Below are 64,357 nucleotides of genomic sequence, written 5' to 3'. Positions count from 1 at the left end.
CTTCTTCTTCTTCTTCTTCTTCTTCTTCTTCTTCTTCTTCATTTCTTTGAGACAGGTAAGCTCTCTTCCACTATATTGAGCTGTCTCTCTGGCTCTTTTCATCTTCATTTTTGGAGTCAGGCTCTTGCTGAGTTGCCTAATCTGTCCTTGAACTCACCCCGCATTTCAGGTAAGGCACTGGACTTGTTTATAACATTGTCACCTTAGAGCTATGGTTTGTTTTGTTCTTTTTTCCTTTCCTAACTAGAATGATTTTTTTAAACTTTCGTATTATCCTGGTATTTAATTTGAAGCATCATCTTTCTTTCAGAATACATTCAGATAATTTACTAAGAAAGGGTAAATGAAAGGCCAACTTCCTAAGGCTTTGTATGTTTAAAGAAAGATTTCCTTTATCCTCACACTTGATAGATAGTTTGGCTGGGTATTGAAACTATGAGGTAAAAATTAGTTTTCACCAAGCTTTTGAGCATTCTGCTCTTGCATATTAGTATATTTTGCTCATGTTATCACAAATAGTGAAAACTCCTAAATTTTGTCTTTATTTTTGAAAATCTAAGTTTTCTGAAAATAGGACATATGTATGAATGAATGTGTATGTATTCATCTTGCTTCTAAATAATTCAAATACAAATATGACATAAAGTTTATTAAGCACTTATTTTTCAGGTAATATTCAAAGTACTTTAGACATATTATAATACATGACGTTCTTGTGATATCATTATTTCTCTTACTTTACAGATGGAAAAACTGAAGTAGAAAGAATTTTTATTTAGTATTCTTTCATTTTGAATGATAGATAAAATAGCTATTATTATAGCTAAAATAGATAAAATCCTATCTATGAACAAGTTTTTAATTACTTCTTTATAATTTTCTGTCTTCTGCATACTTCATCTTTCTAGAATTATTGGTTTTGTTTTCCTGACATCAATATCACATGATTTATCTTTTATATTTTCTATATCTTTAGAAATGACATAAAACTCCACATTTAGTTTTTAAGAGTGGTGCTTATTCCAAAACATTATGTTAGTCACTGACTTTTCTTTTTCCTATTTTCCTTTATCTTTTAACAGAAATATCTTTATTAATATTACAAATCTCTTAAGGATTCTACTTAAAGCTATTAAATAGCATCTATTTTCTGTATTATCTTTCTCAATTCTCCTTCCTTTCTTCCTTCCTTCCTTCCTTCATTTCTTTCTTTCTTTCTTTCTTTCTTTCTTTCTTTCTTTCTTTCTTTCTTTCTTTTTTTCTTCCTTTTAGTTTTTTTAACATAGGGTTTCTCTGTATATCCCTAGTTGTCCTGGAACTCACTCTGTAGTCCAAGCTACAGTCAGAGATCCACCCGCCTCTGCCTCCCACCTCTGGGACTAAAGCTGTCCACCACCACACCCAACCTTCTTTCTTAACTCTAATGTCAGAGTTATTGATAGTGACATCATCAAGATGGCAGGCTATGACTTTTCAGAGCACTCATTTCATCACAAAATATCAATCTGAATATTTGCCGATATGTTAAAATATCTTCATAAGACCTAAAGAGTCCAGGTGAGTGACTACATCACCATGAAGATCACAGAAGGAAAGGCACAATGAAGATGGTGGGAAGCACCCTGCAGCAGGAGCCACTACAATGCACAAGTATGTGGTGGACAGATGGGAGAGAAAGAGAAGCCGAACAGTTTGAGCATTGTGAAGAGAGATTGAGCTGGAGATGTGAGAGGTGGGGAGGAATAGCCTGTTTTAAGTAGCCTAGGCTGCCACCTGAGACCATAGTGAAGTCCTAACCCATGCTGCCGCTGAGGATCATGTCTAGATCGGTGGCCGCGCAGCCGCAGGAATCAGTGCTTATGTCCATGGCTCATATTAGCACTGAAGCCCATGGAGACATCTCTGGCTTGGGCAGCCTCCAGGGACCCTGTTGACGTCCAATGGCTGTACAGAGTTGACCTCACTTCTCATCCACTGCAGCATTCCGGAGAGTGGGCTCTGTACCTCACATAGGCGTCACAGTAGAGCTAACCATGGCGTCAAGGGCACGGGTGTGCCAGCCGGAGGTATGGGAGTGGGGGAGCTGGCCCCGACAGTTGCAGCACTCCAGAGAGTGGGCCCTGCGCCTCTCCTGGGCAGCACGGTAGGTCTGGTTCTGGTGTGTGGGTGTGGGTGAGCAGCCCTGAGGGCGTGAGAGTGGACATGATAGTGGGCATGATAGTGAGAGAGCTGACCTTGCCCCTTGCAAAGCTAGCCTGGGCAGTGCTGGAGAGCTGCCCCTGGTGGTGTAGGTACAGAAGAGCTGGTGGGCTCACCTACTCAGACACCACACAGGCCTAGATCTAGGGCTTTGAGCTGGCCCATCCTAAAATTTACCACATCTATGAACCGTTGGAGCTTGTGAAGGCCAGGTCCTGCAGATCCTAAGCTGCAGGACGTCCATGACACAGGGCAACAGCAGGATAACTGAGAGGAGACCTGGTAGGGATCCAGTATTGACAGTGTAGCAGAAGCCAAGAAGTGTGGGCAACAGAGTATACTGTGAGACACATTGTGTACAGCTGTTTTCACAATGAAATGTTTATGTTTTGTTTTGTTTACTTTTTACTTTTTTGTTTTTTATTTTCTTTTGGGCACAGGTTGTGAGGGCAGAGGGCAGATATGAAGGGACAGGGAGATGACTGGGATTGGGGTGTATGTGTGAAACTCACAAAGAATCAATAAAAAATGTAGAAAACCATTTGGGTCTTTAGCAGTTTTAACGGCTATGCAGGAATGTCTCATCCCCGGCTTGGTTTTCATCTTCTTTGGTGATGTGACTGTTTTAAGTTTTCCTCCTGGCTTTTCTTTGTGTTTGTGTTGTCCTGCTCTGGAGTTTTGAGAACTCTTTATATTCTGGGTCCTAAGAACTCCGTATATGTTAGGTTCTTTCTAAATTATGATCCAGAAACATTTCATGTCTTCCACAATCCTCCTGAAGAAGGTACTGTTACCCTCCCTTTGAATAGAAGACATCAACGTAAGCTTGGTGAGTGACTTCCTTTTGGTCTCAGGGCTGGCAGGGAGTGGTGGCCCTGGAATTTGAGAGTAGACCCTGCTTCTGAGGTTCATTCCTCTACATTATGGTTTGCTGCACTTTCTCTGAGGAGCCAGGGAGTAACGATTTTTAAGTTTTGAGAGTCATAAAGTCTTTGCTGCCACTGCTGAACTCCACCACTGTAGTTCAAGAACAATCACAAATTAAAACACAGACCAGGTGGGTGTGGCTATGCTCCATCAAATTTTTGTTTTGCTGAAATGTGAATATTTCATAATTCAAATTATGAGTATTATTAACCCTTAATCTGAAGCATGGTGTACAATGTTTTCTATGTGAACTATTGACAATTTTCCCTTCAGGTTTCTAAACAAACAAGCTTGAAGTACTTTCTATAAACTATGTATTGTCATGCCTTAAAATGGGAAACTCCTCAGATTTATGATACAGGCACACTGGCACAGGTCACTATGTATCAGCTGAACTCAACTGAATTCAGTCGGTGGGTGGGTGAGACAATACGTTTCATTCTTGATATTCTTTACAAAGATTTTCTCTCCACTGTTACCAAGTGCCTTTCCCACAGCAGTTGTTCTTCACCGGTCACGGCTATTATTCCCTGTAACAGCAGGTTTAATGATGTCATCAACGTGTTTCTTCCTTCTGGTCAAGTTTTCATGTTAAACCTTCTTGAACAGTTTATAGAGTTTGCCTCTGTATTCTTCCAGTTCCTTATCCAAACATTAACAGAGGTTTTGTCATCTACCGTGCCTTTCTCAAGCACTAATAAGTCAGATTTCCTGCCTCCAGCAAGCTCATAGCACAGAAGAAAAGTTAAAACAATAAGTACATACCACGTGTATGGTGATATCCATAAGTATCCTAAAAACTGATGTGAGGGCATATACATGGCTCCTAGCTTAGGAAAACCACATAGCTGCCTGCATCTCTGTACTGCAAGACACAATCTCAAGAGAACTAATATGAGGGGTGCGGATTGAAACCAACTTTAGAAATATCTACTCACTTCTAGAATTAACCTTCATTTTTGCCAGTTTCATGACTTTCTTTTGTTTTACAAGCAAAAACATCACCTGCGCCCTGGTCCTTTTTTATCTGTTCAGAAAGTCCACGTACATCAGAAACAGGTTTTGGTTTTGTCTGCCTGATTCATCTATTCCCACGCCAGTCAGAAAAGATGGGCAGAAGGTTTGGAGACCCGCTAAGTTCCCACTCAAATTTCAGGTGCGCACTGTGTGATGGGAGCAGAACCCCTCTGATGGTCAGGTGTTCTACCCACATCCATGCTCGGGGCCTCTGCATCTTCTTCTGGACCAGGCTCCATTTTCCCTGACAATGTCTGAAGCTCGTTGCTAGGTGCATCTCCCTTTTTTTGTCCAGCATAGCACTGGCTGTGTTACATGTCTTCTTTCATAGGCCGTGTAAGAAGGGTAAGGTAGGCATGTAAGGGGAACTGCTGTACAGGCAACAGGTTACCACGTGTTCTGGCACTGAGGTAAGCAAAGACAGAGTGGGTGAGGACTATGGAGACAGAGGGTTTCCAGTGGCAGCCTGTCACTTACACATCTTCTTAAGTTAATTTATTGTTTTTCTGGCTATAATTACATGTAAATGTTTTGATTTTTCGATTGCACTTCTTCCCTGGAGCTGGAGACTGCAGCCTCTTCTACAAATCTCTCTTTGCTTAGTTCCAGGGATCATATCATCTCTTGGTATCACCAGCTCTTGAGGGGCAAAACTTCGAGAGATAGGCTGTCCAATAGAAGAATAAACCTGACTTTAAAAAAAAAAATCCCTGTTCTTTGTACCAGGAAATAATTTTAGCTTCACACTCTGTCCATCTGGACATCATTAATATTGTCAACCACTCCCTTCAATAGCCTTTAATGTCTAAATAATTACTCCCTGTGGCCATAATCCGACATGATGTCACTCCCCTCCTGATTTGCATTTCATAGATAACAGACAGCCTGGGAATTACAGAGCCTTTGTGAGCTCTCTGAAAGCATAACACTTACACCCACCATCACCTCAGTCACATCGTGTCTCCTCCCCTAAATCTGTCACCAAACTGCACAACCTTCCCCCACTCAATTACCCTTTTCCTTCTATTATACCAGCTTTGGCTCTGAGCATACCCAGCATCCTGACAGATAACTGGAAAGGAAGTTGACTAGTCAACGTAGCAGCGTTGTATCTCACTGTTCTGTGCTCACTATTTTGTTTACCGTGGCTCTCCTTGGCTGGAGTCTTGACTGGTCTTTCACCAGTAGTAGTAGCTACCCCCTGCCTACACAGCCTGTGCGGTAGACAATCTTCCTCTCTGCAGTCCCATATGGTTGGCCTCCCTGTGCAGCCTGGACCAAGGCTAGACTTTATGTCTTGGTCACTCTCTTACACAGGCTCCTTTGTCACCTAGACATACATACACAGAAATGTTTTTCATGGAGTCAGGTAAGAGTGTAGCCAAAAAGTATGAGTTGTTTAAAAACAAAAGATTGTGCTCTTTCTAACAAATGTGCTTTTAAAGTATTTTAATCTCTCCTCACACATTGTTTTCCTTGACTTCCTCCTCCATTACTATCCCATTCCTCCTTCCTTGTCCTTTTAACCCCTTCTTGCCATTCCACTCCCCAGTTTGTGAGTTCTGTTTTCTGTGTCCAGGTTGGCTCTTTGTCTGCAAACACCAACCATCTGGATGTGTAGTTTGAAACATGCTGTCAAATATCCAGATGTTTAGAAACATCTGGATATTTGGGCACCTCACAGCAGTAACAGCTGGATAATGGAATTAATTTTTCACTCCTTAGTTGTCACTTGACATCAGATGGACAGAGTCCTATCAGCCACAATCTAAGCAGGTCCCATTATCTACTAGATCCTCTCCCACGTGGGAAATTATCTCTGTCAATCATTTCATTGTGTGTGTGTGGGGGGGGGACTGTCCAGTCTCATCTTGGCCCTGAGGTAGCCATGGCAAATCTAAGTTTGGTTCTTACTGAAAAAAAAAAATGTTAAGAACTGACAATTTCTTAATCTTTTCTGTCTTGAAGGCAGGGCAAAAGAATGAGGAGGTCTAATCTGCAAAATTTGACAAGACTGTATCTCTTCATAGAAACGTTTCTTCTGGTCTTGTCTCCAGCGGGGGGGTGGGGGGGACCTCTTGCATTGTGTCATTCCACCTGCAAGAGAAAGCAAAGTGATGGCAATTTGTTATTCCTATCCACGGAGTTCTACAAAGGAGCCCGGTTGCCTGTTTGTGTTGTTCAGCCCCCACTGGGACCTTCTGCTGTTAAAGAACTCTGGAGTCTCCACCCACCTCCAACTCCAGACCCCAGACCCCAGCAAGACATTCCCAGTCCTGGGTTAAGTCGGAGGGCCCCTAGATAACTTCCCAGCGTTAACCGTGCTGCTAACACCACCAAGGGCGTAGGTCAAATCCCAGCCTAGGGACAGAAGCCAAAAACTCCCTCCCCTCCCCCCAACTCCCAGGCTAAGATCGAAGCAAATGGCAGAAAATGTAGGTGTTATCTGGACTCAGCACTGTGGTGCATGGATCTGTTGGTGGTTTTTGTTGTTGTTTTGTTGTTTTGTTTTTCAGCAGACTAGAGACAGGGCCTCAAGTCAGGACAGTCGGGAAATAGATCAGTCAATTTAGTGAAAGGCAATTCCAGTTTGACGCGGGGCCGGCGCCGAGCAGACGAGCCCGAGGTCGCACTGTCCCCGTGCGGGGTCGCGGTGGCGGTGGAGGCGCTGGCCGGCGCTTCGTCCTGCCCCGCCCGTCGCCAGCTCCGAGTTTCCATTCCCCTCCGGCCCTCCCCTCCCCCTCCCGCCCCTCCTCGGCTCCCCACCCCCTCCCTCCTTCTCCCAGAGGAGGTGACAGACGGGCCTGTAATTTGGTTCCATTCGCTCGACTGGAGCAACACCTGCCCCCCTCCCCTGGGACGCGAGGGTCTCATCCCAAACCGTACAAGAAGCCAGAGACAAATCCGAGCCCACATGCAAACAGGACCCGGAGGAGAGGAGTAGCCTGCAGCTACAGACAGCTAGAAACTCCTCAAGTTCAAACTCTTAAATGCCACCAGAAGCTCTCATTTTCAAGTTTTCACTTTAAAAAAATCAGAGAGTTACTCATATACTCCTATAGCAAACGCTGTTTACTTCCACAGGCGCATGCCGAGGTATAATAAACAGAGCGCCTGGCAATCTGCTGCCACCTTAGCCAAGTTCAAAATAGATAAGTCATGGGAGATTCATTCTCTCTGTCTCTCTCTGTCTCTCTGCCTCTGCTTCCCTCCCTCCCTCCCTCCCTCCCTCCCTCCCTCCCTCCCTCCTTCCCTTCCTCCCTTTCCTCCCTCTCTCTACCCCCCCATCTGTCTAATAGACAACTCTACTTGGTCAGACCAAAATGTAAACTAAGCCCATGAATGTTTCAGAGATAAAAGTGTTGCCACTTCCAAATGCAGGTCTTTTGCTACCTACCCCCACCCCCAAAAATAGAGGGAGAGGAAAGAGAGAGAGAGAGAGAGAGAGAGAGAGAGAGAGAGCGGCTCCCCACCACTACTTTGTCAAAGCATAAGCTTTTACATTTTCAGGTTCTCAAACAATCTACCAAGCTCAGTCCTTAAGTTTGGGTGTCTTCACCTGCACCTGTAATTTGAGAATCAGTCCCTTCCTACCCGCCTTCCTGCCCGCCTCAGCAAGAGGTTTTGCCTCTGAGTGCTAGTCCCGGAGCTGAACCAAGGAGCCCCCTTGGGTCCACATATGGACAGAGCACAAGACTGGTGCTAGAGCCTCTGTGTGGATCTCTGTCCTGCAGGGTATGATTCTGCAGATGAGGCACGTGGCCCTCAACACCAGTGGTCCCCACTGAAATGGGGACCTGAGGGACGCACGACGGGCACAGAAGCTCCAGCTGACAAGATCCAAGGGTCCTCTTCTGTTCCTAGGAGGAGTCACCTCCTGCTCCCAGTACCTGACCAATGTCTGAGAAAAACCACATGGTTTAAGAACAATTCTGCCTAAAGGCTGACTGTGTGCCCAGTAAGGCTGACTGTGTGCCCACTGAGACATGTTCTAGCCATATCCCATATGATCTTCTTCACCCTTACCACCAAATACAGGACAGCCTGTGGTGGGGCTTTCTGGACCAAGACCTCTTTCTGAGATACTTCACTCATGCCAGGAAAAGGAGAGAGGGATGCACATCAAATGTGAGAGAAATTGCCAGAGGTGAGGGTTAGGGGACAATCTTCACAGTACAAAGGGGGTGACCAGAGAGAGGACCCAATGGGCTGGAGGCAAAAGCCATCTGGAATAAAGAAGGTGGGCCTTTCGTGAAACTCCTCTCCCGAAGTGGGTGCTTTGGGCTGATACTTAAGAAATGCCTGCTAGTCTGTTCATCAGCAATGGCGGTATTTTTGTTATGCTAAAAGGAATGAAAGAGTCCTCAGCCTTTAGAGATACTTGCTAATGTTTTCATGGATGAAATGATGCTGTCGGGTTTTAGGGTTTGCTTCAGAAAGCAAATGGTTGATTTTTAACTTACTGTTTATTAATGCCTTGTAGTTTTACATGGAAAAAGCTGAACACAGAATCCCCGAGGGTGTACAGACATCTCCCTTCACATCATCTTTATTTGGATGAACACATCCCTCCCAGATAATGAGTGAATCTCCAGAAATAGTATGGCTTTTGAGGAGAGGGGGCTTAAAGGCACATTGGCTTCTGTAATAAAGACGTTATATAAAGTTATATATGAGTTATATAAATGCTCATTTTCTGTGAATCTGGTGGACATGAGTGTGTATTGTTTTACAGATTTACACTTTACTTATAACTGTGGAATTTAAGTTTATTGGGTTTGAGTTTTCAGTTCCCATGGTTGGAACTGGTTGTTCCCAGTTCAAAGGTCATGGTGTATATAACCATTCATCCCAATGTTTCTAAAAATTAGTTTAAATACTCCAAAACCAAAAGCCCCCTTTGAAGTATTTTAAGTAACTATTGGCTTCAACATATGCTAATATACTTTCTTTTAAAATATTAAGACTAAAATATATAGCTATTTGATTCTATTGTTTTGTTTTATTTTTAATCCTAAAAACAATAGACATTGGAGATATTAGAAAGATTTTAAAAATTAGTGTCACGATTTGCTTTCAAATGTATTTAAAAGGCCTATTTTTGTTCTAGAAAATGACCCAATGTATTTATGTTTTAATCATTTTTTTAAAAATTAAAACACGAGGTAGTATTTATTATTGATTATACAGATATAGCATTTTTTAATATTTATAGGAAATAAAAAATTGTAAAGTACAAAGGAATTGTAGAACAGAGAGAATAAGACTATAAAGGAAATGAACTCTGTAAAGGTAGATGCTGGACGTGCTGCAAGCCATTTGACATCCTAGCTTTGTAGATACGGAAACACTCCCTAAGAGTGTCTTTGAAAATGTTGTGCTTGGTAAGTTCCTGATGACAGAGCATTGCCTACTGAGACCCCCAAGGATCCACATGAGCTAAGACAAAATTCTCTCACCCTCACCTGCCACACCCAGGCATCCAGGCCTGGCCACTCAGCTCTGAGGGAATTCTTTTCTTCTCCAGCTCCTCCCTCAATCTGACCCTCTCCTCCCTAGGAGGCAGACCTCAATGACCAGGCCATCTATCTCAAGAGATCCTCAAGAGTCAGACCCTCTTGCCCACATTTACAATTATGCCATCTTTGTGTGATTTAAGACGTTCCTGAGTGTGCCCCTTCCCCTAGTGCCTTTCCAGATAGCTTTCTACAATGGCCAGCAAGATGAGAGATTTCACGTTGGAAATGGAAATACTTAGCAACATTGAATAGGAAATCCCAACAAATTTTTCTCTTCCCATTAACTTATGAATTTTCCTGTTAAGACCCCTTTTTTATTTTGAAAGGCTACTTAACAAAAGATCTCAAACAGTGCTGCTGAGTACTTTAACATGCACAAAACATGCTCCAAGTGCTTTACATGAACCGGCGGTCTGCAGCTGGAGAGACAGCTCAGCAGCTGAGAGCACTGGTTGTCCTTCCAGAGGACCTGGGTTGGATTCCTAGCCCGTCAGGGAGCTCATAACCGCCTGTGACTCTAGCTCCAAGGGATCTCATGTCCTCTTCTGGGCACATGCATGTACATGCACATACATACACATAGATATATACATAAATAAATAAATACATATTTTTAAACTTTTTTAAAAATTAGAAATAATGCCCCCATCCTTATCTCCTTATTTAACGGATGGAGAAACTACAACACAGAATTAAGTAATTTGGTCAAGGCCACATCCAATTGTAAGAGAGATTTGCAATGAGCTTGCTTTTCCAACATCTATACTCTTGACCTATAAGACTAGCCACAGAACTCAGGGAGATGGGAAAAGTCAATGTAAAAAGAGAAATTATCAAGGTCTGGTAATGGAATGAGGCCGTCAGAAGCATAGGTGATTTTAAATTATGCCTGTATAGTAAATTCCACTATTCCCTGTTAATAACCATCATCAGGAATGATTTCTGACTGACTTTTTGTAGAGTTCATAATGTGTCACATGCAGATGGATACAGTTGATGAAGATAACAAATCATTAGTACATTCACAAATTAATACTAGCTTTAGGGGCTGGAAAGATGGCTCAGTGGTTAAGAGTGAGTTCTGTTCCTCAAATGGATTGAAATTTGGTTTCCAGCACACATAATTAGTGACACCACCTATAACTCAGCTCCAGGGGATCTGAGGGGCACCCTCAGGGGATGTGCCACCCTCTCTTGGTCTCTGCAAGCTCTGTGCTCATTCACACATACCAACACACATATACATATACATAACTTTAAATTTAAAAAAGAAAATAGACTTTGCTCCTTCTATACTGCTTCCTAAGCAAGTAGAGATACAAAGAAGCTGGTAACAGATTACACTCATTGATCACGTCCTAGGCTTTGCTAGTCTGTAAAACGATATACTATTCCAGGAAAATCTCTCTCTCTCTCTCTCTCTCTCTCTCTCTCTCTCTCTCTCTCTCTCTCTCTCTCTCTCCACACACACACACACACACACACACACACACACACACACATCTGATAGCACTATATATTGTCTTATCCTTGAAGACATTGACTTTAAGAGGGGTCGGTGACATGGTCAACTAAGTCACAGGCGGTATCTGAATCAGTGGATTCTCATATAATGAAAAATGTGAGTAGAAACCAAAGGACAGAGCAATGATGGTATCCAAAGACATGGGAGAAAGCAGCAGCAGCAGGTATCTCAGTGGAAACTGGATCACAATGGAGGTGCAAAAGCCAGGTTAGGAAGAACTAGGTATGCCAGGGTGTGTGTGTGCGTGTGTGTGTGCGTGTGTGTGTGCGTGTGTGTGTGCGTGTGTGTGTGTGTGTGTGTGTGTGTGTGTGTGTGTGTGTATAGATCTGGGTTTAGCAACAATGTTTAACCTGTGACTGAACACAGTGCTAGCAAGAGTCTAGAACAGTGGTTTTCAACCTGTGGGTCTTGACCACAGGAAAACATATATTTCCAGTGGTTTTGGAATTTGTTTTTGTTGCTATTTCCTAACTGTAATTTTGCTACTGAGTAGTGTCTCTTTTTCTAAGATCATCAGAAATATGTTTTTGCCCCAAATGGTTACAACTCATAGATTGAGAAACACTGGTATAGAACAACATTGTGAAGTATTTCTATGCCTAGAGCATGAACTGAATCTTAGTCCCCCTAAGAAGGCACTGAGTGATTTCAGGCAATAGAATGGCATGCTAATTTTAAAGGATGGTTCTATGGCCCGTGTGAGAACAGGAGATGGGATACTTGGGTGAGGTATATGATGGAGAAGACTGAGAAGCCAGGGACAGTGCCAGGTTAACTGCAAACTCCCCCCTAGGGTTGGCTCTGGGTCATCTCAAAGGTCCCCATTCCTCCAGATCCATCAGCTCCACATTAGGGCATGCTCGGCTTGGCTAAGGAGCACAGCTCCACTTGGATTCCACTCATTCATCTTGCAGATGTGCACTGTAGTCCTTGCAGTCCCGAGGTGCTGCCTGGGCCCAGGCATCTAAGTATGAGGATGAATGCTGTCTGTACAGGAGTCACGGGGCAGGTATACACATGGCGTGGCCACTCCGATGTCAGTGAACAGCTCTAGAATGTGACAAATAAGGACAGATCTGTTAATCAACCAATGTGACTTCATAGCTCTGGCAAGCTAACTGCTTTAGGCTTCACTTTCTACTCTGTTAAATGGAAATGGTGAACGCATCTACCTTGTTGAGTGGTTGGAATCACATGAAATAATGCACATACAATGTCACTCTTGATACATCCAGAGTCTACTACAGTCAACACGCTGCCTATTGATGTCGCTAATAGTAATAAACAAGAAACCTTTATCATAATAAACAATTTATAATAATAAAGGATTTATAATAATAAACGATTAACCCGGGAAAGGGTACTGGGCAGTTGTGCTCTCAGGCTGGCTATGCTACTAAATAGGAAGAAAGCTGATATGATGGATGGCAGGAAGGGTGTTCCGTAAGTCCCAGCGGCACAGAGGCTAGCTGCTTACCTCCCTGTGCCATGTGTCTTTGCTTTCAAGGACCGAGCCATAGGAGGGGCTCACAAACGAATAGCTGCTCCTCTCTCCCTTTCTTTGATATCTCCACCTCTCTCTGGTCCCTTGTGCTGTAGAGAAGCCCTTGTCAGGTTCAGGTTGGCCAGCTGCAGGAGAGCAAAGTCCGCTGAGGTTCTAGGCAACGAAGAAGGAAGATGGGTCTTTGGATGACAGAGACCACACCCAGTGGGTGGACGTCTAGTCATCGTCACACTGTTCTCCCCCATTTCATTTTCTTTCATAAAAGCATGATCCCTAAAGCCCACTAAGAGAGATCTGAGATGGTCAATTGTGTCATCTTTAGGGCCAGCTTTGAAGGAACCTGTTTCCTTCCACCGGTTTTTCTGTAAGGATGACTACCAGTAGGAACTCAGATGGTCTTGGAGAAGTTTCCCATCCTATGGGTGTTCCCTGTCCTCCCCCAACCTCCCATCTGACCTGACTCTCTCTATACCACCTCGCCTCTCCTCAGTCTTCTCTTCCCTCTCACCCCACCCCATCACATATACACTCCCCCTCTGACACTCCTTGGCTCTTTCCCTGGAAGGAACATATTTGAGTCTAGCACTTTCGTGCCTAAGGGGTGGAAAGTCTATGGACAGGAGATCCAAGTGGGGAGAAGTCTCTGAGCAAATGAGCGTTCCAGCCTCAGTGTCCACAGGATACAATGGAGAGCGGCAAGGTCCAGTGAGTCCCTGAGCAGCCGAGGCAGAGGAAGTGAGAGAAGCAGTAGGAGGAAACCATGTTCTACACCCCTGCATAGAAAGCCATTCTGGGTGAAGGATGAGCCCGGAGCCAGCTGAGAAAGATAGTTGAAGAAGGCAGTCAGCTGGTCCTTGCTGTGACAGCTTTCCCTTGTGCCAACTTAGAACAAGGTGTCGCTTAACTTTGGACTGTTTTCATGGCATGAGAAGAAGTTAAAGGCTGTGGGATTGCAGGTGGCAGCAACTGTGGGAGCTGGCCAAGTAGATCTGTGTCTCTATGCAAGGTCACAAGGCCTTTCCCAGCCCTGCCGAGTCCACAGCTCCGCCCCACCCCCAGCACACCTCCACAGCTCTTCTTCCATTCTTTGTTAAACTCTTCACAGCATTTACTGTCATTCAAAATGAATGGTTCAGCCATTTGTTGTCAGTGTCTTGTTCCACATTGTCTAATTCGATCTCCTTAGAATCTAGGACATTTCATGGCACACAGTATGTCCTCAGCAAATGGTCAGTGTGAGAGAGTGAATTATCTCACCATTATTATTCAGAGAATCTTCTCCCAGTCTTCCTGACCCTCATGGTGCTGGGTCCTTGTTACCTTCAAGAGATAAGCCAGTAACTCTCTGCTCTAGGGAGAGCTAGGGACACTTTAGTCTCTCTCTGGAGGATTTGAAATAGCATTGTAAAGATCCTCCTCTGGGACCCTGCGGGTTGTGTACCTGGCGATGTTGCCCTTTGTCCTACTTCAAGCACAGGGACATTCTCCGTCCCTGGGTTCCTGGAAGTCAGTGAATAGATTCCCTCTTAGGTGTAAAAGGGAGGGCCATGTTGGTCAGTTAGATTTCAACTCATTGTGTAGGACAAGGTCTGTGGAAGCTTTCCAGAGGTTAGAAGTTTCTTTAACATGGGAGTATTTACTAGATTGAGTTTGTGAAGACTGGGAGCTGTCACCTCCTCCTGTTCTCTAGAGCCACTCACAGCTCTGTCAGTGTCACAGTCCACCTGTGTCTTCGAAGCCCAGAGACTGAGCAACCACTACTGCTGTGGCCAAGACCTTGTCCAGAGAGGAGTCAAAGGGAGATGTTGTTCTTTTCCATACCCTGGGCAGGAAAGGCTTCAAACCCAACACCTCCACAGAAAAGAAGAAACCAAAGCTTTGCTTGCTAAGTTTTTGGTGAAGCTTACGACAAGAAACCTGGGAGAAAACCAAAACACTATGAGCCACAGACTGTGTGGACATAAACTGACAATCCATATGATCACTTTTTTTAATGGAACCTGGAGATCTGATGTGGTATAGTTCACAATAGTCTATATGTGCATGTACATACAGGAATATGGTTATAAGCTATTCATGGGTTCTGCTTATACAGTAGATCATGTTTTATGCCAGACCCAGGTTTGTGCAGATGAGTGTTCCCGTTAAAGGTTGTTTTGGGGCAAGTGTGTCATGTGCTGGACATGGGTACCGATTAGATGTTTCAGTGACACATGCCTTGTGCTTAAGTGCTTCTGGGGGGGAGGAGCTGTCAAAAGGGTCTGCTCACTGCCTTTTTCTTTTGGGCAGGGTCTCATGTAGCCTAGGCTGGCCTCAATTTCACTGCATAGCTGAGGTAACCTTGAGCTCCTGGTTTTCCCATCTCCAAATCTCAGGTACCGGGTTTATGGATGTAGGGGACCACTCCCTGATCTTACCTGCCACTCGATGCAGACACCTTCTTGGCCCTGAGTTTTCCTAAGAGCTTGGGTTAGACAGTTATAAAGTTTCCTTTTAGAACAAAAAAGGCATCATATGATCCCTCTACTGTTCTTATAGACACATCCCCCTGCTTTTCCTCGTGAATGAGACATGATCTATACCATCCCATCACGCTGTGCTATATCTGAGTTTTATATATGTATATGTTTTCTGCTTTGTTCCTGGTTTGCTTTACTAATTCCTTTCTAAAGAATTGAGTCCATTATGACATTTCACGACTGGCCAGGATGTTTGATTTCTAGAGAGATGCTTAAAATAAAGAGGAGAACTTCAATCTGATACCTTTATTTATATGCAAAACAGCGCACCAGTCATGAGATATGAAAAACTCGTCAGGTAGAAACCAGGTTATATCTATTTTCACTACAAAATATTGCATTATATAAAGCAACAGAGACACAAAAAAACCCTGAAAAAGACTAAAATCTTTGGATAGCAGATGTGTTTTTTTTTTCTCCGTCGTCGTCTTCTTCTTTCCTTCCTTATCTCTAACATACACCTCTTACTTTAAGAGTTTCACAGCTGAGAACATGAAACATTTCTAGGTCATAGACTTTTCTTTTTGGTTGTCACAGAGGAAAGTAGTTCTGAATTCTTTTTTTTTCTTTTCTTTTTTAGGAAAATAATGTAATTTCCTAAAATCATCCCACGCACAAAGGTCACGCACACACGCACACACACAAGAAACTACTCTCCCTAAAAAGTTTGTAAAGTACTTTTCAGACACAACTACAGGTAAGAATAACAGCACATAACTCTTTATAAAACTATAATAGTGAAGGGCTAGTGTTGCTGACCTCACAACCAAAGGACCAACTTCTTGATATATAAAATATGCTTAGAAACGGGGGAAGCAGGGACTCTCTTGTACAAGTGCAATATAATCAGAAAAAAAAAAAAAAAAAAAGGCAAGACCACAAGGTAATCTCAATAAACACATAAAGAGTTAGATGCAATTATTTCACAGGGAAAAGGTGTAAACACTTGACTATAAATAAATTGGCACAGAGTATCCAAAGTAAAATTCTCACCACTCTGAAAAATAAATGTCTTGAAAAAAATACTCTACCCCTTCTAACATAAATAAAAATAGGTTGTTTTTTTCTAACTGCATCTATGAGTCCACATGTTAAGGTCACAAATAGACGGGGTGGTTTTTTTTTTTTTTGGATATTTAAAAGGGCACTTTGCCCAAAAAAGCAATCAGATGTTCCATTTTCCACTTAAATATGGATTTTTCTATCTACTTTAGTGTCCTATCTTGGGGCTAAAGTCTCAACAAGATCAAATCCTCCCACAGTATGTGTCTGTCTGTTCTGAACATATATTTTTTTTAACCTCACCAAATATTCAGGATTTTATTTAGATTAAAATGTAATTTTTCATTTGACATGGTAACAAAAAGTTTGCTGGTACACCTTTCTGTGTCTTAATCTCTGCATGGAAAAGATTTTCATCTTTTTTAATCTCCCCAAGGTTTGATGATTTGTCAGAAAAATCCCAGATAGTCATAGTTTGAAGCCATCAGCCTGGGCTAAGCTGCCCTCATTCTTTCAGAACATGAAGATGTATAGGATATAAATACAGAGGAACTGAAAGCCTCCAGTGGCTTAAAGCAACCACCCCCTGGGGGATCCTAACACACCCAGGGGAGGCCCCAGGGCAACTCATTCTAGGTACCTCCAGAAGGTTTCTCTGGCCTAGAAAATACCCTTGCAAGCTCCAGGTCTTTCTACCCAACCCCACCTCCCAGGCACGGAAATCTTCCCCTGTTGCCTTGATGACCAAAAAGAACAGGCTGCAAAGCTTTCTCCTGCATTCAGGTGTGTCTGGGCAAACCTCTAGCCTGGCAGTCCGGGTGTGTCGCCTTTGGCAGTCGCCCGGACCGGCGGCCTCTCGCGACGTCCCCTTCCCTACACGTCCAGGACGTGGTTGAGATAGGAGATGTAGCAGATGGCCAAGCGCAGGATCTCGATCTTGGAGAGCTTCTTGTCCGGGGGCAGCGTGGGTAGCAGTTTGCGGAGCTCGGCGAAGGCCAGGTTGAAGGCCTCCACTCGGATGCGCTCGCGGGTGGCGTGGGCCGAGCGGTACTTGGCCGTGGCGCGCCGGCGGCGGCGCTTTTCCTCCCGGCTCAGCTGCTGCGGGTGTGGGTAGAGCGCGGCCCGGCTGCCGCCCTTGCCGTCGCCGTCCACCTCCTCCACCGGCTCCAGGTCCGACACGCTGCCCAGGACCTTGGTGTCTGCGCCGCCCAGAGACTCCGGGTCCGAGTGCGTCGAGCTGGGGTGATCTGAGTCGGCGGCTTGGTCCGGACTCAGCATCATTTTGGAGGCTGATGGGGAGTCAGAAAGTCAGTTAATAAAAGGGATCTGGTTCTTGGTTTGCAAGGAGTGGCGGGCGAGGGCCTAGCAAGCCTGAACTCCTAGGAGGGGACCCGGGGACACTGGTCCTCTCCTCTTTTCAGGCCCATGCAAGTAGGGAGGCAAGGAGCAGGCACCAAAGCACATTCCGAACCCACACAGAAGCCTGCAGGTGGAACGGCCAGTGGCCTTGAGCCTCGAGAACGACCATGGACATCCGGGGCCGGCTGACATGTCTCCTCAGCTCCATCAGCTGCTCTCTCCCGCCTCCCTTGCTCCGTCCCCTTCCTAGACACAGGAAAGATCCGGAAGGATGGATGCCCGAAGGATAGATGCATCTGGGTTTTAATGGAGATGCAAAGTGTGCCTCTCATCCGAGGGCCTAGGGCAAGGCAGCTGGAGACTCCCAAAGCCTGAGGGTCTGGGCAGGGCTGGGGTGAGAGCGAACCCCATCCTAGAACCTAGGCCGGAGACATAAAGGCTATCGTGCTGTCCCCCTCCCCGCGTTTCTCCGAAATAATAAAGAAATGACCGAACACATGTGTTCGGTCCTTTCAAAAGAAAATTGACTCCTCGGCCCTCATACTCTCCCGGAGCACCATCTGTCACGCAGACTGCCACACACATTGGGGACCTAGGGACGCGGATCACACAATGCCCGGCAGTCTGCCGACCACCTCCCGGGAAAACGCAGGCGGCCGGGTCGCTGCGGGCGAAGGGGCTGGGGAGGGCATGAGAGGGATGGGCTCCGAGGCGCGGGTGCGGGACGCCCCGGGCGCAAGCTGTATCTCTGCGGGTGAAGTTCGTCAGCTCAGGGGACCGGAGCCCCGAAGAGCCCCGGCGGCCCCGGGAGGCCTGACCGCGGCCCCGCGTCTGCGCCCAGCTTTCCCCAGACGATGCCCTCCTGGAAAAGCCACCTCGGGCCGGCAGCTCGCGGGCCTGTGCGTCTGCGGGAACCGCTGGGCTTTCGGGGGATCCGGGCGGGCGGGTGGTGATAGAAACCTGCCCGAGCTGAGCGTTTGGGCCTCGGCCACCAGGAGGGACGACCCCTGTGCCCCGCCGTAGCCCTCGCAGGCAAGGCTGCTCCCAACCGGTCCTGAGTAAGAGGCTCGCTCCAGAGAAACAAAAGCAGGGGATGTAGGTTCGGCTCCCGGCCGCGGATTTGCCCAGGAGAGACCTGAGCTCAGAATCAGCTTTCCGTGCAAGGAAAACGGATCCACAGAATAACAATAAATGATCCAAACGAACCGCTTGCGATCCCCCTAAGGGTTTTTCGCTACGTTTATAAGTGAAACAACTCACACCTACGCAGTTGACGTGAAGAGGTAGAAAATACACAGGGAGAAAAATCACAACAAACCACGACATAGTTACAGATCGGACAAAAAGTTCCCGGGTTGTCCCCCGCGCGTTTAAATTCTCCAGATATTTAAATAGTCATAAATGGTATTTCTCGTGGGCATTTATGTCTATGACCATGTGTGGGGAATACATCTATAAAATACAGTCTGAGTCAACTTAATCTAAAGAAAAAGAGAAGTTAAGATGTCTTACCTTGAAAGAGCCCTGTCGATAATCTTTTCGTCAATCTTTTAGAGTTAAAATTCCAGGAAACAAGGAGGAGAGATCCTGGCAAATATTAAAAGCAGCCAATATTTATTACATTCGTAGATGAAAAATCAGCTGTCATCTCGCCGACCGCCACAACGAGCGGCGGAGTCTTACGGGGATGGAAGGTATGGTTGTTCACTTAGTTGATGGATTGAAAACGCCCGTTCTTTTTTTTTTTTTTAATTGTTCTTAAACATTTCAGAAAATTCGTTGTTGATCTTTATAAGTCGAAGTGTTGAGACCTCACGCTTTCCCCACTCCTAGGGTTCTATAAATAACAAAAGAGATGCAGAGATAAACACAATCACATCAAAGGGCCGATTCCTCCACTTTCTAACAGCAGAATAATCAATAAGAAAGATGGTTAAGATAAAATTCCATTCCTTGAGGACTCCTTCCCTTCCCTTAATCGGGCTGGGGGGGGGGGGGGGGGGGGACTGGGAAGTGCGGGCAGGGATGGATGGGGCTCAGAAGTGATTTTTTTTTTCCTTCTTCAAGATAATGCTTTGTTCCCAGGAACACAATACAGTAACTAGGGCTTAAGGTTGTCTCTGTCTTGTCCCTCAGCTACTTATATGTTGTATAAACAGACGCCTATTTTACAGTTTCAAAGTCTTTCAAGGTTTGGTTACACCCCTCCCCTACCCCACTCCTTCCCCTCTTTACCTTATGGTAAAATGCATATAGTCAGTAGCTTGGTGATGCTTGAGAAGGGTTGGAGAGAAGTGGACGTCTTCTGGAGTAACACTGACACCGAAGCAGAGAAAGGAGAGGTTGGGAGAGCCAGAGCAGAGAGGCAGCTGCCTGTGTGGCTTCTTGGCTCTTCTGGTACCAATTGATTTAGCCTGGAGATGGTGGAAGAGATAAAGGCTTAAGAAGGGGGATGGAATTTTTTCCCCCTAAATTGATATTTAATGGGAAATCCTATTGGACAGAAACCTGGACACGAGTCACTTAATTGGACTTGACATCTGTCACAGTGTGGGAGTTTTCACAGCCCAAATATTTTAGCAGATCAGATTCCCACTGAATCTGTGCCATAAAATATAGCAGTTGAAAGCAGTCCATGATAGAAGCCATAGCATCTACAGTGCCTGGCCACACAGGCAGTTCCTTGTCTTCAGATTATTGATGTACTGTTTAAGTCCAAGTAAACTCTATATGAACATGGAAAATCCCTCCGGCATTTTGTCAGCCAGCATATTTTTTTTTTATCAATAGTTAGAAAAATAGTTGTGCTTAGCACATAAAAACATATACTACATATGACACCATGATTAAGGTGAATGATTCAGATAGGCAATGGTAACATTTATTTAAAGTGAAGTGTCTTTTAAAGGATGCTTTAATCATGATTATTAAGCATATGGATGTTTTGGAGAAATGTTCTACTATAAGGCCAACTTATTAATAGATGATATTTTAAAGGACTTTTGACACATTAGTTTAAATCATTGGTAGAATTAGAAACAGAGTCTAAGTAGCTAGAGACCACTAGATAATTCTACTTCTTGAGTTAGTTTGTTTCTTTCTTTATGCATTATTAGCCGTAAATATGACACACAGTATGTAACAAAGGTCGTACTTCATTCTTGCCCATCCTAACATGTGAGTGGATGTATCTAGCTGGGTGGCATTGTTTTGTGCTAAAATGTAAATATTAAGAAGCATTCTAGCATGCAGTGACTTTGCCTGAGATGACCCCCAGCCCCAAATTTACATGTCTTACAAAAATAAGGGAAATTAACTGTTAGTCACGATAGATTACATATTATTTGCCATTAATTACACATTCTCAGTGACACCATTAATTCTGTCTTCTTTCTGTCTGTATTCCTCCCTTTCTTCCTTTCCTCCTTTGTTTCTTTCTTTTTTGGTATTTTAGACAAGATCTCATTATGCAGCCCTGGCTGGGCTGAACCTCACCGTGGAGACCAGGCTGACCTCAAACTTATAGAGATGTGCTTGTCTCTGCTTCCCATGTGCTGGGATTAAAGACATGTACCACCACACCTAAATACTTTTTTTTTAAGTTGGCCAAGCTTAGAGGAAATAAGAGAATAATAGCCAGCCTCCTGTCTCCCTATTCCTGGGTGAGTTTTTGTGGAGAGGAGAACCTTCACTTTCTGTCCATAATCACCTTTATCCTATGAAGAGGTATTGTCCTCAGGGGAGGGGTGTGGAGCTATCCACTCAGAGAGTGGCTCTCTGGCTTCCCTATGGCTGTGATGTATAGTTTGCCTTTGTTCACATCAGCTGCGGGAGGGTAAAGGGCCAGAATACGCAGGGCAGAGGGAGAGAAGGGACTATGGTACCAGGACTCCTCACCTCTGCTCAGCCCAAGTATCCCCGAGCATGGACACAGATGAGTAGAGAAGCCCCCTCCCTGCAGGGCTGGTGGGGGCCAGGAGTGAAGATGTGGGAAAGAGGAAGGTTTCCCAGCCTGGCTAGCAGCAGCCAACACTAAACACTAACACACAACAGAAATGTACACACAGATGCGCACCCTCAGATACGTATGTCTCCTCACCATCCAGCACTCATTCAAGCTGTCTGGCTCAATTAGATGTTTGGGCAGATGGACTGAAAACTGTGGTGGCTTTTGTCACCTGAGCTCTAGAAAGCACAGCTGGTAGGATAGGAGTGGCCATGTCCCTGGTCACCCTAGTGTTGGGAGTTGGATGGGGGAGAGGATGCTCAAACCATGGCTGGCCAGATTCTGCTATGGTGTATACGAATCCAGACCGATTCTCTTTTATAGCCAGGCCACTGACAACCTGCACATTCATAAATTAGTACATGATTAAAGCTGGGTAGAAACATTTCAGATCCACACCACGATTATGCTTAGACACGCCATTATAGACACAGTCACGGGTTCACACACAGGTACATTCTCTCTGGTGGGAAAGCTCCCATCCCCCTCCCTGTTTGCCATTTCTAAGACATCCCAGGCACAGATGGCTCCTCTTCTCATATCCCCCTTGGAGACTATTTATTGTACACTATGGTTCTCGGTTTCCATATCTGTCTCTCCCACGAGGCTGGGGCATTTTCAGGAAAGGTCTGTAGCTTACATCTTAACCTCTCCATGTCTGACCTTGACACCCTACATGTGCCAAGTTTACAGAGGGTAACTTTCTGTGTACAGGGGTTCCCAGGAAACTGATAATGAACCACTTTCACCCACAGATGCCCAGTCTTCCATAACCACTTCTCTCCCTGCACCAGCTTGCCGCGACACTCAACGGATGTGCAAATATCTGACAAAACATTGCACTATGCAGATTAGTATATCTTAAAGTGTAAAAATAATGTTAAATAACATTAAAGCAAGAAGGAGATGGCGGGTGATGACTTTAAAAGCCAGGTTCCCCAGTGTCACTGGCTAGTTGTATAGTTTCTGTTAGCTAGGAGTTACCAAGCCTTTCTGGACCCCAGCTTTCTAATCTGAAAAGTGAGAATAAAGAACACAGGATATGCAGTATGCTATGCATGCTGCTACGTTATTTTTTTTTCCAAAAGGATCAAGATAGTGTATGTGATGATGGAGATAGGACTCAATGGTTAAGAGTAAGTATATTCTCTTGCAAATGACTGGGTTTCCTTCCCAGCATCCATGTTCGGCAGCTTATAGTGACCTGTAACTCCAGTCCCACAGGGATGAGAGGCCTCTGGCCTCCATAGGGGCACCCACACTCACAAGCAGATACACACACACACACACACACACACACACACATACATACACACACACACAACTAAAAATAAAACAAACCATAAAAAATAATACATGTGAAAAACTTAAATCATTGAATGCTCTTAATAAGGTTATTAAATATAAGCACATTGAGTATATATTGCATAGAAATACTAACATACCCAAATACACTCATCAGATTGCATGTGTGTGTCCATGGCTCAATGGCTGACCCAGAGTAAATACTACCCCAGCATTAAACCATAACTTTAACATTATTCATATATTAGCTCATCTCTTCTTAACCAGAAAGTTAAGAAATACATTCTGCTGCCCCTGTTTTATATAGAGAGAAATTAAGACAGGGAAAAAAGATGGTGAGCTCTTCAAAGACACATAGCTAGTAATTCACAGGGCCAATAAGACTTAGATTAGGGTGGGGGATGGAAAAGGCACTTGCCACCAAGCCTGAACACCTGAGTCAGATCCCTTCAATGCTTGTTGTGGAAGGAAAAAAACAACTCTAGAGAGTTGTCTTCTGACTCCATATGCACATCATGGCACACAGGCATATGTATGCAGAGAGAGAGAGGGGGAGAGAGAGAGAGGGAGAGAGAGAGAGAGGAAGAGAGTGGGAAAGAGAGGGAAAGAGAGGGAGAAAGAAGGAGAGAGGGAGAGAAAGGAAATTGTTTTTAACCCTCCCATATACACTGTGGCATGCAGCCATGCATATGTGGGTACGTAGGTCCTAATGTACACACACGAAGTGAACAAATTCAAACAAGACAGGTTCAGGTGACCTAGATTCTGAAACTGGACCTTCATCCATCATGTCCTGTTCCCGTGGCCCTGTGCCATCTGCCCAGTATGAATCCCTCATTCAGGAGAATTCTGTACCCCATAAAGTGTGTGAGCTGTAGGAGAAATGTACATACACACGAAACAAGCTTAGTCACCACTCTTTCCTGTACTCTGTCTGCTGTGCTGTGTGAGTTCACGTGCCCTTCAGTACTTCACTCATATCTACTAACAGGTAAGGCACAGAGGTTTAAAAGTAAGTTTTAGTCTCATTAGACATCTGTTTTCAATTTATTGTCTTAAAATTTGGAATCCATCACCAAAGATTTGAGTATATATGACTGGCATTTGTCTATTAATCATTAATAAGCTCTATACATATATTTCATATAGTATAGCATAATATTTCATCATAAATGTACAAAAGGTATTTTTAAATGAGAAACAAACTTAATAATATGTCTAGAATAACAAATTTTATTTATAAATATAAAGACATATGCACAAGACATTGGTGGTACATGCTTTTCCAGAGAAATAGTATTTTTCAGTCATTGTTTAACCCTTTATGATAAAGTGATTTGATGGTCTGCTTTTAAACTTTTTTTATTATATCACAGTTTATTATATCACAATTCAGATTTTATGCCTAACATGGGAGGTAACACAAATATTCAAATGTTAACACAGTCACACACACACACATACATGCATGCGCGCGCGCACACACACACCATCCTGATATCTATGTGAGATGACCAGCAAGCATTCTACAGTATGGGTGTATCAAACATTAAGCCTAGGCCTAGAGAGATGGCAGTCAAGACCTTGTAATGCTCTTACAGAAGACATGAGTTCAGTTCCCAGCACCCCTGCTAGGAAGCTCACAACTGCCTGTAACTCAGGAGATATGATGGCTTCTCCCTCGCCTTTGAAGGAAGGCATACTAACTTATAACACTCCCACTCACAGTCACACTTATATGTATACACATAACTCAAAAGCAATTTTCAAAAAATCAAGTTTGTACCCTATAAGTGTATATACTTTTTGCTTGTAAATTTAAAGATAGTGGTAAAGTGAAGTGCAAAGTAAAGGCCCTTCAATTGTTAAATGGATATACCCCATGTGATATAGTCTACAGCGGAACATCACTACTTAATAACGTGGAACATAATTCTGGTGTGTATTGAGGCATGGATGCACCTCAGTGGCATGCAGAGTGAAGGAAACTAAACACAAAGACCCTAGACAGTATTCTATGGACAGACACCACAGAGAGACAGAATGAAATGTTGGTTGCACAAGACAAACAATAAACAAACAATCCAATGAATAGACAAACAAAACCCAACACCCAAAGCATAAAAACCAAACACTATTATTTTTTGATCTTAGTACAGACTCACAGTCTTTTCTGCTTCACAACTCTAACATCAGATAATTTTAATTCTTTAAAGTTTATTTTATTGTGAGTATCTGTGTGGGTGACAGAGGTTTGATGTATGTGTACAGCCTTGATATTTCCTTTCCCACCTTTCATAGTACTAAGCATATCCACCAGTCTCTGTAATCTGTGCCCTCCCATGCTCCCTCCTTCTCCCTCCACAAGGAGCCACAAGTCTTCTTGTCACTAGAGACTATTGTGTGCTTTTAGAATTTTGTATGAGCACCATCAGGTAGTGTGTCCCCTTCGTTTGTCTCCTCTCTTTTAAACGGTCCTCATCTCGAGACTCAGCCATTCGTCAGCACTTTCATTGCTCAGAAGTTGTCCTTTTATCCCTTCCATAGTTCCTCATTCTATGTGTAGATGGGAGCTTCTATTTGGCAACTGGTTCTCTGGTCTGAAGTACTTCCATTAGTGTCCATTGCCAGGTACGTTGCTTGGCACTGAATTTTCTTACCCATTGTCTTTCTGAAAATGTATTAGCTTCATTTTTGAAAGATGAGCTCTGGCTGTGGAAGTCCATGTTGGCAGATGCCTTCATTTTTTTCTTGCATCAAATAGAATATGTTCTCTTTGTGTGTGTGTGTGTGTGTGTGTTTTCTAATGAGTCAGCTCTGTTTATATCTTTATTCCGTGTCTAACATGTTTCTCCTTCCTTCTCATCTGAATTCAAAATTTTAAAGTTCCTTATTACATTTTTCAGTGTGTGTGTAAGCATACACTTGTACACATGTACACATGTAGTTTTTTTTAACTGTTGTGTATAGAACAGCTGTGTGTTACTTACCTTTTCATCAGTATAATGAAGTGAGGCAGCTAACTGTTGAAAAGAAATGCTTTATTTTTTTGTGGTTCTGGGAGTCAAACAGCATCTTATACATCTCAGGCGAGTGTTGTACTGCAAAACTACATCCCTAACCTCAAATGCCAGTTGGGAAGCTCAGAGTTCATGATCGGTTGGCCTCTTTACTGTGGCTTCTGGTGAGGACAGGAGAGGCCAAATATTTTGGCAGAAGGAGGGATAGGAGCACATCATCACACTTAGAGAAAGAGCATCGAGACTTGGGTTTACCAGTTGTCTCTAAGGGCACACCCCTAATGAAGTAAAGATGTCTCATTAGTTCCATTCCCCCATTAAAGCCACCTTGAGGATCGGTACTCCAATCACAATAAATCCTGAGTGACACACTTGCTATCTACAGGTGACAGTGTGCAGAGGCTGAGGTCGATGTTAAGGCTGGGAAATGCTCATGAGTACCCTTATATAAGACAGTTTTTGTGGAGTGTTAATTCACCATATCAGGAATTAAATTAGGTTTGGGTTTTGTTGCTTTGATTACCAACAATGTACAGGATTCAGATCCTCTGTTGGTAGTGGCCTTTGCCCAACACTCCACGATCAGCCAGCTCCATTGTTAAAGGTCTGGTATGGCAGGGCATGGCAGCAGGTCAGCCCATACAACTGAAAGGAGATAGGCAGAGTGAATCAGAGCCTGTGGGCTTCCTTTCCTTTTCTACCTTTTTTTTGAGATGGGATCTCAATATCTAGCCTTGGTTGTCCTAGAACTCACTATGTAGTTTAGGCTGGCCTTGAACTCAAAGAGCTCTGCCTGCCTCTACCTCCTGTGTGCTAGGACTAAAAGTGTGTGCTATTTTAGAAATAATTTTAAGTCTCTATTTAAGAGCTTTCCAAACCAAGGGCATTTGGTGAATGTTAAAACCAGATAAATAGTTTTAAATAGTTAAGCAGTTTTAAATAGTTAAGCTCGGTGCATTCTGATTAGTTTGCAAGGAAAGGTGACTTTGAGAAGACCTGTAGCTGTGATAGCCAAACTTCAATAAAGCTGATGTGAGAACCCTATACCATGTGATGCCTCTTCTATGGACACCCTCTCTCTTACGACAGTCTTTGAAGCCAAGGTCCACTAGCTGGGGAGTAGCTCAGTTCCCAGCCCCCATCTCCAAGACAAATCATTAGCAGCCACAATGAACTGGATACACTAAATTGAAAGGCAGAATGCTTAACTGCAGGATCACAAAATGTTAACCAAGATCTTAACAAATTAACCCAACATATTCTTGTAAGACTTAAAAGAGGTTTTTCTATTATTGGCAGAAATAGTAGTAGGGTGTGAGGATGGGTGGTCATGTGTGTGAGATATCACAGTCAGAGTAGAAAATCAAGTAACTTCCCTAGTGCTCTACACCTAACTACCCTGAGATACCCTCTCACAGAAGCCAAAGCTCGAGTTATTGTTTGACTAGGCTTCTTGGCCAGAGGGCTCATTTTATTATGCTATGTGATCCACATGTTTGGATAGAACCTTCAACAGATTATTGTCCCAGAGTGTTTGCTGTTGCTGTGATAAAGACTGTGACCAAAAGCAATTTAGGGAGGAGAAGGTTTATTTCATCCTACACTTCCAAGTGACAGTGTATCATTGAGGGAAGTCAGGAGGACTCAAGAGCAGAATTTGGAGGCAGTAAACTGCCATGACTAATGCAGTTTACTCCTCCTCAGCTACCACGCCCACTTGCCTAGGGATGGTGTGGTGGCCACGCCCACTTGCCCTAGGGATGGTGTGGTGGCTTGAATGAAAACAGCCCCCACAGGCTCATCTGTTTGAATACTTGGTCCCCAGTTGGTAGAACTGTTTGGGAAGAATTAGGAGGTGTGCCTTTGTTAGATGAAGTGTGTCATGGGGGCAGGATTTGAGGTTCCAAAAGCTTCTGCTATCTTCAGTGTACTCTTTCTCTTCCCCCATGCTTATGGATCAAGATGTGAGCACTCAGCAATTCCTACTGCCATGCCTTTGCTTGGCCACCATGGACCCTAACTCTCTGAAACCATGGGCCAAACTAAATGCTTTCTTTTATAAGTTGCTCTGGTCCTGGTGTTTTGTTGCAGCAACAAGAAAGTAACGAATGCAGATTGGTACTGCTAAGCCATCCAATATAATCAATGAAAAAGCTGTCCCAAAGGCATGCTCACAGGCCAAGCTGCCGAAGGCGCCCTTGGGTTGTGCTTCTCTCTTTCCAGGTGTGTCAAGTTGTCAAGGGAGATTAGCCAGGACAAAGATGTTCAGCAATATAAATATATTAACTATCCTGTTATGTAACAACCTTATACTGCTAATATTTAGCTAGTAAGCTTTTACAATGTATTCCTTTTATGTTTCAAGTCTCAGAATAACAAGTAGGCATCCTGTCTCTATCCAAACTTTCTCCCTCAGACCTACATACTTTTATGTGTGTGTGTGTGTGTGTGTGTGTGCGCGCGCGCGTGCGTGTGTGTGCGTGTGATTTGAGAGGACTGGCAGGATGATTCAGATCATTCTGTAAAGGTTCTTGTCACCAAGCCTGGCGACCTGAATTTAATCTCTGGGACACACATGGGTAGAAAGAGAAAACTTAACTTTCACAGGCTGTTCTCTGATATCCACACACATACATGATGCCCTGGCAGATGCTGGTGAGGACACTCTTTCACCTTGAACACGCTGTGTGAGCACCTACACACACACTTGAGACCAGCACAAAGGAAGCTAAGTAAATAAATACCATAAAATGTGTACCAACCATTTGGGAATGAGCAATGGCCTGTACTCTTATGTTCAAATCCTTCGGTGTCTATTTGCTAAGACAAGGATAGAGCCACAGTGTGCCTATCACATCAGGAGATTAATGTTCATATGGATGCCAGTTTAAAATCACTGATTTGATGTGTGCAGACAGTGCATGCAGAAGTGCTGAACTCAAAGGTAAGAATGTACCAAATGTCACCAAATGTCAGTGATGTAAAATCTAACTCCTGCTATGGAAACCCTGGAAACTGTCAGGAACACTTAGAAAATATTAAAAAGACCCTTGAAAAACAAGTCATGTAAATCAGGTAGTTATAGTCACTTCCTATCAGTTTTGTTTGTGTATATGTATATACATATATGTATGAGTGATTGTTGGTAAATATACTTATTGTAAGCATTGTCTTAAAACACTAGATTTTCTTGATTTAAAAATAGGTATTACACCTAAGGATCACAGGTAAGGAGGACACTGCATCTGTCCCAATACCGGGAGTAACTGGGACTAGCGGGACCCAGGCATGCAGGAACTCTGCCAGCCCAGTAGCAGGGGTTGCTTCCGGTCTGTTTGGGCCAGTGCCCTAAGCAGACCTTGGGCGCAAATTCTGCAGCCAATCCCATAACACCCAAAGGAAGCTCCACTCCCAGGCACTCTAACACACCCAGGATCAGAGGTGAGGAGGACACAAAATCTGTCCCAACATCAGGAATAACTGGGACCAGCAGGACTCAGGCACACAAGAACTCCACCAGATCACAGGCACTGGCTCCTTCCAGTCTGTCTAGGCTGGTGCCATGAGCAGACCTTGGGTGCAAACTCTGCAGCCAGCCCCACAACACCCAGAGGAAGCTCCACTCCCAGGCGCTGTAATTAGCCCAGGATCACAGGATCACAAAGACACCTTGATGCTGAGGAGTTCTGACATGACAAGGATCACAGGAAGGACAGGCCCCAGTCTGATTTAGCCAGGGCAGGTAGCACTAGAGATAACTAGATGGTGGGAGGCAAACATAAGAACATAAACAACAGAAACCAAGGTTACTTGGCATCATCAGAACCCAATACTCCCATCATAGCAAGTCCTGGACACACTATCACACTAGAAAAGCAAGATTCAGATCCAAAATCACTTCTCATAATGATGATAGAGGACATTAAGAAGGATATAAATAACTCCCTTAAAGAAATACAGGAGAACACATGTAAATAGCTAGAAGCCCTTCAAGAGGAAACACAAAAATCCCTTAAAGAACTACAGGAAAACACAATCAAACAGGTGAAGGAAATGAATAAAACTATCCAGGATCTAAAAATGGAAATAGAAACAATAAAGAAATCACAAAGGGAGACAATCATGGAGATAGAAAACCTAGGAAAGAGATCAGGAGTCATAGATGCAAACATCACCAAAAGAATATAAGAGATAGAAGAGAGAATCTCAGGGGCAGAAGATACCATAGAAAACATTGACACAACAGTCAAATAAAATGCAAAAAGCAAAAAACTCCTAACCCAGAACATCCAGGAAATCCAGGACACAATCAGAAGACCAAACCTAAGGATAATAGGTATAGAAGAGAGTGAAGACTCCCAACTTAAAGGGCCAGTAAATATCTTCAACAAAATTATAGAAGAAAACTTCCCTAGCCTAAAGAAAATAATGCCCATAAACATACAAGAAGCCTACAGAACTCCAAATAGACTGGACCAGAAAAGAAATTCCTTCTGTCACATAATAATCAAAGCACCAAATGCACTAAACAAACAAAGAATTTGAAAAGCAGTAAGGGAAAAAGGTCAAGTAACATATAAAGGCAGGCCTATCAGAATTACACCAGACTTCTCACCAGAGACTATGAAAGCTAGAAGATCCTGAGCAGATGTCATACAGACCCTACAAGAACACAAATGCCAGCCCAGGCTACTATACCCAGCAAAACTCTCAATTACCATAGATGGAGAAAACAAGATATTCCTTGACAAAACAAAATTTACACAATATCTTTCCACAAATCCAGCCCTACAAAGGATAATAAGAGGGAAAACATCAACATAAGGAGCAAAACTACACCCTAGAAGAAGCAAGAAAGTAACCTTTCAACAAACCCATACAAACATAATTCTACCTCTAACAACAAAAATAGTAGGAAGTAACAATTACTTTTTCTTAATATCTCTTAATATGAAAATTAATATTACCAACTTATCCTAATCGATTCAAATTCAAAAGTATGAGGAATTGAAAATTTGTTGGTTATCATCTGGTGGTCTCTCTAATTTGGTAATTGGAGAAATAGGTCCAATATTGTACAATCCATATACACTTTCTGCTTGTTTATACCTGACAATGTCTTGCTGGGTACCACATAACGGTCTTGAAACCATGCTTCTCCTATCTCAGCCTCTCTATTAGTAGGATTGTTTATTTGATGTTTTTACACTATAGTATGGTTTTCAGAACAGCTTACATATTTCAAAATTATTTATACAGACAAAAGAAATATAAGCAATTAACTTGGGTGGTAGCTTATAAGAGAACAACAAACAGTGAGACTGAATGCTTTGCTTGATGTTTGTAACTATTGTATCAATTCTGAAGAAGAGAACTTTATAAGATATACTTTCTCTGAGATGAATGCTTTTCAAAATCATCACAGCCAATGAACCAGATTCTTACCCTCACCTAATGTCTGTGCCACCCTCCAAGCAGAACCATTGTTCATTGAAACAGTTGGTGAATGATCCTGTGGATAGATCAATCTTAATACACACACCATTTCTTAAATGAATGTAATCTGTTCTCTGTGGGCTGAGAATGAAGACACTCACTCAAGTCAAATAGCTTTGACCATAGCAGGAAAGGCACAGCAGAACTGTCAACTCTCAGCTTAGCTACGATGGAGGAAAAATCTTTGGTGATGTGAGGGTTGTTGAAGTACAGCCTTATTACAATGAGCTCCAATGTCTAAAAATTGTTCTTATTTTGGGCTTGTACCACAGTAAGAGCCAAGACTTAAAACTCTACTAAAAACAAAACAAACAAAAAATAAACAAACAAAAAGACTTTACCTATTTATGATGACTTAAAAAACTAGTAGTGATGTATTATTTTAAAATATACAGTTAATATGTTTGGAGTTATTTAAAATTTATATTGAGAAAAATATGTATTTTCAGTATTGCTGCAGACAAGCATCTACATAAGACTGTTAAATTGATTGTTTTATATCAAACAACTTTTATACTACTCATTTTTATTGTTATAATATTTTATAAATTTTAAAGAATGTGACAAAATAAAAAAAAAAAGTATTGCAGGTATTGAAGGGGGTCTCTGAGAGGAGTGGGGTACAAAAGGGAAAGAAGAATGTGATGTAATTCTATTTACTTAAAATATGTTTTTAAATGTTAACACATTCAGATAAACTGCAATTATCTATCTTTTCTCATCATAATGCAATAAAACTTAAATCAATTAAAAAAATAAGTATTACATAATAAGTATGCACATACATTATGTGTATAGGCACACCCATATGCTGATTAACTTACTATTTCATTGAGGGAAAAGTCTTCAGATGGGCATGCTACTCTCGAGGTTTATGACAGGAGACCAGCAGTGAAGGGGCAGGAAAGGTGAGGCGAGGCCTAGGAAGAGGAAATATGGATGGAGCTCTGCCAATCACAAGTCGTTGTGGGCGGGGCTGGACAGCCACTTTTTCCTGTTGACTGGAAAGGACTCAACTTGCTTCACTGCTAGTGCCATTTGTGGCCAGTTACCAATACTCCTGATAACAGGAGTCAAATGAGAGGGAGAAAAACAGCCATGTTGACTCAAGGCACCATTATCCTGGGCCCCCAAGAGACCGGGAACTCAGAAGACAACAGCAGAGACTGGGAGAATTACAGGCAGTGGCTTTCAGCTTGAGCCTCAGGTGGTGGGAAGGACAAAGGCAGCTGCTTTCCTTTCCTCATACTCTCCTATTGATTACAAATGAATATGATTTTAAAACAGAATTGATTTACTGTCTGAGTATTCGAGTTTGGGTATTATGGTTGCTCATAACATACAGAATGTCTAAGTGCGTTAGGACATATGTGTGAATTATAAACACACAGGAGCTGCAAGAGTGTGTTTAAGCAATATCTTTTCTTGTTCTTGTTTTTAAATAAATTGAAGTTGTTCAGAGCTGGAGATATGGTTCAGCAATTGAGCACTAGCTGCTCTTGCAAAGGACAAGGGCTTTGCCCCCAGGACCCACAGGATGACTCATACCTCTATAATTCCAGTTTTAGGGGATCTGGTGTCCTCTTCTAACCTCCAGGAGCACCAGGCACATACATGCTATACAAATCAAATGAAATCAAATAAATCTTTTAAAATATATTAGTTAGCCAGGCATTGTAGTGTGTGCCTTTAATCCCAACATTTGGTAGGCAGAGGTAAGCAGATCTCTGTGAGTTCAAGGCCAGCTTGGTCTATATAGCAAGTTCCAGGACAGTCAGAGCTATGTATATACACACACACACGCACACACACACACACACACACACACACACCACATGTTCATTTATTTATTAATTATTTTTTTTCTTTGGCATTTTCATCTATGAATACATTGCATCCTGATAACTTTTGTCCCTTATCCGGCCTCCCATCCCATCCTCCTCCTCCCCTTCCCACAATTCCCTTTTCCATACCAATGTCTTTGGTTTGTATCAAGACCTAGTGTGTTAACCCAAGGCCATCTCTAAGGTCCTTGGATAACTCATCCCACTTCCATGTCTCTCTCCTCTTCTTCAATGGGGTTGACATGTGACCTCTTTGCTTTTTGCTCTGGCCTCCTGTTGACATTCCTACCCCACCCCACCCCACCCCATCCCACCTCCCACCCCCCTCTCTCTGGAGCTATAGACCCAAATAAATTCTTTCCTCAATAAGTTGATTTTGGTCATGGTGTTTTATCACAGCAACAAGGAGCAGCTAGTACGCTGTGGGTTTGGTAACTCTCCATCGCAGTCCAGTGGGCTCACCAGTGCTAACTCAGCCCATGTCAGTAACTCTTAGTTCTCAGAATCTATCAGTGGACTACTAGCTCAGTAAGAGAAACTAACCAGTTCTCTCAAGCTCCTCCCTCATCCACGGTTGACTGTTAACAGGCTGTTAAGCAGCCTCAGTGTAGACAAGCACAGGTCATGATTGGAATGGCTGTATCCTCCCCAGAAGATGACATTCCACAGCCTTCTTCCTGTGCTCCCTCTCTTAATTTTCTTTCCTCTTCCTCAGCGCTCCCTGAGCTACAGAGGTATAAATGTTTTGGTTATGGCGGAGCACAACCCTCTTCACCTTGAGCGGGCTTGTGTGCACGTACTCACCTCCTTTCACAGCAGAGAGGAAGAAGCCACTCTGGTTTAGACTGACTGGAGCGTTTGTCACCAGCTGCCATGTGCATACACTAGCTTAGCTCGGAGGCAGGCAGCCTTAAACAATTTTTGATTGATTTTGATGTTCATCAAGGTGTTTAGACAACAACTTCTAGAGCAGGGATTCAAATGACCTTTTTATAAGGGTCGTACATAATACCCTGCATGTCGGATATTTACATTACGTTTCATAGCAGTAGCAAAATTACAAATAGGAAGTAGTGATGACAATAATTTTATGGTTAAGGTAATTTTATGGTTAAGGGTCAGCACGACACACGGAACTGTGTTAAAGGGTCTTGACATTTAGAAATTTGAGAACCGCTGTTCTAGAGGATGCATTTAGCAATATACATTTGCAACATTTTATGTAATATCTTTTCACCATTTGCCTACCTGACTAGTAAACTTCTTAGAAATATTTTCTTTTATTCCCCGATTTTTAATAAATATACTTTTAAAGCACTTTTTAAAAGTGAAAATTTCTTTAATAAAAAAACATAAATAATGTGGGCACACAATTCATAATGTATTTCATATCCCTCCTCTCAAATGTTCTATTGGTCTTTTCAGCAAGGGTGAATGATTCTCACTGTCTCAAGTACAAAGACCAAAGACTGGGTGGAAAAAGTATGGCTGAATGTAGTAAAAATGGAGTTAAATGTTTGGAAAGAGGGGCATCCTGACAGATGTGTGGCTCAGACACAAGAGAAAGCGAACAGGAGTGTCCCAGTCCTGTAGATCTCTCTACTGGCCATTATAAAGCCCTGACTGCAGATCCTAGGATAAGGTGGTACCTGTACGCTTGAGAACTACAAGAGCATCTCTGCACTAGCTGTGAGACCCTGATTCTGACGTCATGCTGGTAGAGAAATCCACCCAGATCTCACAAGGCAATCTTACCTTCCCATTGCATCTCTCCACGAGGCTTGGAATTTTAGAAGAGGTAAGAAAAGAGAAAAGAACAGCTGGCTACCTAGATGGGATCCAAAATCAGGATTTGGTCTTCTAAAGCAGGGCTGGTAATACTTGGATGATAGGCTCCTGGCGGGGAAATCAGCTCTTGAAAAATTAGGATGAATATGTTTGGCGAGGGACTCTGAGGAAGAGAATTTCAAAATGAAATTTAGGAGAGGGAGCAGGGAAATATGCTCATCCAAAACCTTAGCTCTCGTGCTGGACACCTTCCACCTGCATTTCCAGTTTGTCCTCTGTCCTTCTGCCTCTCTCTAGGCCCAGGAAGCCGACCATATGGCTGAATCCTTGGCCTCCCAAGGATTCTCTCTCTTTGGCTTGATACATGCGAAGCACTGTGTAGGAACTCTGAACTAACCATACCTTCTTCTTACCCCTTCAGTCGCAGGAGTAGTAACAACTCCTTGTAGTGGTCACACCCAGGATGCTTCATTATTCTGCCTCAGTTTCCCCATATCATGCTCTCTTCTTTATAAGTTAGACCTTTCCTTCTCTTTAAGTATGTCAGCTTCCTTCCAAAGTTCTGATTGAGTAGAGGGAGAATGGGTATCTGGTGCCCAGTGCTTTTCCACAGGATGCCAAAAGAGATAGGAACTATGACTGTTATGCCAGGAGCAGTGATGTTCTTAGACTTTAGAAATCTGCACGGTAATGGATGCATTCAATGACAAAGGGAAGTAGAGCTCTCCATTCAGGTTAACTGTTAAATGCCACTTAAATAGTGAAGGTGGAGCCTATTAGACAGTGGTTGAAAAAATAAGGACCTAAAGTATCTATTAGCCCTGCCTATAGGGACACACCTGTGGTGACAACCAGGTGTCAAAGGGTGGACTTAGCATGGAGCTAGCAGTGAGGAGGGGAGAGAAGGCATAAAAAGTATGTGGTTATCCACACCAGGGGCTTCTAGCTAAAGTCAGTGCTATCCACCCCGAAACACTAGCTAATCAGTTTTATAAATAAGATCCCCCAATTCATGGTAAATGGGCTCAAACATGCTAGCTGATTAGCAGCTTCACAACCTAACCTATGCAACCTTGGGGACATAGACCAGGAAGGATTTAAGAGGCAGAGATCAGGGGCTGGAGAGATGGCTCAGAGTTTAAGAGCATTGAATGCTTTTTCAGAGGATCCAGGTTCAATTCCCAGCACCCACATGACAGCTAATAACTGATCCCCCAAGATCTGATACCCTCGCACAGACGTATATGCACATAAAATAAATAAATATTTTTTTTTAAAAAGAAGAGGTTGGCTTATTTTCAAAAGTACAATGTGTATTTCAGAAACTATTAGCAGGGAAGCTTGGTGTTGGACCCTGTGAAGATTCTAGGCTGATTTAATTAATAGCTTGCGAAGTGCTGAAATAAAGGAGTAAGAGGACCGATTCAGCCTGATGAACCAAGAAAAGGATCCTCAATACGGTCAGCACACCTGCAAGTACCAGGAGCTCTCTGAGTGCTCCACTCCACCAGGCTGCAGAGGACCCTGGGAAACAGATTCTACCATTGGCCCCGTTTCTAGATGGAGCAGGCTCAGCCATAGGAGATGAAAACTCACAGGATGTGGTACACATAGGTACTGCACCCCTGTTGCCTGCACATCGGTGTCTTTTCCCACTGAGATAGCAATACACTTGACAGAGATAACTTGAAGAGGTCTTATTTGGGTTCTTGTGTTCAGGGGATTCCATCCACTGTTTTGTAGACAACTTTACAGAATAGCTCATGCTGTCACAGAGCAGAAGGCGAGAATGCTGGCACAAGGCTGAATTCCCAGACTCCTGTTCTGTCTGAGGTCCTGTGAGAAGGTGCCACCGACATCCAGGGGTGGGGGCTACTCTCTCAGTTGATCCTTTCTGACCTACCCAGAGATCTGCCAGAAGACCCCCAAGCAACCAGACCCTGACTCCTAGGTCCAGAGGGCACCAGTGACACTATAATGAACAAATGTGATGTAGAGATGAGAAAGACTACCTGGTAGAGAGATGGGAGACAGAGAAGCAGTGTGGTTCCTGTGCTGTGGAAAGAGGTAGAACTGGAGATACAAGGATGATGAGGTGACTGCTCAGCTGCCTGAGGCCATGGTAATGTCCGGGCCATGCTGCTGCTGGGGGCCATACCTGAGCTAAGTGGTCTGAACTGTCTTATCTGGACCATGCTGCCATTGGGAGCAGAGCCTGTGTCTGTGACCCTACTGCAGATGGGGGTCTGTGTTGATGTGTGAAGCCATGTGCTATGCTATGCTGGTGTTTGTGATCTGGGCTGCCCCCTGAGGTTATTCAAGTGCTAGTGCTGAGTTGACCCCACCCCTTACCAGCTATAGGAAAGCTGTCCCGACCTCTCACTCAAGGCTGTGGTGGGCAAGACAAGGGAGCTGGTCCCACCCTTCACCAGGCTGGCATGGGAGAGCAGACCCCGATGGTGTAGGTGCAGAACTGGCCGCCAACCCACACCCCCATTCCCACTCCCCAGAGCGGGAGAGCTGGCCCTGGCCCTCGACTAGAGGAGGGGATACCCAGCAGAGACCCCAGCTGACCAACTCAGCTACTACCCTGGCCCAGATCCAGGACCTTGGGTTGGTCCACCCCAACATCTATCCCATCTGTGAGCTACTGTCATGTGTGAAGAGATGGTTCTGGCAGAACCATAGCCACAGGATCTTCATGACTCTGGGCAATTGCAGGATAACCAAGAGGAATGTTGGTGAAGGTCCAGTATTGATGGTGTAGCAGATGCCAGAGGCCTTGAACCAGACCAAGGACCCATTGCAATGAACATTTGCAAGTAAAACTACTTGGGCAAAAGGGTATACTGCATGACACACTGCAGCTCCCAGTGCCACTAAGGGGAATGAATGCCTTTGTGATGGAGAGGAAGGGAAGATCGGGGATGGGGTGGTTCAAGATCGGTAGAACTGGAGATGCAACAGCTGAAACAGCGGTGGATAGCATTAGAGAGGCTGTGATTAACAGAGGAGCAGGCTGTGCCCAGAGGGGTTGGTGTGGGAGGTTTTTTTTTTTTTAAGATTTTTTATTTTTGTTTTTGTTTTATTTTGATGAGGAGTCTACAAGGAAGGAGGATGGATATGCAAGGACTGGGAAATGGTGGGATTGGGATGTATGATGTGAAATTCCCAAAGAATCAATAAAAAAAATATTAAAAAAATGAATGATATAAAAAGAGGACATGAAGTTGTGAAGGTCCTGTGGGAGCTGAAACAGAGGAGGGGAGGACAGATATGATCAACAAATATTGTACACACGTATGAAAGTTTCAAAGATTTAAAAGGAAAAGGGGAAAAAACAGGTGCCAACCTGTAATCTTAGCATTTGAAAGGAGGAGGCGGGAGAATCAGGAGTTCAAGTCTAGCCTGAGCTATATAGTGATCTTGTGGCTAGCATAGATTACATGAAGAGACCTGGTTCCAAAACTCTGAAAAACCAGAGAGTTGGGAGGAGGGAAGGGGCGGGGCCGAGTGATTGTGAGCAGGAAGCATTGGCTTAGAGCCCAGAGGCCATGCCCCAGTCCAGTCCCACTCCAGTGGTTGGTTGTTCAAATTTCCAAGAGTCCCTCTGGATTTGATATGTCTCTGATTCTGAAAACAACTATCAGGTGAGACTAAAAATGTCAATGGAAACATACTCTAGTCTCCTCTGTGTGTTAGCCATGCGTGTTAGCTGGGATAGAGCTGAGGACGAAGTCAGTGTTCAGAGTTTCCCTATTTTTCTTTTTATTAGCTTTACTACTCCAGAGTGCAGCCCAGTTTTAATTACCTCTGATGTTATAAAAATAATTTCATAGTTTTGGAGTTGAAGATTACCTTTTAGTTACCCAGCAACAGCACCCATTTTAAAGAAGAGGAAAGCAGAGTGACAGGGGTACCCTGCTTTACCTATGGTGATGCAGAGGGCCTGGGGCTCTCTCCCTTTCTAATCCAGCCCCTTTCCACACATCATCCTGCTACCTTAGCTTCACTAGACAAAAACAAGCAAAACACACTCCTTTACTCCTATTTGCTGTCAGTCTTACTTAATGATGTCCTTCAGTGTGATTATTTGTGAATTTATTTACTCTCTGTTGTTTGAGTTCCCTTGTGAAACTCAAGATAGTGGTCCAATAAGGATTATTCAGTGTTTTAAGCACATACAGGAGCCACCAAGACATAATTTGAGGGTCTGGGTGCTACAGGAAAACTGACTTGCTTCCATTTGTCACAAAACCCACAGTCAACATCTAGGAAGCATAGCTGTCGGCTTGTGGAAGCTCCAGGCCTCCTCAACCTGTGGGTTGTGACCCCTACAGGAATCACATATCAGACATCCTGCATATTGGATATTTACATTATGATTCGTGACAGTAACAAAATTACAGTTATGAAGTAGCAATGACATAATTTTATGGTTGGGAGGGTCACCACAGCATGAGGAAGTCTTACAGGGTTGCAGCATTTGGAAGTTTGAGAACTCAAGTTTGGGAAGGGCTCTATATTGCTCTGTTATAACTTAGAGTATATAAAGGACTGCCAGTCTTAGCATGATGGCCAAGAGCAGCGTGAGAGCACCCCAGGGGGCTCTACTTCAGAAATAGAGTTTGACATCACCATCAGGATAGCCCTTACAATCTTCCCCTGCAACGAACTTGTCATTATCTTCATTTCTATTGTCTCTACAGTGTCCATAAAATAGGAAACAATCAGTTGGATTGGATTCATATTTCATATGTAAGTATCTTCCTTGGGAGTACTTCCTGGTAATCCTAAAGTTGGCATCCACAGAGTCAATAGATGGTGGGGAATGATGACTTGAAAACTGGTATGAACCCTTGTGAAATCTGCACTGGGAAACACGGTCCTCATCAATCATCACCAATCGGCTCCCTAGCTGACTTCATATGCCAAAGTCCCAGCACTGGCTGGATGATTCCAGATGAATCCTTGAGTACCCTGGAATTTTCCAGACTGTTGCCCACTCATTTTTCTCTCCTCTGGATTCAGGTGCTAAAGCACAATGAGGATCTGTTTACTCATAGGAGTGTAGTTGCCAGGGCACCCAAGAGCTTTAATCAAATCACGCACTAGATCTATGCCGCACAACTGAAAAGCAAATATTTTCCTGTTTACCTTTTGTATACCACCTCCAGCTGCTGATGCAGGCATCAGGTTGGTTCTTCCACCAGCGTGAAAACTGTTTGCTAGGTGGTGGGGATTATAGATGATTTCCTTTTTTTAATCATTTCAAAAATGTCCTTTACTGTTGACACAAAATTCTGTGAAAAAAAGAAAAGCTTTTAAAAAAGGTTACAGGAAAGTCTTTTCTAGTAAGAAAAAAAAAAAGGTATTTTTGGAGAGATCCAAGCCATGGGAGGACATGTGTTCTGACAGCAAACACAAGTGTCAAGGTGGCAGACTTGATAATTTCCTCCTATAAAGGGATTTGTGGATGATTGACTTCTATGGATAATCAGCATGTCAATGTTATTATGTAGAAAGATGTACACATAATTAATGAAGTGCTTCATTTTCCCATCCAACTGTTCCTGTGCCCAACAGAGAAAAACCTCAAGAAGGAGTTGGCTCAAGGGCATTTCAAAGCCACAGTCGATGTCATTGTAACCGTGTAGATGAAGGAGTATGGATGCTCATCTTGGAGGTCAGATGTGGCCTGCTGTGTGTCTTCTCTTGCCTGGTTCTGATTAGCCAAGGCTCTCTAGGAAGCATATTTGGAGCAAGGTGATTATAATGCTCTCATAGATCTTGTTTTCTTTATGTGTCAAGCTTGAATCTAAAGGACTTTATGATCTTAGGATCCCAACACATTTTATGTTCATGAAAATTGACCAGAGGGCAACTTTACAAGCACATCCTATTTCTAGTTCCCCAAATTCAAGGATGCCTTGTGTATGTGTAAGTAGTGATGGGGATTCTGGTCTTGACACGTTTGTAGCCTGTGGTGGGCTAAAGGAGTCCCCAAAAGTCACCTACATGGAACATCTAACAGCAACGAATGTGACCATAGAAGGCAAAAGGTAAGATAAAGTTGGGGCCCTTGAGAGCAAGGGTGAAGGCCAGATTATCTGGACAGGCTTCAGTGTAATCACATGATCTTTATGGGAGAGAGTGGGTTGTGGTGATGATAGCAGTGGCCATGGGGTGTGAAGATGGAGCCAAGAGATGCAGTCCCAAGCTAAAGGATGCACGGTTGGCCACTAGAAACTAGAAGCAACAGGGAACTGATTTTCCCTTAGAGTTCCCTAAAAGAGTGTTTTTCATGTCTGCATCTTATCTTCAGATTTCTGCTCTCTGGATCCTTGACAGAATATATTTCTATCTTTGAAACCACACCATTTGCTATTATTACAGTAGCCACGAAACGTAATCCAGACTGTTGGTCTTGATCCAAATCATGCCTTCAATTATTAGCTGTAATCTTCAGCATCATGCTCTGAACCTTAGTCTCCTCATATATGAAATGGGAGCATAGATGTAAGGTCTCTAGTACAGAATGCTACGGTTCTAACACACACTGATGCCCCATTAGTTTTTCATGGGAAAAATTACTGTATGTCTGTAAAGCTTATACCATGTCCATGAGCACAATGAGGCCCTTAGCTTGCAGTGGTAGTCTATGAATGATAAGAGAAATGCATGTCTTAGAGTGATGGAGGAACAAGAGCTCAGAGGTGAGAGCTGCTGCTGTTGGTGGGCTGGGCTTCCTGTGGGAGGCCAGGAAAAGTGTCTCGGAATCTTTGCCTAATTGTAAACCAGATGGACCAAAGTAAAAAAAAATGCGCATTTCATATTTTAAAACTCATAACTGAAGTCTAAGTACACTCTTTATTTGTAACTTGTCGGCTAAGGGAAAATTACAGGATGGGTCATGGCAACAAGGAGATTATGGGTTGCATCTGATAAATGGCTATTTATGTGTATTGAGCCGGCTCTGGGGCATTCTCAGGGTGTAATTTCATAGCAGAGTTAACATCATCACATAAAATATGACAACAGGCTTTATACCGCCCATCTGAGATGAAATTGCAGCTTTCATAATGAGCAAGTGGGGCCCAGGAGGCAAATGGATTGCCCCCCCTCCCACTACCTGTCACATCCAGTTGCAGGCTCTGGGAATGAAGTGAGGACAAACAGGAGAGGTGGCAGGCTATGGCCTCTATTCTCCAGGACATGAGGCACCCAGCAACTCACCTTGGGAAGAACAAATCTCTCCTCCACATCCTAGGGACATCTTTCTGCACTTGAGCTCCTGTAGCCCTAAGCATAAGTATGTTGGCCAGCATCACCCTCTCTGAGATGATTTAGCCCAGCCCCCATTGATCTTACATTGACAAGGGCTCTGAACTCTCCCTTGCTGGCTCCGTGGTTAATGATTTATGAAAAAAAAAATCTCAATGCCCTGCGGTGGTCCCCACTTGAAGGAGACACCAGAGTAAATATTTTAAGTGGACCCTCTTTGAAATGAAAATAGTCACAGCAGTGTTAATCTCCTTGGCCATTTAGATATCTCTCTCTCTTTCTCTCTCTCTCTCTCCCTCTCTCTCTCTTTTGTGTGTGTGTGTGTGTGTGTGTGTGTGTAAATGACTTGGTCTTACTCTATGTAAGAACACCATTATTCTGTTTATAACCTGGTCTCCTCTGGATTTCCTTGTACTAAACTCTTTCTTTCCCACATAGTCCCATCCTAGAATCTGAGCACTTCTGAGAATGTGTGCACTGGGGCTCAGTCCGGACAACAACATTATTGTTTGATTCCTTGAGATCCATTGTCTTGCTCTCTCACACTGGTCAGTATCACCTAACCTGCTTTCCACCATTACAAACATGTTGACCTTTTTTTTTTTTTTTTTTTTTTTTACCTTGTGTATTCAAATAGAAACTTTCATTCTCACCCTTCCCATCCTTCTCCTACCCATGCCTACAAACAGAAGGACAGATTAGCTGAGACCCTGCCTCCATCTGGAGCAGAACAATGTGGGCACCAGAGGACTGACTGGCCCCTTCCCGAGTGCCTGCTCTGCAGTTTCAAGTTACTTGTAAGCGTCAGCCATGACCAAAAGAGAAAGGTTTCAGTTTCTGAATCCAATCCCTTTCTCTGATACTTCATGTATGTCTGGTCTTATCCTTCTCACCCTTTGCTAGGGGCCAGCAGAGGGGAAAAGCTGTAGGAGAGATGCTGTTCACTGGAACATAAGGCAGATACTATTCCCTGGAATGTAAGGCACTTTGGGAATGACAAGCACACTGGGAAGACTCAGAGGTTGTATTTTCATATTGTGCAGTTGGGCTCCTTTCAAAACATCCACCAAGGCTGGGCTGGAGCCCCATGGCAGAGTGCTGGCCCGCCATGTTGAGGCTCAGCATCTCAAAAATCAACAAAGCGTGACATCATCTCCCCACTGTTAGAGACTGCAGCATGTAAGAAGTTCATCACTGGGAGGTTTCTAGGCTCTTCTGGTCCTTTGTTTGCCAAGCCATTTTAGGTTGTAGCTTATATGTTTAAAATATTCTGCCACGAAATAGGGGCCTATGTTCTATTCAAATCTTCTAAAAACAAGAATTGTCTTTGAAAACAATTAAGAAGTCCAATTAAGTTCAGCCTGCACACTCTTGTCCACTTTCTAAAGCATTCACAGTGTGATTGTGGCCATTCCTGCCTGTGCACCACCCAGGCTGAAAGCTGGGCAGTGTCTCCCCACAGTTCAGTGTTTATAGTCTTGACCGTGATAACTCCAAACACAAGTCCATGCTGTTTGAAAGCATCCCTGTCTCCTGCCTGCTTCACCATGATGCTCACCTCTGCCCACATCCTCTGGACTCCAGCACCTTCCCTTCCAGATGCTCAGGTTAGAAACTATGAGTCTCCCCAGCCCCACTGCAGGGCCTGTTGCTCTGGTAAGGAAGTAAGAGGTCATCCTCTTGACTGGTACTTGCCTGATGACAGGTCAGAAGGTCAATGGGGTTCTGTCCTCAGGGCATCCCCTCAGTACCCTGGGTTCTTGAATAGGTTGCTTTCACACTCACATCAGATACATTGGGTGGGGGAGGGAGATTTTATGACTCCCTAAAGAAATCATCAGCAGCTCATTCTCTGAGTCTGGGATCCTTGCCTGCGTTGCCTGCTTCTGCTCACCTTTCAGAGATTTCTGAGGGTCCAATGATATACTTTGAGGGTTTGAGTTAGCAAGAGAGACACGATCGAGGAGGGTGTTTATTCTATGTTGCTCAACAGTCAGGCTATGCAAATATCTATGAAAGCGCAGGTAAAAAGAAAAGACTTCTTGTATCTTCTGGGTAACTGATTTTCAGTTCCCAATGCACTGCTGATTTTCATATACAATGTTCACAAATTAGCTTTTCTTATCTCTAAGGAATAAAACATTTTTGCAATGTGGGCTTTAGTTTTTATTTAAATGACTGATATCACATGGCCAGAGTTACCATTGCCCTTACTAAGGAGCTTATACACCCTGGACTAAGGGGCAGGGGCCAGGGTATTACAATGTAGAGTCAGCTAAGGATTCTGGGAGGATCCTTTATAACTCAGTACTTGCTCTACAGAATGAATAACTGGGGCCAGAGACCCTACATTACCCTCCCACCTCCACATTCTGTCCCTCTGATCCTTGACATGCTGACCCATCACCTCCTCTCTCTAGTCCAGGACATACTCAACTCATCCCACCCCAGTCCCATAGAGGACTCACTCTAAGATCTGTGAGGTTTGTCCTCTGCTCCAGGTGGCTGAAGTAAAGATTTAAGGGCTTCTACCCCACTTTAGGTCATTTAGTTTCTACATACAAGACACAAAACCTTTACATGTATAATAAGCCTCACAGCACCAGAGCTGGGCAGATGTCTGTCCTCTATGCTATTTTGTCTACTTCCCTGTCAATAACCCTGAGATGTTACTTGCCATCTTCCACCAGACCAACCCTCATGGCCAAGTGCTCACAATCTACCAACCCCATGGTTCCTTCTTCCTTCCTCTTGTGTCTGTCCCTTGTGGTCCTTGACTCAGACCCCAAGCCCAGGAACCAAGCTCCACCTTTCTCTCTTCCGCCCAGCAATGGGCTGTAGGCATCTTTAGTAACCAATCATGGATAACTGGGAGGCGAGGTTTATACAACAAAAGCTGGGATATGAGAGGATCTGCCCATCCGGGAGCAATCAGATCTTAGGGTACAGAATTTACCATTTAAATACAATGACAGTTAAGTAGCGTTTAATACAGCATCAGGGTCTCTACCTAATGTATCAGGTCCACCCTGCGCAAGCACAGGCACAAGCTTTGGTCTAGGGAGAACCTTGACTCTCTTATTTTTGTGGACATAGAAACAGTGAATGATGGTTGGGTTAATTAAGTAGTCTTATGCAGTCACACACATAACTCACAGATCCACCCCTCCACTGTGTGAAAGTTAGACTCTGTGCTCATAAATCTACACTCAGCAAGACTGATCAAACAATTCAGACTTGCAACACAGAGGAGCCTAGACTCGGCAGAGCTGAAGAATCCCTGCTCTTGTTCTAGAGCCCGTTGACACTATTTTTTCTCACTGTAGGTTTCATTCAGGATGTCGGTGGTTCTTCTGGCTGGTTACCTGTTTAGAAAATTTGTATTTGTAAAGGTTTCCTTTAGTTGTTTAAAATGATACTCTCATGAACAAAGAGTATCTACACTAGTGTGAAAGGATTTCATTAAGTATTGACTACATGGGTTTGAAATTTGCTTTACTTAAAAACAAAATATCTTCAGAACATTGACTCAAACAATAGTCATATCTTTAATTAAAGACATAACCTCTTTTTTCCTCTTTGAGACAGGATCTCACTATTTAAACCAGGCTGGCCTTGAACTCACAGAGATCTACCTGCCTCCGCCTCCCAACTGTGTGGATTAAAGCTGGGTGGTACATGCCACCACATTTGGCTTAAAGAGTCAACATGCAGGTTTGTGATGGTGGGGCACACAACTAACTCATTTGTTTTTATGTTTTGTTCTAGCATAGTATATAATGGATCTCGAATATGCTCCCTTCATTATTCTCTCTCCCTCCTTTACTTCCTATTGATCCCCTCATTCCAACAAGTCCGCCTCCTACTTTATGGCTGTGTGTGTGTGTGTGTGTGTGTGTGTGTGTGTGTGTGTGTGTGTGTGAGGGTTGAGGAGTGTGAGGGGTTATTTACTTGAGCAAGGGAAAGCTACCCATGACTACACCAGTGAGCAATATAACACATCTCCCTAATGGCTATATCTCCTTGGAGCAGGCAAGGCCTCATGAGGGCTTTCCCTATCCTGATGAAATGTTGGTAGACCCTGAATTGAGCAAATCTTGTTCAGTTAGTTGGGCACCACTGCTCTGAGTTCATGGGTGCAATAACTATGTCATGGCCAAAGGACAGCATGTCACCACCACATTCCTTCCTGTCTTTCTGTCCCTTGTTCCTTGAGTACTTTGACAAGCCAAAAGATCTCAGACCTCCAAGCCATTGGACTTTTGAATATTTCTACAGTGTTAGGCATGAGCTCTCTCCTGCTGAGCAGGTCTCATATTTAGTCAGAGAGTGGTTGGTATCCCCCCAACCAACAGTGCCACCATTGCAGCAGGGGCCACATCCTGCCTATGGACACATGGTAGCCATGGTAGCCCAGGTGACTCTTCTTCCCAGGACTTTTAGTTTTTGAGTGATGCCCAGAAAGTCTGTGTGAGGACTAGTAATCTGGGGAGTACCCCATGCTGTCATCTTAGGGACACTCCCAAGAGCTGTCTTTCATGTTTTGGCCAGTTGTTTACTACTTCTGTTTGTTATTTATGGAAAGTGACCAAATGCTTCTAGATATCAGCAACACAAATATTAATAAGAAGTGGTCCAGGGCTGGGGAGATAGCTCAGCAGATAAAACATTGGCTGCTCCAGCTAATGAATCATACTCTTACCCTCACGGAATGTCTGTGCCGCCCTCTAAGCAGAACCATTGTTCATTGAAACAGTTGGCAAATGAATTTATGGATAGACCATGTTAATACCTACACCATTTCTTAAACGAATGTAACCTGTTCTCTGTGGGCTGAGAATAAAGTCACTCACTCAAGTCAAATAGCTTTGACCATAGCAGGAAGTCTGTATCCAAAAATCGTGCCTACAATTAATTCCTTGGTGCAGCAGAACTGTCAACTGTCAGCTTAGCTACGATGGAGGTAAAATACTTTGGTGATGTGAGGGTCATTGAAGTACAGCCTTATTACAATGAAATCCAATGTCTAAAAATTATTCTTATTTTGGGCTTGTACCACAGTAAGAGCCAAGATTTTAAACTCTACTAAAAACAAAACAAACAAACAAAAAGACTTCATATATTTATGTTCATTTAAGAAAATACTAGTAGTGATGTATTATTTTGAAATATACAGTTAATATGTTTGGAGTTATTTAAAATTTATATTGAGAAAAATGTATTTTCGCTATTGCTATAGACAAGCATCTACATATGACTGTTAAATTGATTGTTGTTTATATCAAAAAACTTTTATAATTCTTATTTTTATTGTTATAATATTTTATAAATTTTAAGGCATATGACAAAAAAGATAATGTAGGTATTGAAGGGGATTTCTGGGAGGAGTTGGGGTACAAAAGGGAAACAAGAATGTGATTTAATTCTATTAACTTAAAATATGTTTTGAAATATTAACAAATTCAGATAAATTGAAATTATGTAACTTTTCATAATGCAATAAAAGAAAAAAAAAACCACTTGCTGCTCAAACGTGATGGCCTGAGTTCAGATCCCAGAACCACATCTATAAATATAAATATAAATCAAGGCTTTATGACACACATCTATAACCCTTCTTCTTGGGATTGAAGACAGTAAGTTTTTTTGGTGGGGGGTAGCTCTCTGGTTAGTCAATTTAAAACTCTGGGTGAGCTCCTGGTTCTAGAATTGACTGTAATAATAATAATGATGCTAATAATAATAATAATTAGAAGAAGAAAAAGGAGGAAGAGGAGGAAGAGAAGAGGAAAAGGAGGAAGAGGAGGAGGAGGAGGAGGAGGAGAAGGAGAAGAAGAAGAAGAAGAAGAAGAAGAAGAAGAAGAAGAAGAAGAAGAAGAAGAAGAAGAAGAAGAAGAAGAAGAAGAAGAAGAAGAAGAACAAGCAATTTAGGAAGATATCTCATTGTCAGACTCTGGTTTCCACATGAACCCAACACCTCTACAAATCACACACATGCGCACACACACATACACACATACCACATGCACATGCACACACACAGTAAGACAGCTGGGTGGGACTTGGGTACAATCTAAACCTACCTTCTTGCTTCCCTGGGTGTTCTGTTAGCTTAAACAGGTCCTTTCTACATGTGTCAGTGAAATGTATGAAACATCCCTAATGACAGTCACCAACTTGGCATCAGCTATGTGGCATGGGCCATTGAGTTGTTTATAGACATATTGCTTTTCCTAATTCCATGGAATATGTTGGCTTGTAGCTACACACATAATGACTTGATCATGGGACTTGCTTCAGCCAATACTTCATTAAAAAAAATGCAACCGACTGTGAGGGAAAAAAGTTTAGTGGAAACATTGGTGATGACTTACCTGGTGGTTTAGTTGTCATTTTCAGAGTGCACTCTGCGTTGGCCACAGCACTCCAAGCTTACACACAGCTCCTTTATTCTCACTGCTGACCTTTGAGTTTTAACAGAGTCCAAGGTTACGTGGACGAGTTTCACAGGGGCTGAGGCAGTAGGCTAGTCAGGTGAATAACGAGGCTTGAACCCAGCCAGCCTGACTCTAGTGCATCAATTGTAGCAATTTTAGAACTGCTTGCATCACCTGCCTTAGCTTTAACAGAAAAAGTAATAGCCAAATAAATACCAAGAACCCTTCAGTTTTTCTGTATTTGCAGTCTTATTGATTCTGTATACAGTGGTATCTTACTTAATGTGGCTTAGCTCCACCATCTCTAACAGGTGCAGGTTCTCTACCGACGGCCCGCTTGCTGGTCACAGGCCAGCCACTGCTTTCCTTACAACCTCCTCACTGCAACCTCCTCACACTACCATCTGGCTCTGAAATGATTAAGATCCAATGATTTAAAAAGGGTTAGAGAGAGGGCTGTGACTCCCAGGATTCGATTTCTCCTCAACGAGACAGTTGTTCTGGTTTGTTTACTTTTATGTGGCCTTACTGATCGTATGTTAAATGTGGCGCGCACCCGTCAGCCAGCTTCATGATTAGCAGGGAAATGTTTTTATTTGTGAGCATGTGCTGCCTTCCATCCCCAAATTACACAGCGGATGAAAAACAAGGTCACACAAGATTTCAGTCTTGATCTAATAGCCAGCCGGCATATAGGCTAGTCATTAGATCAGCATAGTCATTCCTTGGAGTTTATATTATAAAGCAATTCCACCCTTGCGTACCTAGCAAATTTAATCCTCCCTGGACCCCAGGAAGCAAACCGAGCAGGTACCACTCACTATGCCCCTTTCATAAGCCAAGATGTGTAGAGAAAGTGACTTGTCCAAGGTCACAGTGCAGTGGAGCAGAGCAACAGCTGGACCCCTGGGGACTAATCTTCGGTGTCATGTCCTCTTTGCCCCCACCTACTTCCTCCCCATATTCAGGGAAAGGCATTACCTCATCCCTGCTCAGATTTCCCACTCTAAGGAGGGTCAGCTCCTACTACAGCTAAGAAACACTGAGCACACAAGGCCTTTAGACCTTTAGAATGTGACAAGCACTGCTTTGTGCCTTGTATTGTTCCGTTTAGATTTGGCTTCCTGGTTAACAAGAAACGTTTGGACCCAAGTGGTGCCATGAACCTGACTCTTACCTAAGTCTGGGCTTCTTGTGTGTTGAATGAAGAAGCCATGAAGGGTGCTTTAGGAGTTTCTCACATTAGAGACAGTCTGAAAGGTCCTGAGTGCTTAGTCCTTCCTGTGTAAAGGCTTGGCAGTGTAGGTGTGTTCCCCTAGGGGCTGGAGTGCTCAGTCGCACCCCCAACCCACATCTCTGTCTCTGTCTGTCGCCGCCCCTCTCCCCACATGTGTATCTTATTTTATTACACAATGAAATCATGAAGTATTCAGCGTTGTAGCCTTTTTAATTGACATAGTTGGATACCTTCGAAGTCTTTAAACTTATTTCCCAAAATTTGACTTTTAGAGGCAAAGCATAAAGCTCAGTTGGTAGGGCGGTTGCCTAGAACTCAAGAAGCCCGGAGTCGGAACCCCAGAGCTGCATAAATCAGACGCAGTGGCATATGCCTGTAATCCCAGCTGCTCAGGTACAGCCGGGAGGATTAGAATTGAAAGGTTATCCTTGGTTATGGAGTGAGTTCAAGGTCAACCTAGGATACATGAAGCCCTGTCTCAAAAACAACAACAACAAAATGAAAAGGCTTGTGATTTAAAGCCTGTAAAAAAAAAAAAACCATCATTTTGATAAACTGATAATTTTACTCAATCAACTAAATTATATTAACCATTTAAGTAATTTCTCTTTTTGGTTACACATCTTTGTGAACAAAATTGTGTTCACCTGGACAGAGGAGATGGCTCAATGAATAAACTGCTGGCCAAGGAAGTGTGATTCCTTGGAGAATCTGGATCCCCAGAACCCACCTTAAGGCAAGGTGGGTGGGTCATCTGGCTGTAATTCTAGCATTCAGAAGGGAGAGACAGGCTTCCCAGAGGAAGCTGACTAGCCAGTTTAACCATATTTGGGAGCTCTGGGTTCCAGCATGAGTCATTCTTTTAAGGAATAAGTTATTTTAGTTATTAAGGTTATAAATCCATTGCCTGAAATATGCATAGTAGATTCTTTACCCCCATTTTTCCCATCTAAAAATGATATTATACTGATATTTTTATGTTAAGCCTCATTTTCTTTAAAGGATCCCCTGTTCTCCTTTCACCCTCTCTAATGCATAACATTTTAGAAAATTCTTCCCCACCCAGAACACTAACCAATTCTAATCTTAATAGTTTCAAGTTTGAGCGCATTTAAACTTTTCTCTGTTATATATCTGGTTTTATTTTGAAGCATTAAGTATGCGAGAGAACACATTTTTTTCTTTGTTTATAAGCAGCTACATCCTTGGCTGACCTAGCTGGACTGGATCTTGACAGTAAGTCAGACAAAGATTTTTAAAAAGAAGTTCAATACAGTTTGGGGCTGGAAGAATTGATCCTTTTTTTTTTCATAATATTTTAATAGATCAGTTGGGAATTTCACATTCTGAACCCCAAGCACAGCCCCTTCCCAGTTCTCCTTGGTATGCTCCTCACATCGTATGTCCTCCTCCCTCCTCAACAATAATAGTAATAATAATAGCAATAATAATGATGATGATGATGATGATGTCTAATTTGTGTTACCCATATACTCACTGGAGCATGGTCAAACTCTAAAGAAACCTGGGTCCCTCCCTACCTAAAGCCCCATCAGAAGCCATCAACTATGGGATTGTGGAAAGCCACACTTCAGCATGCTTAGCGCAGTTTTTAAGAGTTCCCTTTGATGGCTTTCTATCTAGACTGTTACCTCTCTTGAGGGACAGGGAGGTGTTGTCACAGAAGCCTTCTGTGTCCCTCTTTCTCAACTGTGAGTCCGCAGTCATCGATACCACTGCAAAAGTAGCTTCCTTGCCCTTTACAATCAGTGGGAGGATGGACCGTGGACTTGCACATGGTTTATGGAGGCAGACAAGATCACAGACTTCCACATGGTCTCCCGCGTCAGCATGTGCCAAGGAGCTCAGCATGGTCTCTGTTAGCAGCACAACAACACAGCTTCAGGCTGCAGCACAGACCATGGACATCCGCATGGCCTTTCGTGGTAACCCAGGATGGCGTAGAACCATGACCCAGACTTGGCCCTCAGTGGCGGCACAGACCCAGCCACCGCCATGGATTCGGGATCATGCTAGACACTGGATGGTTTTTTAAATTGTTCTAAATAAACGCTGCTCATGAGACTGAGGAGGTGTCAGTCTATTCCGGGTTTGCCAGTTTGCTGAGAGCATTTACCATGGGATGGAGATGAAACTGTCGCTACCATTTTGCTAGCTTCCCTGAGCTGTGGACATTCATCTCCTTTATTCAGTGGTTGCATGAGTGTACTGATTGCTTTCTCTCATGGTTTGACCAATGTTGCATTTGTGTGTGTGTGTGTGTGCCATAAGGCCCAGCTGATCCTGATGTGTTACACCTTTCCTATGTTTACAGATTCAGATCAGTGAGATTCAAATGATGAGGAATTCTACTTTTCACTCACTAAGAAAATTGGTCTGTACTTTTCTCAAGCTGTGACCCCCCCCAAGTCTGGGCATTAGGAATTTGTTACTTTCTAGAAAGATGGCATCTGCCCTGTTCGGCGGGGGATTAAGATGGGTGCTCTGTTTCTTCCTCAAGTACGGATAAAACTCCCCACTAAGCCCATCCTCCTCCCAAGAGTTCCTTAAAGATATTCAGGGCGTTTATTGTGTCTTGTCAGTTGTGACTAGTCCTGTTTCTCAAGGGACCCAGGCACTTCATTTACCTCGTCAAAGGCGACAGATGGAGCTGTTTACCGTGACCCATCATTATCTCTCACGCTGGGAACTTTCATTTTTGGTTTTTTTTTTTGTTTTTTTGTTTTTGTATGGTCACTTACGGTTTCCATGTCTTCCTTAGTCAAAGGCAGTGTCAATTTTATTGATTTTCCTTTTAAGATAATTTTTGGGTGGGTTGATTTTCTCTGTCCTTTGTCTGTTTTCCACGACACCAATTTCCGGGTTTGTCTTCATCATTTCCGTCCTTCTGCTGATGTCAGGCTGTGTGTTCTCTCTCTAGCTGCTACTGTGGTTTAGTTTGGTTTGGTTTGGTTTGGTTTGGTTTGGTTTGGTTTGGTTGGCTGGTTGGTTTTACTTATATTTTCAGAGTTAAGATTTCTCTATGTAGCCCAAGATGACCTCATACTTACTGTCTTCTTACCTCAGTCTCTCAAGTGCTAGTATTAGAAACATGACATCTCACCCTGATTTTTCCTACAGTTTTTCTTAAGGTGTGTGTGTGTGTGTGTGTGTGTGTGTATCTGAGTGTATGAATGTGTAATTCCTGCATGAAGGAGCCCGTGGAGGTCAGAAGAGGGTGCTGGACCTCCTGGAACTTGGGTAATAGACCATTGCTGCATGCTACCAGGCAGATGCTGGGAACCAAATCCAGGTCTTCTGCAAGTGCAGTAAGTTCTCTTAATCACTGAGCATCTCTCCAGCCCTTCTCTTCAACTCTTAGAAGAACTCTAGGAGCCTAAAGTAAGTGTACAAAATATAAATGGAGCCTGAATTATTGGGTTTCATAATCTTTCCAACTTGCAGGGTCTCCATTGTGCTTAGTAGGTTTTAAGTTGATGGCCTTTACTCAAAATACAGAGGACAAAATGCAGACGGACCTGTTAATTTTCATGGAAAGTATTTGCCTTCCTGGGCAAAGGAGAAAGCTCTAATAAACTGTAGAGGTGCAGGGGCCCAGCTACAGGAGAGGTTTTCCCAATATCACTGACCTGGTGTGTTTGGATGGTGGCAATGCAGTGACTGGTAGAGTCTTGGTCCCTCCAGACAAGTTACACCTCAGACAGAGACTCGTGGCAGCCAAGTCAGATAGATGAGCAGCTGATTGGATGCAAAGTGTTAATTAATAGATTGGTGTTCATCTCCAGAAGGGATCTTTCACTCCACCAGCTTCTGGCCTCCGTCTCACCTTATTAAGCATTTTTATTAATGTCTTTGATGAAGACATTGATGGCCTGCTGATAAAATTTGTGGATGACAGGAAGCTGGAAGAGCAGGCTCATATACTAGACAGCAGAGCCACAGTGCAGTAAAAGATCTTATAGGCTGAAATGGTGGATCCAGTCCAACAAGATTACACGTGGTTAAAATAAACAAGCAAATTCGACGGGATGCATGGCAGATGCGACAGATGCTGCTTGATCAGAGCCTCGGTGAATGATAGAAACGGTTTGGTGGTCTCTAAGTTCAAAATGAATCGCTAGTACCCTGTGAGCTTCAGGTGTAATGAAGAGACAGAGAAGAGTGTGAGGGAGCCTCCCAGCTTGGCAATGCAAGTCTGTAATCCCAACAAAGGGAGAGGCAGACATAGATCTCTGTTTGTTCAAAGCCAGCCTGATCTACCATAGTGAGCTCCATGCCAGCCCGGGCTTCATAGTGAGACCTTTCTCAAAGTAAATAAGTAAATAAATACATGAGGAAGGTCATGCTCACATGGATGACTGTGATCCCTGTCCTATGTGTGGCAAGCTTAGCTCCTGCCTAAGTGGGAGCTGGGCAGTGCCAGGGATAAAAGGGGAAGTTACGAAGGACTTTAAACCCAGGTTTTCCAGTAAGTAGAGCATTCTAACAATGGATTAGAATGTCCCCAGAGACGGAGGCCCCAGCATTAGGAGATCTGCAAGCACAGCTATCCTGAAATCTTTCCAGGCCCAGACGCTAGGCTTTGAGGTTCTATGTCAAATCACAGACACTTTCAGACACAGGTGGATGCCCAGGGGTGTCTAGTGTCTTCCTGCTCAACAATGATCTTGATAACTTTTTTTCTTCTGGGAATTTTTGCTTTTATATTTCTGGTTTTTTGGTCTTTAATTTATCTTCAGACTTCTTGTTTGGTTTCAAGACAAGAATCTCACTATATATCTCTCTTGTCTTACAAATCACTATGTAGGCCAGACTGGCCTTGAACTCACAAAGATCTGCCTGCTTCTACCTCCTGAGTCCTAGGATTAAAAGTGTGTGCTACTATGCTCAGCTAAGACTTTATGTTTGTTTGCTTGTTTGGAGACAGGGTAATAGTCCTAGCTGATCTGCAACTCTATGTAGACCGGATGGGACTTCACAGAGATCCACCTACCTCTGTCTCCCCAATTCCTGGATTACATGCCTGGCTTTGATTTTTCACCTTTATTCTCAGGGATGACTGAAGTATGCGCTGTGCTTTGCTCATGTAACAAAAGCTCTAAGCGGCTGCTATAGATCAGCCCTCAGGCATGGAAGGATTAAAGGAACCAATACCTGAATGAACAAGAAATCCTCCACCTCCCTGTGGTCTGTCATCTCACTTCCTGTCACCTTACTGGATACCTCTTGTCAGGATTCATTTGCATGTGACAGCCTTCCAATCCAACTTCCCTGTCAGAGGTGGGGTTAAGTCATTTCCACTGATAGCACTAACTGCAAAAGGAGCAATTATAATTGTAAGTTGAAAATGAATAAATAGGTCCAGCACTAGGAGCTGAATATAGAATATTTACATATTGCATCAGTAAATACATGGACATTATTTCATCCATTTTGATTGGTTAGGATCTCCTTTCTGTTCCAAAACCTTCTAGGGTTTCTTTTTTCTTTCTTTTTCTTTTTTAAATCTTTGTTCTGTGAATAATTAAGATTTGTAGACTGGGGCTGGAGAGATGGCTCCACAGTTAAGAGCACTAACTGCTCTTCCAGAGGTCCTGAGTTCAATTCCCAGCAAGCGCATGGTGGCTCACAGCCATCTGTAACGGGGGGATCCGATGCACTCTTCTGGTATGTGTCTGAAGACAAGTACAATGTACTCATATAAATAAAAATAAATAAATCTTTTAAAAAAAGTTTTGTAGATTGATGGCTTCAAATAAAAAATATCTTCAAATTATAGCCTTTTTTTTTCCTAGTAAGGAAAGAAACAATGAACACCAGCAAGATAGACATTTCCAGTCCCATAAGCCACCTGAACAGATTCCTCCCCCTTCCCCCCTCGTCCTGTGGTAGAGAAAGCCTGCTCTGCCCACCATATTGAGACAGCACCAGACATTGTAAGTAAATATTCTTGGGACAGCACATGACAGTCTGAGGCTGCTGGCATGTTTTGCAAGGAACCTCACACTATCTTAATCATGCCTGCCAGAGAAGAAATTCTGTTTTCTCTGTTTTTCCCCCCAAGACTCATTTTCCTTCATATCATTTAAACATATTAAATCACTGCTGGTATGCAGAGTGGGCATCATGTTAGCATAAGATCTAATCAGAGCGCGTCTGCAGGTCTCCCAAGGCTTTATCCTTTTTGTCTCCTTCCTCTGTTTTCTTGTTAGACTGAAGAGCCTTTTTTTGACATTCTCATTTGTTCTGCTGTGTAATAGCAGAAGATCTTTCAGAGCTGTCGACATCTGCTCCACTCTGGAGAGCTGCAGAACCAAGCCAGCAGAGCAATCATAATTATGCCCAAACGGACCGAAAGGCTACAGGAGCTGGGAGGGAGAGCCAGAGAAAAGGCATCACGTGCATGTGTGCCCGCCCTCTGCACACACGTACTCACACTAAGGTCATGCACTTAGGGATCTTTGGGTACACATCCCATTTCCGAGAGCAATAGGCCAACCACTAATAAGGCTCAGAATTTTCAGGTTCCCCACTCCCAGGCAGGCCATACTCAGTTTGGGTGTTGCAAATGAAACCATGCATGCAGTGATGCATTTCAGTGGATTTGCGAGGAGAGAACTTTCAAGTCTCTTATCCCTGGGCACAGGTGGGAAGGAAGCCTGCAGATGCATCTTCCCCAGATATACTTTCTGCGGAGAGGTCACGCTTGTTGGAAGGATGATACAGATCTCCTTTGATTGTCAAGATATTTCTTATGAATTAACTTGTCTGATGACTTTCTACCAATATTAAAAAGAACAGCTGGTCCTGGCAATGGTGGTGCAAGCCTTTAATCCCAGCACTTGGGAGGCAGAGGCAGGCGAATTTCCGAGTTGGAGGCCAGCCTGGTCTACAGAGTGAGTTCCAGGACAGCCAAGGCTATAACAGAGAAACCCTGTCTCAACCCCCCCAGACCCCCCAAAAAGAACAGCTGGCCTCTATCGAATGCTGAGTGATTGCCAGACATCCAGCAAATATTAAGCACATTATCATTTGTCCTTCACGAACTCTACAAGATGACGCCAGAGTTATGCTTCGATGGCTGAGCGGGTACACTGCTCTTGCAGAGGACTCCAAGTTCAGTTCCCAATACCAATGGCACACAACTGCCTGGAACAGGGGATCCTCTGGCCTCCGAGGGCACCTACACTCGTGCGCTCACATAGGTATATGATGAACTCTAACAGGCCCAGGCATGGCAAACATGGCGCTGATAGGTTCTGCCCCTTACTCTTCTCTCTTGTCAAAAACCATTAGATTACACTCCTAAAGCAAAGCCTGAAAGTCTATTCCCTTATTTGGCTACTGACTTATTCCTGAGACCGACCACCGAGGTCCAAATATCAAAACAACAAGGTTTAGCAATCAAAATGTATCACCTGACTACAACGTCCAATCAGAATTCACCAACCCCCCCCAACACCGATACCTTGTTTTCTTTAAAAACCCACTCCTGCAGAAAACACCTGCTGCTGCTTCTTACTCCCTGCCTTTGCCTGATACAGAGACACTCCCCAAACCCTTGTCCTTCTGGGGTAGTAAATCTCCTTTGGACTGAGAATTTGGTATATTGGTGTGTCCTGTACTGGCTCTAAGGGACTGCCCCAACCCCTTATAGCCTATATAATCAAAAAAAATAATAACAAATGCATTTTTAAAAACCCAAATCTACAAGATAGAAGTGTCTATTAGCTCCCTTTGCAGATGAAATACTTAAGACCAGGTTCTTTTCCCAGAGAGAGATAGATCAGTCCTTTAAGGCTCACAATAAAGAAGACAACCAAGGACTGGCCCCATCATTTCTTTTGTAAGTCTTCGGCAAGCAGAGAGTTATGTCAGTGACATGTGACTCTATCCCATGAGACAACCTTTCAATGAAGAGAAAAGAAAAAGGAGAGAGCCCCACAAATAGAGATTTTTTTTTTTCATTGGGTTAGCGGACAATTTTGTAGAACCCAATCAGGGTCCAGGGTGAATTGTGATCCTGCCTGAGTCTTGCGAGGCCTGACCCTCAGCAAGGTTACAAGGTAAAACTCTGCTTGGAGAACACACCCATCTTCCCTCTGCCTTCCCTCCCAACCCCCCCTCCACCCACTCTCCCCACTCCCCAACCTGATAACTGCTCAGAGCCTGAATGACAACTGCTCTCTCCTCTGCCCTTACCACCCTCACCTCCACAGGACTGGCTTTAGAAAACCAGGTGACTTGCTGCTTTTAAAGGAGCCAGCTGTATTCAAGTGAAGTATTCACTTGAACTAGGGGATACCTTACAAGGTCAAAGGGACTGACATTTCCCATGGTGGCATCTCAGGGGTCCTTAAGCCAGTGACCCCACTGGGATTTAAAAGAAAAGTTTCAGCTGGGCCTAGTGGTGCACAACTTTAATCCCAAGACTGGAAACGTAGAGGGATTGCTGTGGGTTCAAAGCTGCCCTGCTCCACATAGCAAGTTACAGGCCTGCCAGAACTACATAGTGAGACTGTCTAAAAACAAACAAACAAAAAAAATAAAAGGAAAGAAAGATTTCTGTCAGTCAGCTTTATATCAGTGTGGATAAAATGTCTGAGATGTCTGGGATAAAGTACTGTGAAAGAAAAAGCACTTGTCTGGGATTCTTGGTCCAGAAGTTGCAGCTCATGATGGTTTAGCCTGTTGCTGTGGGCCTCTGGCACTTGGATTTTCATGGTGGGGACATGTAGCAGTGAGTGACCCTGTTCACCTTATAGCAAGTAAAGAAGCTAGGACAGAGGCAAGAGAGGCTGGGGTCCCAATATACCCTTCAAAGGGCCACCCTCGATGACCTTACTTCCTTTGCATAGACCCCACCTCCTAAGTGTTCCTTCCAGCAGCTGCCATTGGTGCCAAAAGTCCAGCCACCAGGCCTTCAACACCTGGGCCTTTGGTGGTGTTCAGGATTCACTCTAGTGTCTCCATGACATTTGATTATTGTTCTGCATGGGAGAAGGGAGGAGGAGGCCTTTGGAATCTGCACACATAGCTGGATGAGGCTGATATAGAGTCTGCTTGTTAACCCTACTCAGGATTTTAAAGTCAGGCATTTTTGCGTGGGAATGCAAAGTTTATGTATAACAACCAGTGATGTTTTAGGAAGAAAGAGAAAAATCTTAGGATGGAAAAAGAAAAGGAAAGAAAAGAAAAGGAAAGAAAAGAGGAGGAAAAGGGAGTTAAAAAATAGACAAACAAGAATTACTCTTGGGAGAGACAGACAAGTCCTAGAGCCAGAGAAGGGGGAGCTTGCACACCACTCTGTCAGCAGCTGTGCTACTGACAGTCACCCAATGGGGAGAGCAAGCAGCCAGTGAGGTGGAGAGAGACTGCCAGGGCAATAAAGCATCAAGAGAGAGCCAGGTCCAGTCTGAGCCAACGATGAAACTGGAGCACACCTGGGACCACGGGCCCGAAGCACAGTCCCTCACAGCAGAATTAACATCGATCAGCATCAAAGAGCAAGACAGCCTTCTGCATGTCCACTCATAGGCCCTCAGGTAAGTCCTCCAAGGAGACACACCGACCCGGACAAGTTTAGATGACGCACACTCCATACTCTGTGCGGGCTTGGATTTCTTCCTACAGGGAACCTGTTCCAGTTCTGGAAAAGTTGCTGGCCAGCTACACCACCCAACAACTCTACTGACAAAGAACTCAAAGGCTCTTTGTAAAAATTCTACACAGTCTTCCCGAGTCCTGCATTAGTCACAGAGCCCCTCACTCCATCTTTCTAGAAAGTTCAAGTAGTGCACCAAAATATTTCCCTTGGCCCTTACCCTGAGGTGGTGAGGTCTCTGAGATCTCCCTGGGGTGGACAGACACAACGGCCTTGTTGTCCTTCCTGTGAGGCGCACACAGGAGCAACATCTCATGGTGTACCTTGTAGCCAAAGGCCACTACCTGGCTCAAGGCCTTCCAGATCTGCACAGTTGCATATTGTAGGCCTGCAGGATGATGCTCTTGATTTAATTAATAGTTTGTTTGTTTGTTTGCATACATTTCCTCAGAAAGGACTATTAGCACATCTTAGAAGATGTTAACAAGACCCTCTGCAATGGTGAGTAAATACAACTTAGCTTATCACTTTTACCAATTTGAAAAAACACAACTCAAGACACATGAACTTTCCCAGGAAGTAATGTAACCATCCGTAAGACGTTTCTATGCCTGCCCCAGTTCCCAAATAATAACATGGAGGCTTATATTTATTTACAGTGCTTTTGGCCTTAGCTTAGGCTTGCTCTCCAGTTAGCTCCTAACTTACATTAACCCGTTTATGCTATTCTACGGCTGCTATGTGGCTGGTTAGTTACCCCTCCTCAGTTTCATACACCTGACTCCCTCCAAGTCTGGGTAGTGAGTCTTCCTTGTGTTTCTCTCTTTCCCAGAGTTCCTTTCTTGGCCAGATGTCCCACCTGACTATCCTGCCTTTTGCTATAGGGTATATGCTTCTTTATTTTAACCAATCAGAAGGTGGTTGAGGCAGGCAAGGAAGGACAGACAAGACACATCTTCACACAGTGTACAAAAACATCACTCCAACAGAGGAAAGGGGAGGCAGGTCCAACCTGGAGTCAGTAGATGGTGAAAAGCAAGGTAACTTCTAGAATGGATTTCTATTATTATTATCGTTATCATTTTTATTCAAAACTACCTGGAAGTGGAGGGGGAAGAAGGCTTTGCTAACTTTTCTTCTCTCCCTCCCTTTCTCCCCACTCTCCAACTTAAACCTCTTAAAGGAAACCTGCTGGGCTGGCTGCCCTTCTCTTTGTCTCTTAAGGGATCTATGTAACTAATATTCTCAGAGTTGGAGCTATCACTCAGTTTGCACACGACTCGCAAGCATGGAGACCTTGGTTCGATCCCCAGGTCTAACATCAGAAAAGAAAATGTTTTTCAGAAAACTGGCTCTCATAATACTGCAGGGACAGGAAGAAAGGGAAGGAAGGAGGGAGGGAGGGAAGCAAGGGCTTCCTCAGCCATTGTAAAGGTGGCATCAGCTTTCTTTCTGTCTCATTAGCACTCCATTATAACCTTCCATAGCCCTAGTAACTAAAGAGGTGCCTAATCTGTACAACACAATGCATAATTAAAGGGAAGCTTTTTTTTCTTTAGGGGTACATGAGAAGGTTCATTGGTATATTGTTATCTCCTTGTGTCATTTAATAAAAGCATTTTTATGGGTTTGTACACAAAGCCAACAGAAATTATCTTAACATTCAGAAGTAAACTATAATAAAAATAGATTCCTGTAAAAGCAGAAAATCATTAGGAGAATTAAACTGGTAAGTAGACAATACTCTCTTGGGTGCTTGTCCCAGTGTTTCTATTGCTGGGATAAAAGAACATGGCCAACAGCAAGCTGGGGAGGAAAGGGTTTATTTGGCTCACACTTCCACATCATAGTCTATCATTTAAGGAAGTCAGGACAGGACAGGCAAGGCAGGAACCTGGAGGCAGGAGCTGAGGCAGAGGCCATGGAGGAGTGCTGACTCCTGGCTTGCTCCTTTTCATTATAGATCTGCATAAGCAGCCACTAGTAATCAAGCAACACAGTCAATACTCAGCTGTTTGGAAATCTACTCTGTCAAAGCTGTTAATCCACAAATCTTCAATTTAACCTCAGGCAGATTGTTTGGACAAGGGCAGAAAGCAACCACATTCTTCATGGAAATATTACAAGAACCATCCCTAGGCCTCTTGTTAATATTTTTCCCCTCTGAAACTTCTTGAGCCAGACCGTAATAATCTACATTGCTCCCAGCACCACTATCTTCGCAATTCCTATTAATATGTCCCATTAGCTTCCACGTAAAATGCTCAGCTGCTTTCCTAATCCAAAATCCCAAAGTCGACATTACTCCAAACAAAAGCATGGTTAGGTCTATCATAGCAATACCCTAGTCCCTGGTACCAAAATCTGTATTAGGTAGAGTTCTCTAGAGTAACAGAACTTATAGACTGAACACACACACACACACACACACACACACACACACACACACACATATACTGGAATGACTTACTGGCTGCAGTCTAGCTAATCCAACAATGGCTTCCTTCGAAGGGAAAGTTTACAAACCCAGTAGTTGCTCAGTCCACAGGGCTGGATGCCTCAGCTGGTCTTCAGTTTACACTGGAATCCCAAAGAAGTAGGCTCTAATGCCAGAAAAGGAATGGATTGCTAGCTAGGTGAGGGCAAGCAGGATAAAAGCAAAAGTTTACTGCTTTCAAGTCATATAGACCTCCAGCAGAAAGTATGGTCCAGATTAAAGGTGTGTCTTCCAAGGTCAGGATCTTCTTTACCTCAAAGATCTGGACTGGAAGTGGATTCACCCACCTCAAACCAAGCAAAACCCCTCACAGGTATGCCCTCCATGTCTGAATTGTAGATCATTCCTGATATAGTCAAGTTGACATCCAAGAATAGCCATCACAGTTATTGAATGATTTAATCAGTCAAGAACAGTAGGAACATATTTTAAAATGTTCACATTGGTTTGGATATGGCAAGAATATTCATATTAAAAGATGGGACATGAGAAACATTAGGACTATTGATGTGAAGGCTTAGGTCATCAACATAGTGAGTGCTTGGAGTATGTGGGGACTTGGATTAGATCACCAATACCCATCCCCTAAAAAAAGAAAAACAAAATACAGAGGTTTGGATGGGTAAGAGTGCTTAGTGTTTAAACATGAGGACCTGAGCTCAGAACCCTAATACCAATAAAAAGCTGAGCATGGCAGAGGGGAGACAGGAGCATCACTGGGGTTGGCTTCCTGCCTGTCATCCAATGAGAGATTCTGTCCCAAGAGCACCCATTCATGCCTCACACACGGGGATGGGAGGTAGGTGGGAATTGGTAGTGGATATAATTTTAATCCACTAAGGATAATGAAAACAAAGTAGCTAACAGTGAGGGCCAATACATCAAACCACACTTAAGAGTAAGCCCTGAGTGTCAACAATAAACCAGAAATGCTCTGAAACTTTTAGCTTTTATATTACAAAAATTTGATAGAAGCTTCTCAGAGCGGATGATCATCTTAAGCATGTATATGATGATACCATCAACTATGTTTGAAGTTCATAGATACTTTCTAAACAACTAATTTAGAACTAATCTAATTAACTATGTTGCAGGAAAGACTGATTCAATTTTATATTCTATTAGCAGCATTAATCACAGAATATTTGTGTTTAAAGAGATGATATTCCCCTTGACCAAAAAAGAAAAAATTACAGGACTATCAGGAAAAATAAGCACCAGTAGAAAACACTGTTAACTTTTGTCTTGTTTGGAATTTTGTGATGCTTGTGGTTTAATTTTTTTTTCCATGACAGGGTTTCTCTGTGTAGCCCTGGCTGTCCTGAAATTTGATCTATAGACCAGGCTGGCCTTGAACTCACAGAAATCTGCCTGCCTATGCCTCCCAAGTGCTGGGGTTAAAGCTGTACACCACCAGGGTTAAATATAAAATTTTACATTAATAATCTTACTTTCTTCTCCTCGTCCCCTCCCTTTCTCTTCATCTGGGTTTTTGAGATAGGGCCTTCTATCACCACGGCTGGCCCTACATTTCTATCCACCAGCCTCCATTCCCAAATACTGGGATTGCAGGCAAGCACAATCACATCACTTTGCTTTTTATCTGCTTTTAGTTAAGCATCTAAAATTATAGGGGTGTCAGATGCCAAAAGCAATAAAATTAAGAGAGAAAGCTTCTAGATCTACCCTGTGTTTTCATGACAATCTGGATTGATTAAGTCATTTTTTCCAGTTTAAAAAGCCCACATCAAACTCACTGAAACCCAAAAGTAATATGTCTAGAGAGGATAAAATGAACTGAATGAATTTTTGTCATCTCTCAATCTCAGTGACACAGATTGTGACATCACTGAGGCTTGGTGCCTAGATAGTGGGATGTGGGTGTGTTGGGGGTGGAAGGTGGTGAAGGATAGGGCTCTGAATGCAGAAGCCTTCTTAGAGATCATAAAGGGGGAAATACCCATGAGGATCAGCATCCGTCTTGGTCTGCTTGGGCTCTGATGACAAAATACCATAAGCTAGGTGAATTATAAACAGCTGGAAAGCATTGCTTACAGTTCTCAGGATTGGGAGTCCAAGATCAAGTGAGCATCAGATTCAACATGAGGAGGGCCAGCCTCCAGTTAGGCACCAGATCAGTGGGGGCGGGGAGGGGAGGCCAGCCTCCAGATAGGCACCAGATCAGTGGGGGCAGGAAGGGGAGGCCAGCCTCCAGATAGGCACCAGATCAGTGGAGGGGGTTGGGGG

General features: G+C 43.5%; 1 protein-coding gene and 3 long non-coding RNA genes across 5 annotated transcripts in view; 2 read left to right on the top strand and 2 right to left on the bottom strand.

The window, feature by feature from the left end:
• Positions 1 to 1,840, bottom strand: part of LOC116094216 — a 15,109-nt gene extending 13,269 nt beyond the window's left edge. The window contains exon 1 of the long non-coding RNA XR_004120002.1: positions 1,774 to 1,840. This is a non-coding gene — a long non-coding RNA (uncharacterized LOC116094216). The remainder of the gene's footprint in view (positions 1 to 1,773) is intronic.
• Positions 1,841 to 15,441: 13,601 nt separating this feature from the next.
• Nhlh2 (nescient helix-loop-helix 2) lies at positions 15,442 to 32,307 on the bottom strand. 2 transcript variants are annotated; one of them, XM_031374995.1, is made up of 4 exons: positions 32,223 to 32,307; positions 19,807 to 19,985; positions 19,084 to 19,408; positions 15,442 to 17,501 (listed from the first exon to the last, which is right to left on the bottom strand). In XM_031374995.1, the coding sequence occupies exon 4, from the start codon at positions 17,491 to 17,493 to the stop codon at positions 17,086 to 17,088; it is 408 nt and encodes a 135-aa protein (XP_031230855.1). In that variant the 5' UTR covers positions 17,494 to 17,501; positions 19,084 to 19,408; positions 19,807 to 19,985; positions 32,223 to 32,307; the 3' UTR covers positions 15,442 to 17,085. The 2 variants fall into 2 exon arrangements, with proteins under 2 accessions (XP_031230855.1, XP_031230854.1); XM_031374994.1 differs by lacking the exon at positions 32,223 to 32,307 and having other exon boundaries at positions 19,807 to 20,028.
• A 4,746-nt stretch (positions 32,308 to 37,053) lies between these two features.
• On the top strand, positions 37,054 to 40,818 carry LOC116094215. The gene is made up of 3 exons (XR_004120001.1): positions 37,054 to 37,125; positions 39,740 to 39,788; positions 40,617 to 40,818. It is a non-coding gene; the product is annotated as an uncharacterized LOC116094215 (long non-coding RNA).
• A 23,199-nt stretch (positions 40,819 to 64,017) lies between these two features.
• The window catches only part of LOC116093514, an 11,469-nt gene continuing 11,129 nt past the window's right edge, over positions 64,018 to 64,357 (top strand). Inside the window, exon 1 of the long non-coding RNA XR_004119733.1 lies at positions 64,018 to 64,132. This is a non-coding gene — a long non-coding RNA (uncharacterized LOC116093514). The remainder of the gene's footprint in view (positions 64,133 to 64,357) is intronic.

This window comes from Mastomys coucha, unplaced genomic scaffold (assembly GCF_008632895.1).
Source record: "Mastomys coucha isolate ucsf_1 unplaced genomic scaffold, UCSF_Mcou_1 pScaffold16, whole genome shotgun sequence".
NCBI classification, from domain to species: domain Eukaryota; kingdom Metazoa; phylum Chordata; class Mammalia; order Rodentia; family Muridae; genus Mastomys; species Mastomys coucha.
The sequence above is the reverse complement of the archived record's forward strand: the minus strand, read 5'-3'. Positions and strand labels throughout refer to the sequence as shown.

Coding starts and splice junctions, on each gene's coding strand:
- Nhlh2 (XM_031374995.1), bottom strand. CDS start 17,493: ATGATGCTGAGTCCGGACCAAGCCGCCGACTCAGATCACCCCAGCTCG.